At 38.4% G+C, this 65375-nt stretch overlaps 1 protein-coding gene across 1 annotated transcript; it reads right to left on the reverse strand.

Annotated features, from left to right (window-relative positions):
* Positions 1 to 16271: 16271 nt before the first annotated feature.
* On the reverse strand, positions 16272 to 38751 carry MRPL39 (mitochondrial ribosomal protein L39). Its single transcript, XM_065876333.1, has 10 exons — positions 38645 to 38751; positions 37644 to 37850; positions 35702 to 35841; positions 32948 to 33047; positions 31819 to 31886; positions 28267 to 28379; positions 25676 to 25741; positions 24070 to 24223; positions 19444 to 19491; positions 16272 to 16475 (listed from the first exon to the last, which is right to left on the reverse strand). Exons 1-10 carry the CDS (start codon positions 38706 to 38708, stop codon positions 16428 to 16430), a joined length of 1008 nt encoding a protein of 335 aa, XP_065732405.1. The 5' UTR covers positions 38709 to 38751; the 3' UTR covers positions 16272 to 16427.
* Between the last annotated feature and the right edge of the window lie 26624 nt (positions 38752 to 65375).

Raw genomic sequence — 65375 nt, forward strand, 5'->3', positions numbered from 1 at the left:
GAAACCTGAAGAGGAAAAAAGCTTGAAGAAAATAGAGCCCATAAATGGGCAGCACTCAAAAAAGCTGACCCATTATGTGGTTCTCCACTTATAATGACCAGAAAACAGTGAAACCAACTGATGAAACTTGCACATAAGCTTTCCACTTTATATTTCAAATTCTCTTATATGCAATGAGTATAAAGAAATAATATACACATAAAAGGTTTGCTGTTGCTGTTGTTGTTATTACTATTGTATTTTAACTAATCTAAGTGTTCCAGTATTAGTCTTCAGCTGGCTAACATACATATTCCTCACCACTTAAGTAATGATTTTTTTTAGGTGGATTTCTCAACTATCATCCCAAAGATGTCTTCTCTATCTTGGATCACTCTTCCACCCTTCTTTTGCAAAGCTCAGGGGTTTCCCAGATCACTAGCACTTAACACACTGTATACTAATTGTTTTGGTGTGTGAATGATTGCCCTAGAGGAAGTGGTACCCATGAGGGCCCATCCACCATCTTGCATTTCTGTATCCCACTCAATGATTACTGGCTTAATCACACCACTATCATTCCAAGTCCAACTGTAAAAACAGAAATAAGTTTAAATACAATAAATATTTCACTTTATACTGATAGGCTCAAAGAGTTGGGTAAAGATTCATTATAGCAAACAAATGACTGGAAAGTTCTACATATAACTGAAGAGCTAGGGCAGTGACTCTCACCTTGGAAACTTGTTAAGGTGCAGGTTCCCAGGCCCCCACCCCCACCAAGGTTCTTATTCTGTAATAAAGCTGAGGAAACTACCTTTTTACCAAGCTAACCAGGCAATCCAGATGCAAGTGGTTCATAAACTGACTCTGAGAAACAGTAGTTTATACCCAGTGCTGCTGTTGGTGTGGCAGCTAGGAATGATGCTCAGCAGAAATCTTGCAACATACAGGTGTACTGTCTGTTTACACACCATTCACTCTGTGTAATGAGAGGTTCTGCAACTGAGTGATGAGATGCCCTTATCATTGATCTCTTTGGGGGATAAGCAGCAATAAATTTCAGGTCCCATTATCCTTCCCTGCCAAAAACATCCTAACCATCTCAATAAAATCCACCTGACTTGAAAGTTGCCCACTGAAACCAGCTATAACCAACCAATGACCTCGTACTATTTAGGCCTAACAGATCAGCTGCTACTTAGAGCAGTAGTTAGGGAGGGTCAAGTAGAAGGAATTCGGTGCAGTTCCTGACAAAAGAATGGATTGACTAAAGAAACAAGCATGAAATGTCGCTGCCATCCTATCTCACCCTCTCACCCCTGGGCTGTCAAGGCCTCACCCACCTTTATACCCAGTCTCCACTTAGGAAAATCCTACCCTTTCCCAAATGCTGACAGCTCAGCAATTTCTGACCCCTTTGCCCATGCTGAGCACATAGGAAAAGAACGCTGAAAAGGGTTGCACCCAAAAGCGACCCTCCTCCTCTGTTATCCCAAAGTACATTTTGTATCTCATAAAAGTGCTTCGCACTGTGCCCCGCGTCCATTATTTGCGTACATGTTGCCCTCTCTTCTAGATCTTGAGCCCTGTAGGGAAGAAATATCATTTTAAACTTTTCTGTATTCCACTCAGCTCAGGGCCTTGCTCACAGCTGCTTAAGTGGAATGGGAAAACGTATCCAAGTCTCCACTGACTTTGGAAATACAGCTTGTTCTGATGCAGGAGACTATCTGTACCTGGCATATGTGTATGTCCAGACCTGAGGGACTGTTTTTCAGGTTGACTTGTATGGACTCATTACAGACAGCTCAAACATCAATTTGGCTTTTCCTAAATTCTGCAGCTCAAGAAGGCAGTCTCCATATTCATTTTAACAAATTCCATCATTAAAAAAATATATATGAAAATTTGTCCTTTCTCTCTCTCCAGGCAGGCTTGGTATAATAACATGCAACTTTGCGATCCCTTAGAAATAACACTGCAGTAGTAGCCACCCCCAAAACTATAAATATTTTCCCTTTCTTTCAATATATTTAATCATGTATGAAATCTAATTGAATAAATTTATCTTCAAAAGGATGTTATCTATATTTGTCAAAACTGAAAATACACATACTCTTTGACCTATAGGATCACCTACAAGAATTTATATTATAGAACTACTAGCACACGTGGAGCATCATATGTTAAAGGTTACCAAATGAAGCATTATTTTAATAGCAAAAATTTTAAATCAACCATCAACAGGGTTCTAATTAAATAATGGTACACCTTTATTTAACACAAATACAATATTCACTACAAACAGAATACTATATACTGAAAGAAGAGAAACAATGTATGTAACTTCTAAAACAGAAAGGACAAAAGAAAATTAGGAAAATTGGATCAATCCAGTATATGGCAAGAAAGGAGAGAAAAGAATGCAAAGAAATGGTAATCACAGGAAGGGGTATATGAATGAAAACCTATTTCTTAAAAGACAGTAATTCCAAAACTGGATTTGAAAAGAAAATAACAGTTTTATGCTGTTTATAAAAGAAAGACTTAAAACATTAACAACATTTAAAAAGTTGAAAAGGGAAAGAAAAATGTATACCATATAAACACTAACAAAAATCGAATGTAAAAATAGAACCAGATTAAAGAAAAAATAGATTGAAGAAACCAGATTAAGGGGGAAAAGCATTATTAGGGATACAGAGGATCATTATTTACTGATAAAAAAGAAACAATTTGCCAGCAAGTTATAAAAATTCCAAACCAGAATACATAATGCTAACAAAATAGTGTCAAAATAAAATAAGCAAATATAAATTGTCAAATCCACAATCATTGTAGGAGAATAGATTTAAGGCAGAAAAAACAAACAAACAAAAAAAGATTCCTATGTGCTTTTTTAAAGAGAAAACCTAAAATATAATGATATGAAAAGTTAAAAGGAATGGAAAAATATTTACAAATAACCTAAAGAAATCTCATGTAGAAGTATCGGTATCGACCAGAGGGCAGACAGCAGAAGCAAGAAGAACTACAATCCTGCAGCCTGTGGAACAAAAACCACATTCACAGAAAGATAGACAAGATGAAAAGGCAGATGGCTACATACTAGATGAAGGAACAAGATAAAACCCCAGAAAAACAACCAAAACGAAGTGGAGACAGGCAACCTTCCAGAAAAAGAATTCAGAATAATGATAGTGAAGATGACCCAGGACCTTAGAAAAAGAATGGAGGCAAAGATCGAGAAGATGCAAGAAATGTTTAAAAAAGACCTACAAGAATTAAAGAACAAACAAACAGAGATGAACAATACAATAACTGATATGAAAACTACACTAGAAGGAATGAATAGCAGAATAACTGAGGCAGCAGAACAGATAAGTGACCCGGAAGACAGAATGGTAGAATTCACTGTTGTGGAACAGAATAAAGAAAAAAGAATGAAAAGAAATGAAGACAGCCTAAGAGACCACAGGGACAACATTAGACGTAACAATATTCGCATTATAGGGGTCCCAGAAGGAGAAGAGAGAAAGGACCCGAGAAAATATTTGAAGAGATTATAGTCGAAAGCTTCCCTAACATGGGAAAGAAAATAGCCACCCAAGTCCAGGAAGCACAGAGAGTCCCATACAGGATAAACCCAAGGAGAAACATGCTGAGACACATAGTAATCAAATTGGCAAAAATTAAAAACAAAGAAAAATTATTGAAAGCAGCAAGGGAAAAATGACAAATAACATACAAGGGAACTCCCATAAAGTTAAGGGCTGATTTCTCAGCAGAAACTCTACAAGGCAGAAGGGAGTAGCATGACATATTTAAAGTGATGAAAGGGAAGAACCTACAACCAAGATTAGTCTACCCGGCAAGGATCTCATTCAGATTTGTTGGAGAAATCAAAAGCTTTACAGACAAGCAAAAGCTAAGAGAATTCAGCTCCACCAAATCAGCTCTACAACAAATGCTAAAGGAACTTCTCTAAGTGGGAAACACAAGAGAAGAAAAGGACCTACAAAAACAAACCCAAAACAATTAAGAAAGTGTTCATAGGAACATACATATCGATAATTACCTTAAATGTGAATGGATTAAAGGCTCCAACCAAAAGACACAGGCGCGCTGAATGGATACAAAAACAAGACCCATATATATGCTGTCTACAAGAGACCCACTTCAGACCTAGGGACACATACAGACTGAAAGTGAGGGGATGGAAAAATATATTCCATGCAAATAGAAGTCAAAAGAAAGCTGGAGTAGCAATATTCATATCCGATAAAATAGACTTTAAAATAAAGAATGTTACAAGAGACAAGGAAGGACACTACATAATAATCAAGGGATCAACCACAAACAAGATAGAGCAATTATGAATATATATGCACCCAACATAGGAGCACCTCAATACATAAGGCAACTGCTAACAGCTATAAAAGAGGAAATCAACAGTAACACAATCATAGTGGGGGACTTTAACACCTCACTTACACCAATAGACAGATCATCCAAACAGAAAATTAATAAGGAAACACAAGCTTTAAATGACACAATAGACCAGATACAGTTAATTGATATTTATAGAACATTCCATCCAAAACCAGATTACACTTTCTTCTCAAGTGCGCACAGAACATTCGCCACGATAGATAACATCTTGGGTCACAAATCAAGCCTCAGTAAATTTAAGAAAACTGAAATCATATCAAGCATCTTTTCTGACCACAATGCTATGAGATTAGGAATCAATTACAGGGAAAAAAACGTAAAAAACACAAACACATGGAGGCTAAACAATATGTTACTAAATAACCAAGAGATCACTGAAGAAATCAAAGAGGAAATTAAAAAATACCTAGAGACAAATGACAATGAAAACACGACGATCCAAAACCTATGGGATGCAGCAAAAGCAGTTCTAAGAGGGAAGTTTATAGCAATACAAGCCTACCTCAAGAAACAAGAAAAATATCAAATAAACAATCTACCCTTACACCTAAAGGAACTACAGAAAGAAGAACAAACAAAACCAAAAGTTAGTAGAAGGAAAGAAATCATCAAGATCAGAGCAGAAATAAATGAAATAGAAACAAAGAAAACAATAGCAAAGATCAATAAAACTAAAAGCTGGTTCTTTGAGAAGATAAACAAAATTAATAAACCATTAGCCAGACCCATCAAGAAAAACAGGGAGAGGACTCAAATAAATAAAATTAGAAATGAAAAAGGAGAAGTTACAACAGACACCGCAGAAATACAAAGCATCCTAAGAGACTACTACAAGCAACTCTATGCCAATAAAATGGACAACCTGGATGAAATGGACAAATTCTTAGAAAGGTATAACCTTCCAAGACTGAACCAGGAAGAAATAGAAAATATGAACAGACCAATCACAAGTAATGATATTGAAACTGTGGTTAAAAATCTTCCAACAAACAAAAGTCCATGCCCAGATGGCTTCACAGGTGAATTCTATCAAATATTTAGAGAAGAGCTAATACCCATCCTTCTCAAACTCTTCCAAAACACTGCAGAGGAAGGAACATTCCCAAACTCATTCTATGAGGCCACTGTCACCCTGATACCAAAACCAGACAAAGATACACAAAAAAAGAAAATTATAGACCAATATCACTGATGAATATAGATGCAAAAATCCTCAACAAAATACTAGCAAACAGAATCCAACAACACATTAAAAGGATCATACACCATGATCAAGTGGGATTTATCCCAGGGATGCAAGAATTCTTCAATATACACATATAAATAAATGTGATACACCATATTAACAAACTGAAGAATAAAAACCATATGATCATCTCAATAGACGCAGAAAAAGCTTTTGACAAAATTCAACACCCATTTATGATAAAAATTCTCCAGAAGGTGGGCATAGAGGGAAACTACCTCAACATAATAAAGGCCATATATGACAAACCCACAGCAAACATCATTCTCAATGGTGAAAAACTGAAACCATTTCCTCAAAGATCAGGAACAAGACAAGGATGTCCACTCTCACCACTATTATTCATCACAGTTTTGGAAGTCCTAGCCACAGCAATCTGAGCAGAAAAAGAAATAAAAGGAATACAAATTGGAAAAGAAGAAGTAAAACTGCCACTGTTTGCAGATGACATGATACTATACATAGAGCATCCTAAAGATGTCACCAGAAAATTACTAGAGCTAATCAATGAATTTGGTAAAGTTGCAGGATACAAAATTAATGCACAGAAATCTCTTGCATTCCTATACACTAATGATGAAAAATCTGAAGGAGAAATTAAGGAAACACTCCCATTTACCATCGCAACAAAAAGAATAAAATACCTAGGAATAAACCTATCTAAGGAGACAAAAGACCTGTATTCAGAAAACAATAAGACACTGATGAAAGAAATTAAAGATGAAACAAACAGATGGAGAGATATACCATGTTCTTGAATTGGAAGAATCAACATTGTGAAAATAACTATACTACCCAAAGCAATCTAGAGATTGAATGCAATCCCTATCAAATTATCAATGGCATTTTTTACAGAACTAGAACAAAAAATCTTAAAATTTGTACAGAGACACAAAAGACCCCGGATAGCCAAAGCAGTCTTGAGGGGAAAAAAGGGAGCTGGAGGAATCAGGCTCCCTGACTTTAGACTATACTACAAAGCTACAGTAATCAAGACAAAATGGTACTGGCATAAAAACAGAGATATAGATCAATAGAACAGGATAGAAAGCCCAGAGATAAACCCACTGACCTATGATCAACTAATCTAATGCAAAGGAGGCAAGGATATACAATGGAGAAAAGAAAGTCTCTTCAGTAAGTGGTGCTGAGAAAACTGGACAGCAACATGTAAAAGAATGAATTTAGAACACTCCCTAACACCATACACAAAAATAAACTCAAAATGGATTAGAGACCTAAATGTAAGAACAGACACTATAAATCTCTTAGAGGAAAACATAGGAAGTACCCTCTTTGACAAAAATCACAGCAAGATCTTTTTTGATCCACCTCCTAGAGTAATGGAAATAAAAACAAAAATAAACGAATGGGACCTAATGAAACTTAAAAGCTTCTGCAAAGCAAAGGAAACTACAAACAAGACGAAAAGAAAACCCTCAGAATGGGAGAAAATATTTGCAAACGAATCAACGGACAAAAGATTAATCTTCAAAATATATAAACAGTTCATGCAGCTCAATATCGAAAAAACAAACAACCCAATCCAAAAATGGGCAGAAGACCTAAATAGATATTTCTCCAAAGAAGACATACAGATGGCCAAGAAGCACATGAAAAGCTGCTCAACATCACTAATTATTAGAGAAATGCAAGTCAAAATTACAGTGAGGTCTCACCTCACACCAGTTAGAATGGGCATCCTCAGAAAATCTACGAACAACAAATGCTGGAGAGAGTGTGGAGAAAAGGGAACCCTCTTGCACTGTTGGTGGGAATGTAAATTGATACAGCCACTGTGGAGAACAGTATGGAGGTTCCTTAAAAAACTATAAATAGAGCTACCATATGACCCAGCAATCCCACTCCTGGGCATATACCCAGAGAAAACCATAATTCAAAAATACAAATGCACCCCAATGTTCATTGCAGCACTATTTACAATAGCCAGGTCATGGAAGCAACCTAAATGTCCATCGACATATGAATGGATAAAGAAAATGTGGTATATATAGACAATGGAATATTGCTCAGCCATAAAAAGGAACAAAATTGGGTCATTTGTAGAGATGTGGATGGCTCTAGAGACTGTCATACAGAGTGAAGTAAGTCAGAAAGAGAAAAACAAATATCATATATTAACGCATATATGGGGAACCTAGAAAAATGGTACAGATGAACCTGTTTGCAGGGCAGAAATACAGACACAGATGTAGAGAACAAACGTATGGACACCAAGGGGGGAAAGTGGCGGGTGGTGGTGGTGGTGGGATCAATTGGGAGATTGGGATTGACATGTATACACTAATATGTATAAAATGGATAACTAATAAGAACCTTCTATATAAAAAAATAAAATAAAATTCAAACAAAAAAAGAAGTATTGGTATCAGAAAAACAGACTTTCAAGACTAGCACTCAGAAGTTGACATGCTGATCCAACAACCATCACAATTTTGAAATAAAAAAGAATAAGAACTCACCATACCATAAATTAAAATGTGTTATAAAGCTGTAATAATTAAAACTGTGTGACAGTGGTGCAGGGATAGACAAATGGACAAGCAAGGTGCACCCAGGCATTTAAAGAAATCTGATACATGTGTGATATAACCTCTAAGAGTAGGAAGAAAATAAATGGTACAGAATAACTGACTATCCATGTGGTGGTGGAGAGGATTCAAAATTAGATCTCTTCCCTCACTCTATATGCAAAATTAAATGTCAAATAAATGACACAATTAAATATGAAAAGACTTTAAAATGTTAAAAAATACAAAAGAATACCTTATAACTTCAAGTTAGTGAAGGCTTTTTAAGATTTCCTAAACACATATAAATCATAAAGAAAAAGATGAGTAATTCTGACCACACAGAGACAGCATCAACAAAGTTAAAAGGTAAGCCAGGCTAAAGATATTTGCAGTGACAAAGGTTTTTCTGAACATATAAAGCACTCGTATTAAAAGGAACAAAGAGGGGACTTCCCCGGTGGTGCAGTCGTTAAGAATCTGCCTGCCAGTGCAGGGGACATGGGTTCGAGCCCTGGTCTGGGAACATCCCACATGTCGCACAGCAACTAAGCCCGTGCGCCACAACTACTGACCCTGCACTCTAGAGCCCACGAGCCACAACTACTGAGCCACGTGCCACAACTACTGCAGCTTGCTTGCCTAGAGCCTGTGCCCCTCAACAAAGAGAAGCCACAGCAATGAGAAGCCCGCGCACCGACACAAAGAGTAGCCCCCGCTCGCTGCAACTAGAGAAAGCCCGTGCCCAGCAACGAAGACACAACGCAGCCAATAAATAAATAAATAAATAATTTTATTAAAAGAAATAATAAAAGGACCAAAGATCCAATAAAAAAATAAATGGGGCAAAGCCTTAAACTGGTAACTCACAGAAGAGGAAATCTTATTGGATACTAAACAAAGGGAGAAATGCTCATTGTCACTATATGCTCAGTATTAAACAAATTAATTTAATTAGATAGGATCATGCATATCCAACCGAACAAATATTTGAATGTCTGACAATGACAAGTATTTGTGAGGGAGTAGGGAAACAGGAAAAATCAGACTGCTAATAGGGAGTAAACTGGTACAACTATTGTGGTGACTGACTAACAATATTTAGTAGAGTTGAAGATGCATGTTCTACTTCTAGGTATGTACCCTAGAGATACTGTCAAATGCGTACACAAAGAAACATAAACGAGTATTTTCTGCAGTACTGTTTATAATACTAAAAAGTCAAGACCATCCTCAATGGTCAATAAGAGAATGAACTAATTGTGGGATTAATCATACAAATGGGATACTATATACTCCTACAGGTATTAACCAGCTCAGCACATGTACTAGCTCTACATGTATCAACATATTAAATGTGAACACACAATACTGAGCAATGGAAGCAAATTTCAAAAGGATATGCATATCATGAAACCAATTATGTTTAGTATAAAATACAGAGAATATACATTGCAAATAATGAATGGTAAGGATATGCACAAAAAAAGGACAGTAGTTCTTCTTGGAAATGACATGAGGAAAACTTTCAATGGATAGGCAGCTTTTTCTTTATTTAAAAATGGAAGGAAAAAGGTTAACAGTGGTTAATTTGGTCAGTGGCTATATGTCAACATTCTTGGTTGCAAACAAGATCTGCTCTACTAGTTTAAGCAAAAAACAAATGGCTCACAAGGCTCAGAGATCAGGTTACAGGACTCAAAGAAATGCCCATTATTACAGCACAGCACAGCTGCAGGGAGAAAACCACTGAGCACAGCCCCACATCTTGTACCACGACACGGGACCCTCCGCCGCTGCTGCCTTAAAAGCCACATGTCACTGTTCCCCTCAACAAACTGGATCCCACGTGCCATGGTCTTCACAGCACCACTTTCAAATTTCACACAGGTGTGTCTAACTAGTGAGCCTAGGATGCCTGTCTGGGTCCTGACTGCAAGGAAGGTTCGGAAATTAAGTTTCACTCTCCACTTGGTAAGATACATAAAGGGGGAAGTCATCAAACAGTGGATGTTCAAGCAAGGCTAGGTGCCCAAAAAGCATGAATAATGTCCATCCAAATAAGGGTTTGTTAAATTATTTTTTGTAAGCTCAAAATATTTCACAATTTTTTAAAAGAAAAAGAAATTCAAAGTATAAATCCACAGACAACAAAGGGGATGGAAGAGGAAAACAGCAGCAGACAAGAAATTTCGCCCAGTTGCTAAAAGATGGACAGTGGAGTGACCAATGCAACAGTAGAGGATGTCACCGTCTAGAATACATGCGGGAGTCCAGCAGAAGAGAGCCAACCTGCCCAGTTGGCCTGGAGAAGCTCAAAGATGGTGGAAGACAGAAGAGGGGCTAAAGAGAATGGGATCAACTAAAGGTCTATATACAAACCAGTTGATCTCTACCCCATACCCCCTACCTCCAAATACAGAAGGGCCTGAATCTAGATATTTGCCCACAGGTAAGATACTGGAGGGATCTCATAAAATAAAAGAACGGTCTGGGGAGAACGAGAATAGTCATTATAGAAACCAGTCACCAATACTGACAATCTCTTCATTCTAGCGTTAGAAAATCCTCATCATAACAGCCAGCTTCACCTACTTATCTTTTTTTTTTTTTAAACATCTTTATTGGGGTATAATTGCTTTACAATAGTGTGTTAGTTTCTGCTTTATAACAAAGTGAATCAGCTATACATATACATATGCTCCCATGTGTCTTCCCTCTTGCATCTCCCTCCCTCCCACTCTCCCCATCCCACCCCTCCAGGCTGTCCCAAAGCCCCGAGCTAATATCCCTGTGCCTTGCGGCTGCTTCCCCCTAGCTATCTACCTTACTACGTTTGTTAGTGTGTATATGTCCATGACTCTCTCTCGCCCTGTCAAAACTCACCCTTCCCCCTCCCCATATCCTCAAGTCCGTTCTCCAGTAGGTCTGCGCCTCTATTCCTGTCTTATCCCTAGGTTCTTCATGACATTTTTTTCCCTTAAATTCCATATATATGTGTTAGCATACGGTATTTGTCTTTTTCTTTCTGACTTACTTCACTCTGTATGACAGACTCTAGGTCTATCCATCTCATTACAAATAACTCAATTTCATTTCTTTTTAAGGCTGAGTAATATTCCATTGTGTATATGTGCCACATCTTCTTTATCCATTCATCCGATGATGGGCGCTTAGGTTCTTTCCATCTCCAGGCTATTGTAAATAGAGCTGCAATGAACATTTTGGTACATGACTCTTTTTGAATTTTGGTTTTCTCAGGGTATATGCCCAGTAGTGGGATTGCTGGGTCATATGGTAATTCTATTTGTAGTTTTTTAAGGAACCTCCATACTGTTCTCCATAGTGGCTGAACCAATTCACATTCCCACCAGCAGTGCAAGAGTGTCCCCTTTTCTCCACACCCTCTCCAGCATTTATTGTTTATAGATTTTTTGGTGATGGCCATTCTGACTGGTGTGAGATGATATCTCATTGTAGTTTTGATTTGCATTTCTCTAATGATTAATGATGTTGAGCATTCTTTCATGTGTTTGTTGGCATTCTGTATATCTTCTTTGGAGAAATGTCTATTTAGGTCTTCTGCCCATTTTTGGATGGGGTTGTTTGTTTTTTTGTTATTGAGCTGCATGAGCTGCTTGTAAATTTTGGAGATTAATCCTTTGTCAGTTGCTTCATTTGCAAATGTTTTCTCCCATGCTGAGGGTTGTCTTTTGGTCTTGATTATGGTTTCCTTTGCTGTGCAAAAGCTTTGAAGTTTCATTAGGTCCCATTTGTTTATTTTTGTTTTATTTCCATTACTCTAGGAGGTGGGTCAGAAAGGATCTTGCTGTGATTTATGTCATAGAGTGTTCTTCCTATGTTTCCCTCTAAGAGTTTGATAGTTTCTGGCCTTACATTTAGGTCATTAATCCATTTTGAGCTTATTTTTGTCTATGGTGTTAGGGAGTGATCTAATCTCATACTTTTACATGTACCTGTCCAGTTTTCCCAGCACCATTTATTGAAGAGGCTGTCCTTTCTCCACTGTACATTCCTGCCTCCTTTATCAAAGATAAGGTGTCCATATGTGCATGGGTTTATCTCTGGGCTTTCTATCCTGTTCCACTGATCTATCTTTCTGTTTTTGTGCCAGTACCATACTGTCTTGATTACTGTTGCTTTGTAATATAGTCTGAAGTCAGGGAGCCTGATTCCTCCAGCTCCTTTTTTCGTTCTCAAGATTGCTTTGGCTATTCGGGGTCTTTTGTGTTTCCATATAAATTGCGAAAATTTTTGTTCTAGTTCTGTGAAAAATGCCAGTGGTAGTTTGATAGGGATTGCATTGAATCTGTAGATTGCTTTGGGTAGTAGAGTCATTTTCACAATGTTGATTCTTCCCATCCAAGAACATGGTATATCTCTCCATCTATTTGTATCATCTTTAATTTCTTTCATCAGTGTCTTATAATTTTCTGCATACAGGTCTTTCGTCTCCTTAGGTAGGTTTATTCCTAGATATTTTATTCTTTTTGTTGCAATGGTAAATGGGAGTGTTTTCTTGATTTTACTTTCAGATTTTTCATCATTAGTATATAGGAATGCCAGAGATTTCTGTGCATTAATTTTGTATCCTGCTACTTTACCAAATAATTGATTAGCTCTAGTAGTTTTCTGGTAGCATCTTTAGGATTCTCTATGTATAGTATCATGTCATCTGCAAACAGTGACAGCTTTACTTCTTCTTTTCCAATTTGGATTCCTTTTATTTCCTTTTCTTCTCTGATTGCTGTGGCTAAAACTTCCAAAGCTATGTTGAATAAGAGTGGTGAGAGTGGGCAACCTTGTCTTGTTCCTGATCTTAGAGGAAATGCTTTCAGTTTTTCACCATTGAGGATGATGTTTGCTGTGGGCTTGTCATATATGGTCTTTATTATGTTGAGGAAAGTTCCCTCTATGCCTACTTTCTGGAGGGTTTTTATCATAAATGGGTGTTGAATTTTGTCGAAAGCTTTCTCTGCATCTATTGAAATGATCATATGGTTTTTCTCCTTCAATTTGTTAATATGGTTTATCACATTGATAGATTTGCATATATTGAAGAATCCTTGCATTCCTGGAATAAACCCCACTTGATCATGGTGTATGATCCTTTTAATGTGCTGTTGGATTCTGTTTGCTAGTATTTTGTTGAGGATTTTTGCATCTATGTTCATCAGTGATATTGGCCTGTAGTTTTCTTTCTTTGTGACATCCTTGTCTGGTTTTGGTATCAAGGTGATGGTGGCCTCATAGAAGGAATTTGGGAGTGTTCCTCCCTCTGTTATATTTTGGAAGAGTTCGAGAAGGATAGGTGTTAGCTCTTCTCTAAACGTTTGATAGAATTCACCTGTGAAGCCATCTGGTCCTGGGCTTTTGTTTGTTGGAAGATTTTAAATCACAGTTTCAATTTCAGTGCTTGTGATTGGTCTGTTCATATTTTCTATTTCTTCCTGATTCAGTCTTGGCAGGTTGTGCATTTCTAAGAATTTGTCCATTTCTTCCAGATTGTCCATTTTATTGGCATAGAGTTGCTTGTAGTAATCTCTCATGATTTTTTTTATTTCTGCAGTGTCAGTTGTTATTTCTCCTTTCTCATTTCTAATTCTATTGATTTGAGTCTTCTCCCTTTTTTTCTTGATGAGTCTGGCTAGTGGTTTATCTATTTTGTTTATCTTCTCAAAGAACCAGCTTTTAGTTTTATTGATCTTTGCTATCGTTTCCCTCGTTTCTTTTTCATTTATTTCTGATCTGATTTTTATGATTTCTTTCCTTCTGCTAGCTTTGGGGCTTTTTTGTTCTTCTTTCTCTAATTGCTTGAGGTGCAAGGTTAGGTTGTTTATTCGAGATGTTTCCTGCTTCTTAAGGTGGGCTTGTATTGCTATAAACTTCCCCCTTAGAACTGCTTTTGCTGCATCCCATAGGTTTTGGGTCGTTGTGTCTCCATTGTCATTTGTTTCTAGGTATTTTTTTATTTCCTCTTTGATTTCTTCAGTGATCACTTCATTATTAAGTAGTGTATTGTTTAGCCTCCATGTGTTTGTATATTTTACGGATGTTTTCCTGTAATTGATATCTAGTCTCATGGCGTTGTGGTCAGAAAAGATACTTGATACAATTTCAATTTTCTTAAATTTACCAAGGCTTGATTTGTGACCCAAGATATGATCTATCCTGGAGAATGTTCCATGAGCACTTGAGAAAAATGTGTATTCTGTTGTTTTTGGATGGAGTGCCCTATAAATATCAATTAAGTCCATCTTGTTTAATGTATCATTTAAAGCTTGTGTTTCCTTATTTATTTTCATTTTGGATGATCTGTCCATGGGTGAAAGTGGGGTGTTAAAGTCCCCTACTATGAATGTGTTACTGTCAATTTCCCCTTTTATGGCTGTTAGTACTTGCCTTACGTATTGAGGTGCTCCTATGTTGGGTGCATAAATATTTACAATTGTTATATCTTCTTCTTGGATCGATCCCTTGATCATTATGTAGTGTCCTTCTTTATCCCTTTTAATAGTCCTTATTTTAAAGTCTATTTTGTCTGATATGAGAATTGCTACTCCACCTTTCTTTTGGTTTCCATTTGCATGGAATATCTTTTTCCATCCCCTTACTTTCAGTCTGTATGTGTCTCTAGGTCTGAGGTGGGTCTCTTGTAGACAGCATATATAAGGCTCTTGTTTTTGTATCCATTCAGCCAATCTGTGTCTTTTGGTGGGAGCATTTAGTCCATTTACATTTAAGGTAATTATCGATATGTATGTTCCTATTCCCATTTTCTATATTGTTTTGGGTTCATTAATATAGGTCGTTTCCTTCTTTTGCATTTCTTATCTAGAGAAGTTCCTTTAGCATTTGTTGTAAAGCTGGTTTGGTGGTGCTGAACTCTCTCAGCTTTTGCTTGTCTGTAAAGGTTTTAATTTCTCCATCAAATCTGAATGAGATCCTTGCTGGGTAGAGTAGTCTTGGTTGCAGGTTTTTCTCCTTCATCACTTTCAGTATGTCCTGCCACTCCCTTCTGGCTTGTAGGGTTTCTGCTGAGAGATCAGCTGTTAACCTTATGGGGATTCCCTTGTGTGTTATTTGTTGTTTTTCCCTTGCTGCTTTTAATATGCTTTCTTTGTATTTAATTTTTGATAGTTTGATTAATATGTGTCTTGGTGTATTTCTCCTTGTATTTATCCTGTATGGGACTCTCTGTGCTTCCTGGACTTGATTAACTATTTCCTTTCCCATATTAGGGAAGTTTTCAACTATAATCTCTTCAAATATTTTCTCAGTCCCTTTCTTTTTTTCTTCTTCTTCTGGAACCCCTATAATTCGAATTCACCTACTTATCTTGAGAAGCCAAACCTCGCCCATACCACAGAGCTACCACTCAACCTCCCTACAGCCGCATTATCAACTAAAACTAACAACCGACAATTGCTAGATTTGAAAAAAAAAAAAAAGCCTGAAACATGAAAGATTGAGAAAGCAAAAAATCCAACTCTAGAGGAACGAGATCATTCAGGGACTAGGAAATAGATGAATGAACAAATCAATGACTATAACTCTATTAGTATGTTCAGAAAGATTCACAAATACATACTATAACTGTTAAACATGAACAAGAGAGTGGTACATAAGAGCACGTCAGTGAAAGCACCTGGGTCCAAATTCCAGCTTTGCTACTTGCCAGTTCTATGCTCCCCAGTTTCCTCATTTACAAAATAGAAACACCTTCTCAACAGGTTGTCGTGAGGAATAAATAAGAGACTCCATGGGAAAAGCTCAGCACGGTGGCCAGTATATAGGAAATACTCAGTTACTCAGTAAATAGTCAGTTAATCCATCCAAAAACACTTGCCACTTGCCACAATGATGTTTACTGCATCACTGTTTACAACAGTGAAAAATGGAAACTAGGGTGGTCCTATTTATGTTTGTAAAAGATGGCATTTGTATTTGTGCATATATGTTTATACATGTACAAAAAAGGAATGAAAGGAGAAAACATGCCAAAGTATTACATTCGGGGAGAGGAGGAGACAGGGTTGTTTCTGTGTAAAATTTTTATTGTGTTATCCTTTAGAAAAAGGAAAGAGTAAACATCAGTATACATCTTAGGGAGAAAAAGACAAAAAGCACACACAAACATTACATAGAAAACTTTTATTTTAATTTACTATACATATCTAAATTTGAGGAAGTTACTAGGCAGATGCACTTTCCTCCGTAGGCTGAGTTTGATCTTCAGGTACCTGTAAAAACATAAATAGCTTTACTTTTCTAATAAACACTTTTAGTTTTACCCTTCACCCACCATTTAAAATCACTGCACAGCCTTTCTCTTATAATGACCCTGTCTTTGTCTTTCTCCTTCAATAGTAATTATTATAGAAAGTTAAGTAGAAAGAGAAGAAAACTTACAAGACCAAGTTCCCAATATAAATTACCAAGTACAACAATTCCATTAAAAATACAACCTGAGGCATATATCTAGGCTTCTCAAGATGGTCATTTTATTTTTCATCTATAAAATGAAATCATTAGTTTAAGAAAAATATCAGCAGTGCTGCAACAAGGTATTTTAAATCAATCTGTTTTGTTGAAAAAAACCAATAATTCTACTTTGAATATAGTATAAAACAGGTTTAGTAGAAATAGATATCTGTATGGTAATATTTCTATTATATGTCACTCAGACATAGCAAACAAACAGAGCTAAACTGTATCCCTCATCACCCCCAAAACCTGCCCTACTTCCTGCATTATCTATTTCAGTGAAGGGCTCTACCCAGGTGCCCAAGCCTGGCATGAGAGAATCCACAGTTCTCTTACCTGCATATTGAATCAACAGTCCTATTAATTCCACCTAAGTAACTCTCACAGCCATTTTCACTGCCCTGCCGGAACTTCAGGATCTCATCATCTACTATGGCTTAAGTCACAGTTATCTTCCATGCTGCCCTCAGAATGAGCTTTTACACAGGAATAGTTTACCAATAGGTCACTTCCTTATTCAAATTCTCCAGTTACCTGTCACTTCCTTATTCAAATTCTCCAGTTACCTCCAATCACCTCCAGGAGGGGAATGCAAATTTCACATCATGGAAGACAAGCCCCTCATATTTTATTTCCAACAAACTAATCTGGACTCATCACCCACCCTACATGTGACTGTACATCCATATTCATCTTACATTCACCACGCACTCCATTCCTCCATGCCTCTTTAGGCAAGTAGCTTCCTCTGAGATAAACCCATCCCCAAGCAAATTATCTGCCTGGCCCACTTTTACTCATCCATTAAAACCAGCTTAAGAAACACCAATTCCTGGGAAGTTTCCTTAACCAACCCCTCCCAGCTTGGTTTCGGTCCTTCTCTTCTTTATGCCAGAGCCCCACATGTACACCTGAATTGTCTGCTTCTAAGTCTAGTTATCCTGTTCAAGTAACTTCCTTGAGAACAGCAAGAGGATTGTGTTCATTACTGTACCCACTGTTGCTGGCACATAACAAACATTCAATAAGTCTGTGTAGTTAAATCAATGAACCATATGTTTAACCTACTCCCTTTAGACAAGCAAACAAACAGTGGAAGAAGGAAACTGAACCAAAATAAATGTTGCAAAAACAGCTACTCACTGATTTCTACTAGATACTACTCTAGATTACTGTCTCTACTATTTTTCTACATTTCTTATAGACTCATTTTTTTCTCTAGTTTCTTAATCTAAAATGGACATTGTGACCAACCAAAGAGACAAAGTTACTCTCCCTATTCAAAAACACTTTCTTCTCATGAGAAAAAGAAAATTTACATCACCTTTACACAAAAACATTATAGCTAAGTGCCTAAATAGTGAATTCTATCTGTAAAGTCATTGATAAAGACTAAGTTTACACATCATCATGCAAAATAATCAATACAAATTTATTGGGTAATCCCCCATATGCCGAGTGCTGTGTTCAAACTCTGGCATTACACATAGTATACAACAAACCCTGAATGGGTTAACACAATGTAAATATACTAGCAAAAATAATCAGAAAACAATATGAGGAGGGATACAATCAAGCAGAAATTGCAGGGATGGATGTTTGTTCAGAGTTTACTCTGAGAATGTTACATGGAGAAGGTAAGATTTGGACAAGGTCTTGCAGAATGAGTAGGATGTAAACAGACAGGAGGAGGATGGGAAACAGAGTCTAGACATAACTGTCATAAAGAAACAAACTTGAGCATAAGTTTGAGTTAACAATATGCAATACGTATTTGAAAGTTGCGAAGAGAGAGATTTTAAACCTTCTCACCATAAAAAAAAGCTAACTCTCTGAGATAATGGATGTGTTAACTAACTCATTGTGTTAAACATTTTACAATATATAGATATAACAAATCATTACACAGTATACCTTAAAATTACACAATGTTGTACGTATTTCAATACTTCAATATTTCAATATACTTCAATATTTCAATATACTTCAATATTTCAGCTGTATTTCAATAAAGCTGGAAAAAAATGAAGTGACAGAAGAAGGTAAACTAAAACAAAGAAACAAGAAAGTAAGTTTGATGTGTACTTGTAAGCTTGACTAGAGTGGAAACTTGGGGTAATGAGGAAGGGTTCATGAGGCCAGGTTACACAGGAGAGCTATCAGATAATATAAGTAAAAAGTTAACACTTAGTCTCTGAAAGAGTGAACAGGGATGATCGTGGTCAAGAAATATAATCATTCCTATTTGTGAAATCTAGATGCTAGTGACACAGAATAAACGACAGTAGCACAAGTATTCAAATTTGGTTCTTCAGGACATTTGCATATTTAATATGTCAACTGTCGAGGCAGCTTTAACTCATATCTGGCAAATCTTTAAATGTTCATTAAGTTTACCAAAAAATTATCAAGACCTAATTAACACCATTACAACCATTAAGAACTACAACTACTATATAGTAATATTCTTATTTTTCTTCAAGTTCTACAATATCATTCCCATGATACTAACAAATAAAAATGAAAAGAATTGCCAAATAACTTTTCTCTTGCCAAAATACTAACAGGGTCAACAACCACAATACCACTTTAGCTATTTAGACAACTAATTACTTTTTTCTTTCTTTCTCTTTTCTTTATTATTTTGTTCTTGTGGTAGTAGTGGTTGCTTAATTTCAAGGAAAATTTCTTCATAGAAATGTACTCACATGTTGTCAAAAACACCATTTTCCGAGACCTTTCCAATAGTTTATTCCATATCGTAAAATGTGCCTTGAGAAGAAAAGATTTACTATGAGTTATATAAAGCACAAAAGTTACAATAGAAGAGGCTGAGTCTTTACATAGGTTTTAAACAAAACAAATACATAAAAAGTTAGGCAGTACTAATGAGGCTAAGTGGTTCCAAAAGTGAGTTCAAGTAGGGGAAAAGGGTACATACTATACAGAACAGCTGCCTTGTTTAGCATTTAAGAAAAGAAGACTTAAGGACTGAATATGCCATTCTTCCTCTTTGTGCTTCTTAATCATTACCACCGTAGAACACATTCCTTCTAATGGGAAGCAAAAATCTGTCCCACTTTTCCACCCGTTCTTTTCTTAAATAGCCAATTCCAATATGCTAGTGGTCATTCTTCAAATCACAAGCAAGCACAAGGAAAGGTTCATTAAGAACCAACTGTGACGCAAGAGGGAGGGGATATGGGGATATATGTATAGGTATAGCTGATTCACTTTGTTATACAGCAGAAACTAACACAACATTGTAAAGCAATTATACTCCAATAAAGATGTTAAAAAAAAAAAAAACTATGACATCTCACACTGAAAGAGTAGACCTAGAGGATTTAGTAAATTACCCTAAAGAACAAGTAAAAACTAATGAAGACAACAGTAAAGTTATAGAACCACTTTCCTTAATTCTTAACAATCTTATGTAGCATAGGATTATCAGAATGCATAAATGAAAAATGCAAGGTGCAAAACAACCACATCAATGTTACTAACGCAGTTGAAGGTGATACTGAGGGATATGGGTGGGTCAGGGACTATTTCAAACTGGATGAGCTGGTAAAAACTGTAATAAAAGGTAAAATTACTAAATATGTACATGCAAACCTTCTGGAGGAAGAGCAGCATGGTATGTTAAAGGGAAAACCATACCTGGCTCAGGCAGAATGAGCAGCGGGTGGGAGACTTTAAGGTGTGAGTGGAATATAACGGGTAACGGAGAAAGCGGTATGAGATGCAGTCAGAGAGAGGCAGGAGCCACACAACGTAGGGCTTTGTGAGACAGAGTGAAGGGTTGGCATTTGTTCATGAGAAGCCACTGGAACGTCTGGGGCAGAGGAACTGCATGATCTGATTTGTATATTAAAAGCTTCGTTTTGGCTACTCAGCAGAGAATGTGCTGTAGGGGGCAAGAATGAAAGCAAAGAAGGGGAGTGAAGAGAAAGAGCAACAGGGATGAGGGAAGCAGTAGTGGATGAGCTGCTATGCTCATAAAACATATTCGGAATATGTTTTAGGGTTAAGAGTTGAAAGGACTTGCTGGTGGATGGGATGGGGCATGGCTATGAGGGAAAGAGAATCAAGATTACCTCAAACAGCCGGCTAGACGACAGTATCATTTACTGAAATGGAAAAAGCTAGGAAAGGAAGGTGTGTGGAAAAAACATGCAAAGGACACGTATGGTAAAAACTAAAAAATGCTGATGAAAGGGATGAAAGAAGATTTAAATAAATGAAAAGATATATTGTGTTCATAGATTGGAAGGCTCAATGCAGTAAAGACATCAATTCTCCCCAAACTGATATACAGGTTTAATAAAATTTCTATCAAAATCCCAGCAAGGGAGAACCATTGAAGATGGCGGAAAAGTAAGACGCGGAGATCACCTTGCTCCCCACAAATACATCAGAAATACATCTACATGTGGAACAACTCCTACAGAACACATACTGAATGCTGGCAGAAGACCTCAGACTTCCCAAAAGACAAGAAACTCCCCACGTACCAGGGTAGGGCAAAAGAAAAAAGAAAATCCCAGCAAGATTTATTGATAGAAAAAAGATTACCCTAAAGTTAAATGGAAAGGCAATGGATCTAGAATAGCTAAAACAATTTTTATAACAAATAATAACATGGGAGGAATTATTCTACCTCATTTTAAGACCTATTAAAGCTATAGTAATCAAGATTGTGTGATATCTGGAAGAGAGAGAGACACATAAATCAATGGAACACAATTGAGAACCCAGAAATAGACCCACACATATACAACCACTGATTTTTAACAACAGTACAAAAGCAACTCAACAGAGGAAGGATAGCCTTTTCAACAAATGGTACTGGAGCAATTTGACAAGTATAGGGAAAAAGAAAAGAAGGAACCTCATCCTAAATCTCATACCTTATACAAAATTTAACTCAAAATAAACTACAAACTTAAATATAAAACTTTTAGGAAAAACAATAGGGGAGAATCTTTGGGATCTAGGGCTGAGCATTTAATTCTTAGAATTGACACCAAAAGTATGATCCATAAAGGGAAAAACTGATAACCGGACTTCATCAAAATTAAAAACTGCTACCTGTAAAAACCTGTTAAGAGGATGAAAAGACAAGCTACAGACAGAAAGAGAATATTTGCAAACTACATATCTAGCAAAGAACTAGTATCCAGAATATCAAAAAAACAAACAAACAAAAACTCTCAAAACAACAGTAAAAAAGCAAACAATCCAATTAGAATGTGGGCAAAAGAGAAAAACAGACATTTCATCAAAAAAAGATACAGATGGCAAGTAAGCCCATGAAAAGATGTTCAACATAACTGGCCAGTAGGGAAATGCAAATTAAAATTAAATAAGAAACCACTACAAACCCATCAGAATAGCTCAAATAAAAATTACTGACAATATCAAGTGCTGACAAGGATTAGAAAAACTGATTATTTACACACTGCTGGTGGGAACAGAAACTGGAACTTAGCTTGGTAGTTTCTTAAAAAACTAAACATGCCCCTGCCATATGACCCAGCAATTGCACTCCTGGGCATTTATCCCAAAGAAATGAAAATATTTATTCACAAAAACCTACACACCAACGTTTACTGCAGCTTTATTCATAATAGCTTTATTCAAAGTAGCCAGAAGCAACCCAAATATCCTTTAACAAGTGAACGGCTAAACAAACTGTGGTATATCCACACCAAGGAATACCACTCAGCAATTAAAAGGAACAAACAATTTTTTTTTCTGTTTTGTTTTGTTTTGTTTTGTTTTTAATTTATTTATTTATTTTTATTTTTGGCTGCCTTGGGTCTTTGTTGCTACACATGGGCTTTCTCTAGTTGTGGTGAGCAGGGGCCACTCTTCGTTGCAGTGTGCGTGCTTCTCATTGGGTGGCTTCTCTTGTTGCAGAGCACAAGCTCTAGGTGCACGAGCTTCAGTAGCTGTGGCACTCAGGCTCCGTAGTTGTGGCTCGCGGGATCTAGAGCGCAGGCTCAGTAGTTGTGGCACATGGGCTTAGTTGCTCCGTGGCATGTGGGATCTTCCCAGACCAGGGACCAAACCTGTGTCCCTTGCACTGGCAGGCGGATTCTTAACCACTGTGCCACCAGGGAAGCCCAAAAGGAACGAACTATTGACATATTGATACATGCAACAACTTAGATGAATCTCCAGAGAATTACACTGAGTGAAAAAACCCAATCCCAAAAGATCACAATAGTGAATGATCCCATTCATATGACATTCCTGAAATGACAAAATTATAGAAATGGAGAACAAATGAGAAGTTACCAGAAGCAAGGAGGTGGGGGTGGAGCAGAGGGGAGTGGGTGTGAGTGGCTGTGGCTATCAAAGGCCAACATGAGGGATCCTTGTGAAGGAATTGCTCTGTATCTTCACTGTATCAATGTCCATATTCTGGCTGTGATAGTGTGCTATAGTTTTGCAAGATGTTACCATTGGAAAAACTGGGTAGAGGTACTTGGGATCTCTCTGTATTATTTCTTAGGACTGCATATACATCTACAATTATCTCAAAATCAGAACTTTAATTAAAAAATAGAAGCATTAGCAAGGGGTGGGAGTAATATGGAAAATGATATGGAATAGATCCTCAAAATAGATTAGGGAGAAGAACGTGCCAAATGTTAAGGCCAAAAGGCACCCCTGAAGGTCCTATCAATATGTGCTCCATTACTCCTCACTGCACCCTCCTCTATACTAATTTGAAGTATTAAAAATACTATCTCGTACTTCCCTGGTGGCGCAGTCATTAAGAATCCGCCTGCCAATGCAGGGGACACAGGTTGGAGACCTGGTCCAGGAAGGTCCCACATGTCGCGAAGCAACTAAGCCCGTGTGCCACAACTACTGAGCCTGCGCTCTAGAGCCCACAAGCCACAACGACTGAGCCCACCTGCCACAACTATTGAAGTCCGTGCACCTAGAGCCCGTGCTCCACAGCGAGAGAGGCCACCATAATGAGAAGCCCACACACCACAACAAAGAGTAGCCTCCGCTCGCCACAACTAGAGAAAGCCCACGCACAGCAACGAAGACCCAATGCAGCCAAGAATAAATAAATAAATAAATGTATAAAAAAAAAGAAAAACTATCTCAATTTGATTTAATTTTTTCAACTAATACTTCTTTTGTAAATTATCTGTTTACATCCTGGGTAAAATTATTTTTAATCATAAACCCAAGTTGACAAAATATTAGTGTTACACAACTTAATGAAAATTAAAATGTATGTCCTTCAAATTGGTATAAAATCAAGCCCAGAATCACACCCACACCCAAACTGAATGGTCTGAAACTTTAAGCTTTACTTACTCTTAAGTGCACAGGTAAAGAGAGACCCTGGAATCTTCGTACAAGACTAGACTGGGTGGCTTGAAGATTATGAACCGCTGACACTTCGTACTGGAAACAAATACTTGTTCTTGGAATAAGAGGGCCCTCACTCACATCAATGAAGTCACCAAATCTGATTTGATTTAAAAAATAAACAAATAAAACCTCAAAATCAAATCACTTACAATAGTTAAAAAAAATCTATTCATTCTTTTTGCCACTACATCCCTAATCAAGAACAATCTATGTGGATCAATTCCATCTCTAATAGCCCCTGACACAAGAATCTCAAGTGATGAGATTAAAATTTTAGAAATTAAAATCAATGAATCCGGGCTTCTATGGTGGCGCAGTGGTTGAGAGTCCGCCTGCCGACGCAGGGGACACGGGTTCGTGCCTCAGTCCGGGAAGATCCCACATGCCGCGGAACGGCTGGGCCCGTGAGCCATGGCCGCTGAGCCTGCATGTCTGGAGCCTGTGCTCCGCAACGGGAGAGGCCACAACAGTGAGAGGCCCACATACCACAAAAAAAAAAAAAAAAAAAAGAAAACACCAGTGAATCCTTTTCTTACTTAGCATTAATATAATTTTAAAGATTTTTAAATAATTTTTTAATTAATTAATTAATTAACTATTTGGCTGCTTTGGGTCTCTGTTGCTGCGTACAGGCTTTCTCTAGTTGCAGCGAGCAGGGCTACTCTTCATTGCAGTGAGCGGTTTTCTCACTGTGGTGGCTTCTTTTGTTGTGGAGCACGGGCTCTAGGTGCACGGGCTTCAGTAGTTGTGGCTCGTGGGCTCTAGAGCACAGGCTCAGTAGTTGTGGCACACGGGCTTAGTTGCTCCACGGCATGTGGGATCTTCCCGGACCAGGGCTGGAACCTGTGTCCCCTGCATTGGCAGGCAGATTCTTAACCACTGCACCACCAAGGAAGCCCCTTAAAGATTTTTAAGATCACTGAACACATCATACTATCAAGTGGATCCAATGTCTAAAACTGATATCCTATCACCTTATAACAACTAACTGCAACAGAGTTTAGAATTTAGCATGTAAGACAGCTTCTTAGAGGAAAAAATTTAAATCTGAGTCAAGAAAACATGAAGTTGAGAAAACAGATACAGGCCGTGAAGCCACTTTTGCATAATGCATTCTTACCTCTCTCATCCCAGCATCAGAAAGCACACTGTGATATAACTTCCTTATATGTAACATAAGTAGTAACTAATTAGGCAGTATTCATGTTTCTATATACATATGAATCATGTTCATTTCATAACAATGAGTATTTTGCCCAATTTCAAAATTAACTCTAAAAATTACATTTTCTTACAATGGTTTCCAACTCTTTCAGAAATAAAAATAACAAACAATAAAATGAGGAACAGAAACCCCAACTGTTCCTGAAGATGACTTAAAGCTTCCAATTACACCATAGCAAAAAACTGAACAAAGCAGTAAAAAGTTAGGTAATAAGACCAACAAATTAAGGTACAAATCTTTTCCAGTCATACACCAGTCAGGTAACAATAAAACTAAACCTTTCTATAAATTAGCATAGCAGTCAATTTTTATATTTTTACTTACCTGTGTAGCTTGACTATTCTCTCAGGGTTCTGAGACGCCTTCTCTTCTATGAAATCTAATTTGTACCTAAAAAGCAGCAAAGAAACAAATGTTTTAATTCTAAATGTACAAAAAGGTGCTTACAGCCACCTCCCTTTCTCTTCCTCTTCAGCCGTAATTTTTGCAAGAGGGGTTTACACTTGGAACCTCCCCTTCCTCACTTCCCATTCACACCTCACCTCCTTCAATCTGGCCACAGCTTCACAACTCCACCAAACTGTTCTCCTTGGTGCCAACCTAATGGACACTCTTTAGTCCTTACTTCCACTGCTCACCTCCACTTCTCAAAGTGTTCTTTTCCACCGGCTTCTGTGGCATTCCCTACTGCTTGTTATTTTAACTCTCTGGTCACCCTTCTCTTTCCCTGACCTTCAAGGGTTCTGTCCATAAACTCTTTTCACTCTAAGCATCCTCTCTGGGCTAGCTCCTTGATTTGCACAGTTTTAATTACTATTTATGTGTTTATATCTTCTACACCTCTGCTTCCAATCCACATACCTCTTCTGAGCCCCAAACTGTATATCCAAAACACTCCAGACATCCACCAGGGTGTCTACAAGCATCTCACACTCCCAAGTTCTCAAACTGAACAAAAATTTACCCTCTCTTTTCTCACCAAACTTATTCTTATTCCTGAATTCCCTAGTTTAGTAAATGACACCACCAACTACCCACATCTCCAAGTGAAAAACTTCAGAGATTCCTTGATTCCTGTTTCTCCCACCACATTCCCTCCATCCAATTCATTACCAAGTCACATCAATTCTACTGCCTAAATGTCTCTCAAATCCACTAGGGTCTGTCAGTATAATGAATAGTACAGATGGAACTGCACAGCCCAGGTTCAAATCATGACCTTACCACTTACTATTGAGAGCCTTGCCTATTTACCCCAGAATGCTAAACAAACATTACACATGTGTGGCAAGGTTGGGAAGTATCAGTTTGTGCAAAAACATCCGCTTACTGCCACACCCCTTCTTCCAGAGCGCCAATGATTACTGAGGGAGCCAATTCCCTTGAATGTTTGTTCCTCTTGACCCACTTCTAAGAGAAACTCCTGTCCCCTGGGAGGCAAAGCCACTGAAAGTTCCCCCTACAGGAGAAAGGCCCCATCACTGATCCACCTTCAACCTCCAAAACTCTGTCTCCTCAAACTTGCCCCTAAATGATCTCCCACCTCCCTTTACACATTCACCTAAAGTTACCAAAGTCCTACAAGCCTCTCCTAGACTTTGACAGTTGAGTGGGAGGAAAGGGAAATCTCAGTGTAACATGAAATGAAAGTTTAGAGTACGCTGCCCAATATAGTAGCTATGGAGCACTTAAATGTAATTAGTCCTAACTGAAATGTGCCTTAAGTGTAAAATACACACCAGATTCTGAAGACTTAGTATGAAAAAGAGAATTATAAAATATTAAGTTTTTAATATCAATCACATGTTGAAATGTTTCAGATACATTGTTTAAATAAAACTGTTTTATTAAAATTAACTTCACCTTTATTTTGAATTTTTTTTAATATAGCTAACTAAGAAATTTAGTTATATAGATGACTCACATTATATTTCTATTGGACCACACAGCCCTAGAATTTTGGTGGGGGAGGTGACTTGATAAATTCTGATAATTTAAGGAATTTTCTTATAGAATTAATGGTAATTTAGTTGTAAAGAATAATTTGTACTCCAGTTCAGTATATTCCTTCTGCTTTCTAAGTACACTGGTTCCAAAATATGCTAAATATTATAAACTAGCCCCATGAGAATCTGTGCCTCATTTTATAAATAGCTAAAGAAATTCCAAACCATTTACCTTTAACAATTTGCAGGTGCACATTTTGGCTTCAGAATCTAGTATCTATATGATTTTTTGCAATGCAGGTATTCCTTTCTAATTAATTCTAATTTTAATTTGTTTAACATTAAAATTTAGTTTATGTTCTCACAATTAGTAGAAGATAAATTGGAAGTTTTCTGAGTGAAAAAGGGAATTGAGAAGGCAGGCAGTATTTAACATGTTGGCGAGGAAAATCTATCAAATAGTTAATTCCCATGCAGAAGACTAAGATCTGTGTGAACGTTTTACTTCAGCTGTTAGCTGCCTCCGAACAGCTGGTATTTTCTGTCTTACCCTTTTCATCTGAAGAGTGGAAAGATGGGAAGGAAAGGTTGCCAAATGCAACAGTTTAAATAAATTTAAGTTTAAATTCAAAATAATGCAATTTCTTAACGTAGGCTACCACTTCACAATGGAAGGAAAAAAGGGAAACATATTGCTATGGTGATATAAAGAAAAGGACTAGCCAAAGAAAAAGAGAAGTAAGACAAAGTAAGAAAATTATCAAAGGTGTGGCAGGGGCACTTCTTCTCAGTGAAATAATGAGATGAACAAAAGCAAATAGGCTGGTGCAGAAAAGAGATCCCAGAGCTAAAAAGTAAAAAGTGTGCTACATAAATACATCAAATATGAAAGTTATTAAGAGCTGAATTTTCTTCATTACGTACAACTTTGGGAGGTTTAATTTTGTTTAAAAGGAAGCCAACACTTACTTATTGTGTTGAAATATTTCTAACGCCACTTTTGCTTCAACTTCCAGAGTTTCAAATGGAAGATCTTTATAAATTAAAGTACGAGCATCTTTTGTGAAGGAACACAGGTTCTCCTTAAAAATGAAAGTATTAACCTTTTGTAACAATTTACTTAAAAACATTTCCCTATAAGGCAGATAAAACTGTATGCTTAATATTATAAGTCCAACTACAACAAAAAGCAAATTTGCTAGGAAAGAAAGCATTAATTTGCAACAATTAAATACTGGAACCATAAAATGTACAATTAGCAATTTCTCCCAATTCTACAAACTATAAAACTTGTAATTAACTTGTAATTAAATAGCCGCCTGTATTAGAAATATTATGGATTAATCCCACAAAGAAATTTTAATAAACATTTCATTCAAATTATACAGCCCTATAAACGTTTATTAAAATGATGGTGCAACAAGTAGAAATACTAATAAGTAAATGGTAAGATACAAAAATTTGTTTATACTATGAGTATAAAACTAAGCTTTTTAAATAAAGGCATGAGGAAAAAATTATTATTTATGTGATTCAGAAACTTTCACTAGGAAATGTAATGTCATCACTGGCCATGTCCAAAATATAGCATAAATCAAATATTAGAAATTTCTGTTTAATGAAAATGTCAATTTCACACAATTAAAATGATTAATAATACACATTAACAATGTTTATGAGTTTAATAAAAACTATAGTTGAGTTTTCACACTGTAAATCATAACTAATACAGAAAAGATCAAGTATTATTATGCAAATAATTTTTGCAATAAAATTCTTTCCATAAACTTCCTAATAGACTCTTTTGAATGAAATGACTCTTCTCCATTCTTAAATGGACAATTTTCTGTATAACCAACGCACATTCATGGTTTAATATAGCTGTTAATTGACTGTAACTTTCCCCCACTTTCTAAACCCCAGGGTGCCTGCAATTAACTAGTACATTTCTTTTTTAAAGTTTTATCTTTAAAAAAAGGAAAAGGAGGCAGCAAGTTTCATACATAATGAGACTTAAATTTTCATCTCCTTAGTTTTTACTTAACTCCCCCAATGAATTAAGAATCTTGACAGACTTGAAAAAAAAAGAAATTATATTGCCACAAGTCCACAGATCATGAAGAAACCATTCCAACCTCTCCCCTCACCCCCCCATCTCTCCCAATATCTCTCTTCCCTCCCTTTCTCTCTTTTCCTTCCTGTTTCCCTCCTCTCTCTCTCTTGATATTAAGCAGTAACGGCAGGATTACACAAGAAATAACTGTCAAAGCCAGCATTTAAATCTGGATCTTCCCTGACTCCAAAAATTTTTTTTTCAGGTGTCATTTGTGATTTCCTTTTTTTTTTTCCCCCACATCTTTATTGGAGTATAAATGCTTTACAATGGTGTGTTAGTTTCTGCTGTATAACAAAGTGAATCAGCTATACATATACATATATCCCCATATCCCCTCCCTCTTGAGCCTCCCTGCCACCCTCCCTATCCCACCCTTCTAGGTCATCACAAAGCACCGAGCTGATCTCCCTGTGCTATGTGGCTGCTTCCCACTAGCTATCTAGCTTACGTTTGGTAGTGTATATATGTCAGTGCAACTCTCTCACTTCGTCCCAGCTTGCCCTCCCACCCCCAACCTCCCGTGCCCTCAAGTTAGTTCTCTACGTCTGCATCTTTATTCCTGCCCTGCCACTAGGTTCATCAGTACAGCTTTTTAAAATTCCATATATGTGCATTAGCATACAGTATTTGTTTTTCTCTTTCTGACTTACTTCACTCTGTATGACAGATTCCAGGTCCATCCACCTCACTACAAATAACTCAATTTTGTTTCTTTTTATGGCTGAGTAATATTCCATTGTATATATGTGCCACATCTTCTTTATCCATTCATCTGTTGATGGACATTTAGGTTGTTTCCATGTCCTGGCTATTGTAAATAGTGCTGCAATGAACATTGTGGTGCATGTCTCTTTTTGAATTATGGTTTTCTCAGGGTATATGACCAGTAGTGGGATTGCTGGGTCATATGGTAGTTCTATTTTTAGTTTTTTAAGGAAACTCCATACTGTTCTCCATAGTGGCTGTATCAATTTACATTCCCACCAGCAGTGCAGGAGGGTTCCCTTTTCTCTGCACCCTCTCCAGCATTTACTGTTTGTAGATTTTTTGATGATGGCCATTCTGACTGGTGTGAGGTGATACCTCATTGTGGTTTTGATTTGCATTTCTCTAATGATTGGTGATGTTGAGCGTCTTTCCATGCATTTGCTGGCTGATTCCAAAATTTTTGCTTTTAGAAACTACAATATTTCACTAAATCCAAGATGCACCAGTAAGAAAAAACATTACCAGTTATAATCATAAGATGCTATCTACTGTAAGTCACATTTGCTCCAGAGAATTACACTGAGTGAAAAAAGTCAATCCCAAAAGATTACATACTGAACGATTTTATTTACATAACGTTCTTGAAATGACAAAACTATACAAATAGAGAACAGATTAGTGGTTGCCACAGTTTAAGGATGGGGGGGGCGGGCGGATGGAGACTAAAGAGAAACATGGGTAATTTTGGCAGTGATAGAAATGTTCCTGGCCGTATCAGTGTCAATATCCTGGTTGTGATATGGTACTACGGTTTTGCAAGATAATACCATTGGGGAAACTGAGTAAAAGGAACATGGAATCTCTATGTATTATTCCTTAAACTCCATGTGTATCTATAATTTTCTTCAACTAAAAACAGTTTAATTAAAAAAAGTTATAGAAACAAACAAAAGACATATTTGTTTTCAGAGATATTAAAATGTGAAAAAAATGTTCATAGTGGAATTGATAAAATGGTATGCTACACTGCCGCCCCTCTTCTGATCTCCAGACTTCCAATCTGTAGGACGTACAGTTTTGCTTAATTAAGAATTAGGCATTTGTCTGTTCTCCCCAATCATAACTAAGCCTCTAGGCTTGACTTCTGCAAGCCATCAGCATCCTCTACCTACACAGCACCTGATCTAGATTCACTCTGTTAACCAGGCTCCTGCTGCTACCCCAGTCCCAGACCAACAAGGAGCACCCTCCTTATGAAGGCAGACCGTTCCAGAAGAGGCTAGTTTGCTGCTATTTCGGTTACCTTTGTCAAAGCCTGATATTTTAATTCACCCCTCCCCCACTCTCAATGTAACCCTTGGTGATAGGAAGATCTCAGGATGCAATAGGCTTAAAATGGCTTAGGGCAGTGGTTTTCAAATTGTGCTCTGAAGATCCAAGGAGGTAAGGCTCCAGGCTCCTTGCCCCCACATCAACCAAGATAGTTAAGCTTCTATATTTTATTCTGGGTACCATGCTGTTGTGAATACCCTCCATCATATACATCTGTCTTAAATACACTAAAAAGCAACAATAAAGATTGACTGATTCTTTTAATATCCTCGACATGCAGTACCATTCAACAATACTAACACAGGACTCGTTCTAACAAAGAAAGGCACAGACTCTAAAATTAATACTCCAAAGACTAGACTTACTTTTGTTGGCATCCACTCATCAAGTCTCTTATCCAAAACTACATCATAGCAGAAGGCTCCAGTGATTACTGTAAATCCAACCAAAATAAAAAGCAAAGTCAAATCTGTTAGGGTAGAAAGTTACTAATTTGCAACAAATGAATATTTAGACCATAAAATGAAGGGTCAACAATCTCTCCCAACACTACAAATTATAAAATTGTCACCATTATTCCAGCTGCTTGTCAGAGCTATACCAACTTTCCCCCCACCATAAAACTAACTCACCTTTTTGTTAACCCAACATCACCAGTATTTTTTAACCATTCACATTTTCTTCAGGAATATTACCACCATAGAGATCTCAAATATTAGTTACTAGATATAAAAATTCCTAAAGAGTAAGATATTTAATAAGTAGATGAATAACTAAATGGACATGAAATGTTTAATTTCTTTTTTAATATCTTCTAAATTTCTTCATTTTATGTTGTTTTGTTTTGCTTAGAATCATTTATTGCCAAATCAAATATTTTTTGGTATATAAACTTCCACCTTTTTAAAAAAAAAATACAGTTGTGATCCTACTACACATACTGTTGCAAAATCCTAGTTTTAGGAAAATTACAAAGAATGTGAACTCTTCCACCTCCCCAAAATGGTATTCCTCTCCAGTGTCAGGGTCTTTCTGGTGAAATGGTACCACCTAAACACAGTTTTCTACAGAAGTCTATTTATACTCATATCTCCTCCTCACATTCTGTTTGGAAATAAGTACTTAAAATGCTAAGAAATAAATACTGACAAAATATAATTACATGAAATTCACATTCAAAAGAAACATTCTCCTCTAATTCTATTATGTTAATAATTGACCGCCAATAATTAAATAAAATGGATTCTTTTACCATTATAAATAGAAGGTATATATGACAGTGATAGGATGGATTTTGTTACCCATAATAAATGGAATATATGTATGATGGTAATTTATATTAGACTAAATAAGAAGTGAACTCTATACAACAAAAATATGTACCAAAATATTCAAAGATTACAGAAAATGTCTGTGTCTATATACATATATGTATATAGACACACACACATATATATATGTTTATTTATTTATTTATTTATATGTGTACATCACCTGGAACTTCTGGAGCTCTGACCAAACTGACCACATATTCATCTTTGAATGCCCTCTCTATCACACAGCCCATCATCATGGCACAAGAACGCCAATAAGCCTAGAAAAATAAAATACACACAAACATAATAAACACAACATTTACTAACATTTCTTTAATATTAAAATTTAGGTTGACTTTTGACTTAGGAACCATTTCTCAAATATCTGTCCATCCTCCACATTTAGCAATGGTTACCATCAGACCATGACATGACCACCACGAAGCAAAACCCACAAAAGAATGAAGCACCAACTTCATGTGGTTAGCAATGCTTGTATAAGATATCAGACACTATAATGTTTATCAACCAATAAATAGTTTTACTACTGGTAGTAATTTTATTTTTAACCCAGGATAAAGTTAACTTGTTAACAAACTTGTGCTAAAGTAAAATAAATATATTAAAATATACCTGTTTATAACATATATAAATATGGAGGGATAACCCAACTTTTTTTTTTTTCCATCTTTATTGGAGTATAATTGCTTTATAATGGAAGCTAACTTTTAAGGATTACTTATGGGCTTTCCTGGTGGTGCAGTGGTTAAGAATCCCTCTGACAATGCAGGGGACATGGGTTCAAGCCCTGGTCCAGGAAGATCCCACATGCCACGGAGCAACTAAGCCCGTGTGCCACAACTACTGAGCCTGTGCTCTAGAGCCCACGAGGCACAACTACTGAGCCCACGTGCCACAACTACTGAAACCCGTGTGCCTAGAGCCCGTGCTCCACAACAAGAGAAGCCACCGCAATGAGAAGCCCACGCACCACAACAAAGAGTAGCCCCCGCTTGCTGCAGCTAGAGAAAGCCCGCACATGGCAACAAAGACCCAATGCAGCCAAAAATAAATAAATAAAAATAAAATAATAAAATTTAAAAAAAGATTTATGACTCCTATCCTATACCTAACATCACATATCAGTTAGGTTATTCATATTTATAACAAAGCAACCTCACTATTAACTGGGCTTCCATCTCACTAGCATTTTGATCCATGGACATGCCCAATATGGGTATCCATGCAATGACCTTCCCAGAGTCATAAAGAGAAACGTAAGTCCTACACCATCTTAAGCTCTGTACTGGCACTACTATAACTAGGCACTTGGCTTTCCTAAGGTCTTCTTCGTATCTGAGGAGGACAAGAGTGGGCTCATTTGGTTGCACATGGCAGAGACTGCTCCAGAGTGTGTTCTACACAACCACACAAATACATTAAAAATAAATGCAAAGCCAGGCCTTGAAGGCCAGTAGCAAAATGCACTTCTTCATCTATCTGACTTGACTGTTCTTAATGTCTGGTGAACTCCAGGGTCAATGCCTAGGTTCAAATCCAGGCTCAGCCACTTAGCAAACTGGTAACCTTGGTCAGGCTATGACACCGCTCTTTGCCTCAGTTTATTTATCTGTAGAAAGGAGATAATAGCACCTTTTATGGGATTTTTTTTTAATGAGGATTAAATGAGTTAATATCTGTGAATCACTAAAACAGTGCCTGATATACAATAAATGTTCAATGTTAGCTACTACTAGTATCATGTCTACCATTTCCTTCTTTAAGTATTTCATTTCAACAAATATTTATTAAATACCTACTGTATGTAAGTCAAGGACAAGATCTAATAAGGGACATGATCCCTGTCTTCACAGAGCCAAGAATCCAGTACATTCAACAGTTCGTATTACAAGGGAAAATCAAATTACTGTATCTAGAGACACTAGCCACGTGTTGTGAGGCCCGGAAGAAAAGAGGGATTCATTCTGACAAGAAGAAACTGAGAAGGTTCCATGGAGCATATGGCATTTTAATTGAACTATAATAGGTAAACAGGATTTTAATAGAGAGGAAAGAAAATATTCAAAGAGCATCAATAAAAGCAAGGAGGATAACACAACAGAAACCATTAGTGACCAAGTCCTCCAGTGTGGCTGGAGCAAAGAGGAAGTGGAAAGATGCCGTGGAAGGTGAAGCTCAAAAGGCAGGTGAGAGTGAGAAGTGTCCACACAGAGCTGGGAAAGTTATATGAACGGTTATCAGGTAGGCAAGTTCTTTAGGAATAAGTGACATCATCTTTACTCACATCATTTAATAAAACTCTTGCAGGACTATTAAGGAAGACTTTCAGATTAAAAAAGGAGGGTGGGGGCTTCCCTGGTGGCACAGTGGTTGAGAGTCCGCCTGCCAATACAGGGGACGCAGGTTCGTGCCCTGGTCCAGGAGGATCCCACATGCCGCGGAGCAGCTGGGCCTGTGAGCCATGGCCACTGAGCCTGCGCGTCCGGAGCCTGTGCTCCAGGAGAGGCCACAACAGTGAGAGGCCCGCATACCGCAAAAAAAAAAAAAAAAAAAAGGGGGGGGGGGTGGGAGAGTTAAAAAGTTATTGAAATAATCCAGAAAAGATGGTGAAAGACAAGAATGAAATTACTGCAATATACAGGGTGATTAATAAAAGTAAGCTGAACAAAGATATGAATGTCATTTAGTTTTCTCAAACCAAAATACAGAGACATTAATGCCACTGAGGATTTTTGAACTATGAACATGCATAATCTACCAAGTAAAACCCTGATTATCTAGTACAGTACAACACTTGACCTTGGCCAGATTTGTACATTTCAAACTCCATAGGAAACAGATTTTAATTTAAAAAAAAGACTAGAAAAACAATTGGGGGGAGGGGTACAAAAGAACATAGAGGCAAAAATACCTTATTGACTTCTCCCGGATCATCATCTTTGAAAGTAAGAAATTTAATTTCACATGACTTGGTCAAAGGCTTATACATGTCCCAAGGCTGTCCGTCCACAAGAGCCAGAATGGACTTCCTGCAGTACCACTCACTTAAATCTGGGAATTTAAAACAGATTGAAGATCTAACTCTAACAAAACCCAAGTGAAAAATTACATGTTTAAGTGCTACGTTAAGAAATAAAACAACAGAAAGGCAAGATTCTGCAAGCTGTCTTTTTTGGGGAGAAAAAAAAGATTTGTAGCCAATACAAAAATAATTCCCAACACATCCAATGTATTGTTAATTATTAATGAAATTACCCAAACAAAAATCATTAAGGCTAAGTCTAACTTGAAATTAATCTGTCAATTATTAAGTAATAAAATAGTTTTCCAAGAGCTATCCTTAAATATTCAGAGAGCAGCATCCTGGATATACTTGGCTATATGCACACACAACTTAGAAGGGAAAATATATAAATATACATCCCAGTAAGTCTGTTCTAGATGGGTTTGGGGTCTTGCTCCCAAACCATCTTTACTTCCCTAACATGGACTCTTCAAGTTAAATACCACAGTTACCAGTTTTTATTCAATAATTATCAGTATGAATTCACACATAAACCAATCAGCTCTGGTCTGTTATATGACTCCAGAATGCAACTCCAACTCTGATTAGATGTTTTTTGAGTACCCAGCTATTCACAGAAGTGGTCAAACCACAGGTCTAAATAAGTTCCATAAGGCGGGGATCATGCCTATTTTTGCTCACTCGCCAGTATAGCTAGAGACTAGCATCAGGCCTGAAATCACCAGGTACTCAATAAAATTTACTGAATGACTGACAGTATGGGTGACAAGCAAAGTCTGAGGGCAGCGGTCATGCTAAGAGTGGTTCAGAGGCTTCATCTCTACATGTGATGTGTGTAAAACTCCTTAAGGGCTTGAGCTTTGTCTTAGCCTCCTCTGTATTCCTAATGCCTATCCTACGGCAGAGGTTCAATAAATGCTTGCCAAACAAGTAAGCAATTATAAGTACGAATTCAAGCGCCAAAGTAAAGGAAGATTGAGAGTACACACTCGGCAGGTCAGCTTAAGCTTTTAACTAAAGTTAACTACTTAAATGGAATCATTACTGAGTTTTCCAAAAATCTGAACAATGCAGCCAGTCATATATGAGCGAGCATGTAGGTGTACATATCTACTTTTTGTTCTTTCAGAATTTAAACGTTACCAGTTCTATCAAAGCTACTACAAAAGCATTTTGATCGAAAATAACAGAGAGGCCTTGTGCCCTTCATTTCCACACTAAATCACACACAGGGCCTTGTTTTCTCCCGTAAGATATGAACACAACAAATATTTTTACCCCAATCACATTCACCCCATGCACTCACACATTTACTACATGTACATGTAAATGTAAACAAACACACAACACACAGAGGCAAGTGGTGAGCAGATAAAAGACTTAAGTTAGGCTATAAAGAGCAGGAAAGGAAAAGAAGGCCAAAAAAAAAGCTGATCATCTGAGGCCAGGGCAGTCCCTCCACCCCAAAATCCTTTAATGGGACTCACATGGTGACTGCTCCCATTACACCACAGTGTGTCTAAAAGGGGCAAGCACACTAGTAGCAATGCTTTCAGGTCTGCCTCCTGCAGGAAACAATGACAGCCCTCTAAACTCAGCCAGATTCCAGCAAGTCCCAGGACAACCTATGCGTTACAGCACCAACCTTTCAAGACCCACAGTGCCCTCAACTGCTAAGCCCGCAGTGAACACTCACTCAGTAAGATGCTAGATAAAGGAGAACTTCCGGGAACTTCAGGGAGCAATTACAGCATCTTATCTCCTCTGTACCGGTTCTTCTCCTGATTTATGCAAAATCTTCAAAATGGTACCCTGATTCGTTACTTACGCATGGCACAGCTATAAGGAGTTGAAATGTTTTTATTCATGACAAAGACAGTGCCAGGGTCAAATTTCCCAATGTGCTTAACTTCAATCTTCTCAGTTCGGGGAGTTAATGATAGCTGCCTGGTTTTCTCTTTGTTAAAGAGATCATTCTGCATTTCTGTCAGTTCGGTCGGTGACAGCTGAGAAGCAGGTGATGTTGCTATAAATCCTGTGCAGAAGTTACAATAAATGTGAATACTGACCAAAAAAATAATATATTGCCCCACCCTGTTCCCCTCCCGTATCACCATCCTCCAACAAGGAAAGAATAGGAGGAAAGGGAACTTTAAACGCTGTTCACCAAAATGAGTTCAGAAGTAAACTTAAACCCCTTTCTAATATTAATAATTAAAACGCCCACGGAAAAGAACTGCAGCCTGCCCTGATCCGCGCCTTTACTTCAAGTTTGCTCTTTCATCATCAGATCGCCACTTCCCACCAGTTTCCTAGGTCGTATTCCAATCTGGGCTTTACAATAAGGGGCAAAAAGTAACCAGGAAGTGGAGTCAAAACCAGACCAGTCATTGGAAACGTGAGCAAAACTGTCGCTTTGAAAAGGTCTTGAGGACAAGAAAGCTCCACGAGGCTGCAGGTCCCACGCCAAAACTCTCCATATGTAGAGAGAGAAATGCTAAGCTTATTTTCCAATCCCCAAATCAGAGGATTTGGCAAGGCATGTACGAGTCCAATGGAAAAATAAGGACACGTTTGCACCGGGACGTGGTCTCCCTCCTAGGGGCACCCCAAGATCCTCCCGCGGCCCCGCCCCTGCCCTCCCCGTTCCTCTCGCGTCCCGAGGTATGTACCCCAAGGCCGAGAAGGGGCGGCCAACACAACAGGGACTCAAAAGACCCTCCTCGGCCCCCAACCCCGCGGGACACCCCAGGACCCGCCTCGGGCCCAATCTGGGCAGACACCATCCTCTAAGCCTCCCTCCCTGACCCTATGGCTGCTAAAACTCACTCCAGCCAGCCCCGCCGCCGGGGGCGGCCCGCCAGAGCCGCCAACCCCAGACTCCCACGGCCATTGCCTCCTCCGCGGCACTAGGAACCTCCGCGCGCAAGTCCTTCTCTGTCTTCTTCCCCGGAAACTCCGAGCGCGCACCCCAGGTTCCGTCGGACAGTTTTGTTCCGGGCCGGGCTGTCGGGCGGCATTCGCCACCAGGGGGCGCGCTCGCGCCTCGCTGATAGTCAGTCGCTGGAGGTCTGGAGTCCAGAGCCCGGCTTGTTCCCGGCGCGCGGAGGATGACCTGGAGGTCCTCGGCCCCAAGGCGCCCTGTCGGCCACCCGGTGGGCTCTGCAGGGGGACAAGCGTCTCCTTTGGAGCCGCAGAGCCCGACACGCGTCGTCACCCTCCGCCCTCCGCGGGTTCGATTCCCTGCCTGCTGAGCAAAACCCTTGTTTCTCTCAAAGTATGTTTCTGGGGAGAAAAGCTGACTTCTGTTTACTCTTACTTTCGTGGTCAGCCCGGCCGGCCACGTCGATGGCATCTTCAAGCTCTTGGCTTAACTCTCGGTTTTGCAAGGGTGAGTTCTTAGGGTAGCTGGAGTGGGTCTGCGCCCGGCTTCTCCATTTATTTAGCCGTAGTAATATGGACATGTCAAAACGTGTCCTGTTGACGTTGGAGGGAACTTTGTAATCCGTAGAGCATTTTACAAATTATCTAGATTAATTTATATACTATATAGAGAGCACGTTAAAAGAATCCCATGTTAAAGGGTGGAATTTTTGTCTCTTGTTCACTGATGGATCCCAAGCACCCAGAATGCAGCGTGGCACACAGTAGGTGCTCAATATGTATTTGTTGAACGACTGAATGCCTTTGCATTCAGCGCAGTGTCTGATTCCTTTGTCCGACTAGGATGTTGCTGCTATTGAAGTAAGCGTCCCAGAGGTTTAGTATGGAAATGCTCTTATTCAAAGTTGTTTACTGCTATAGCTTTATTTAAATCGTGTAAATTGACAAATTCAGCCCAAGGCCTTTCCCTACTCTGTTCCTTGACTTGCAATTGAAAGATATCACCACCAGGTGGCAATACTGGCTAAGGAACAGATGGGCACCGTGAGACTTACCTCCTGCAGCGAAATTGGGGAACCGTGGTCCTAAGGCACAATCTTAGTTATAAGATAAGTACTGGGGGATGTAACGTACAACATGATGACTATAATCAACAATGCTATATGGTGTATTAGAAAGTTGCTAAAAGAGGAAATTCTAAAAGTTCTCATCACAAGGAAAAAGTATTTTGTTTTCGTAACTTTATGAGGTGATGGATGTTAACTAAACTTATTGTGGTAATCATTTTGCAATATATACATATGTCAAATCATTATGCTGTACACCTTAAACAGAGTTGTACATTATTTATAAAACTGCAAGAAAAAAAGAAGACTCTGTGCTTGTTAGATCTGTCACCTTGACCCAAATTGTACATTCGCAATAACTGCACAGGGAAAGTATAATTATCTTCACTTTTTTTTTTTTTTTTTTTTCCGGTACGCGGGCCTCTCACTGCTGTGGCCTCTCCCGTTGCAGAGCACAGACTTAGCGGCCATGGCTCACAGGCCCAGCTGCTCCACGGCATGTGGGATCCTCCCGGACCAGGGCACGAACCCATGTCCCCTGCATCGGCAGGCAGACTCTCAACCACTGCGCCACCAGGGAAGCCCTATCTTCACTTTTTAAATGAGGAATGTAAGTAAGTGTCCTAACTTGGATTTAAACCCAGTCTGCGTCTCAATTAAGATTGAATTGATTGGATTTAAACCCAGACCACCTCTCAATTAAGATACTATCTCAAAACACGAAATATGCATACATCAATATATATGTGTGATGTGTATGTATCAGCAAAAAATGTGTATTTTTTGCTTCCTCCTTAAATTTGATCCCTTGGTGATCTTTGTTTCACTAGCCTTTTAGAGTCTATCCCCATTTAACCTCATGTAGTTGCCTGCAGAACATTTTAGAGTGATACTTAAACAAAGCCTCAGAACATAAATTTAAGCAAGTTTAATCGTGAATTGCACAGGAAGCAGTGATTGGAAGTCACAAGTATCACAGAAATTAACTTGGCTGGAAGGATGTTAGAAATGATAATGTCCAACAAATACTGAATGTATGGCCAGTCATGTTGAACATGCCAATCAATCAGGTTTTCTCACAACCTACTCATGCAATAAGCATATTATTAATCTTCATTTTCTAGGAGAAGAAATTCAGGTTGGGAGAGCTTGAGAGACCTACCTCAGTTAGATATTTGGCCAAGAACCCCCCAAAATATTTCCTTACCCTAAATCTCCTATCTTGCCCCCTTCTTTATAACCCCTCTCCCCAAATCTTAGTCTCAATCTCTCAATTTCCCTCCCAAATAAAAAGAATCAGGTCTGTGACAGTAAATATCGCAGGTGAACTTGGAGCATCTTATTGTGCCAGAAGGCAAGAAAATACTCAAAGACAGGAAGAAACATGTTAAAAGGACACAGGATTCAGCTTAAAGGGGGCTCCCATCGTACAAATTTAGTTTGAATTACAAAAAGAATAAGGATGAAGGATTATAACGTTATGTATGCTAAAAATCCATGAGCCCATAGTGATACTCAAAAATAAATGGGAGTAGAGAGTGGAGAGGACGTTTTCTTTACAAAAGAATGCCAGGTAACAGAGTAGGAATAACAGAATGGGGAAAAGTCTACCATTCTGCAACTACCAGTGTAATGTTTAATTCAGGAAGGGATCATCTGTGGATACTAAAACCAATGGGGAAAGTTTGTTGAGGGTCAAGATATTCACAAATATCACCCCACAGATTACTGACAAAACATAAAGGGATAAAGGAAACTTTTCAATGGAGAAATCTGTTGGATACCACCTTAACATCGTGGTCAAACTTGTCATCACCCAAAATGGGACAGTTTGACATTATTTGTGCCTCCTTGTTGTGATATAAACAAATAATCCATGTAATATTCCTACCGTAAATGTTGACCCTGAATCTAAAGAATGAGGAAGAAAAATCAGATATATCCAGAAAATGATACATTCTATAAAGCAACCGGCCTGTACTCTTCAAAAATATCAGTTTCGTGAAAGATGGACCAAAAAAGGTCAGGGACATGCTCTAAATTAAAGAAGATTAAAGAAACATACAACTAGTACCTGTGTATGATCCTTGCTTGGGTTATGGATCAGAAAGAAAAAAATGTACAAAGGATATTATTATGAAAGAAATTTGAATATAAACTGTATGCTAATTAATATTATTGTATCAATGTTATATTTCTTGGATATGATGATTGTATTGATATAGGAGAAAGGCTTTGTTCTTAGGTTATAATGTTGAAATATTTAGGGATGCGGTATCTTTACACCTGTAAGTAACTCTCAAACAGTCCAGTAAGCATAGAGAGGGAGCAAGAGAAAGGAAGCAAATGTGGCAAAATGTTACCAATTGGTGAAGCTAAGTGAGGTGCTGATGGTCCCACTCTTTCACCTTTATTCTCAAATTTTTCCAAATAAAAAGTTGGGGGAATAACCACAGTAGTTTTCAACCACAAAAGTCAGTTTTGCGTACACTGCCTGTCTGGGGCAGCAGCTACAGGCCCGCTGGGGCTCTGCAATATTATCCCAGAATCCACGCTGTAAAAGCAGCCCCTGCTTGGGACTTGCGATTCTGTGGCAAAAAGAAAAAAGAGCAAGGACTCATCAGGACCCTTCAGAGCTTCTGCTCAGATCCAGCTGGTACTCAGCCTCCGAGTCCCCTAACCCCAGCAAGTCCCACAGCCAAGCCCAGTGGAGTCCGGCAGGAGGTGTCTGCCTTCTGCAGGGAGCCAGGAAATGAGGTTATAAAAGTCTCCATCGAGAAACAGAACACTGAAATCTAGAATCCAGTAACACAGTTATTTTCCCACAATCACGAGATGAGCTGAGACTTAAATGCAGATCGACCTCCAAAGCCGATGCTTTCTTGTTTCTCAAATTTACATGTTTTTTTTAAATCCAAATAGTTGATTTTACATCTTCAAATTATTATACATTTACTCACTTGGAAAATCAAAAAAAAATATCATACCGTGGAAAATTTCCTCCCAGCTTCTTTCCCCATTCACAAGTTCTTAACCAAAACCTGACAGGGGTTACCACTGTTGTTAATTTCTTATGTATCCTTGAGAGTTCTTGAGGCCTCAGTCTGCTAATCCAAACAGATAATCTTATTTTCCACCCTTTTTGACCCAAAATGCAAGCAAGCAAACATGTGCTTCTTTACCTTGAAAAGCTGTACTTTTTATCACTTTGTCTTCATTTGTTTCCCCTAAGAGCCACCAAGACAGAGTTAATCAAGCAAGGGTTTTATTAGGGGAAACACCTAAGAGAGAAAAGGGAGAGGAGCCTGGTAAAGCTAACCCCTCATAAAATAGAGAAGGAAGGAGGGTAGAGAGGAGGCTAAAGAGGGGTCATCAAGGCTTTGAGGGGTGTCCTTGAGCTAAAGCCCACCACCAGAGGGGTCCCAGTCTCGCAGGAGTGGACCTGCCGTAGTGTCCTGACCACACCCAGTCTTTGGCTGGGAGCAGCCTTTGGGGGTGTGGCTGCAAACACGGCCATGGACTTCAGAGTCAGCAGCTGGGACTCTCGGTCAGTGACGCTCCCTGTACTTGGAGGTCTGTGAAGCATACAAAATAAGCTGTGTTTAAGAAGTTAAAGAAGCACTTGCTATGCATTTTACATTTCCTATGTGTTAAACACACACACACACACACACACACACACACACACACACACATGCACATTTCTAATAGTTATCTCACATCAGGGCACAATACCCTCTGCTTGCAGCTGGCCTGACAGGTGAGGACAGACAAGCTACCCCTAAGATACAACGAGAGAAAAAGCAGGTGCAACCCATAGCTAAATTTCAACATCAGTCCTTACCAACTCTCTAATGGGCTGAGGTGGCAGCGGAAGGTGTGTGAGACTGTGTGCCTGTATGTGTTGGTGGGTTTCTGGAGAAATGAAATGCAGTTGAATATAAAGATGTACATATAGTCCACTACTTCCACTACCATTCCTCCTTAAGCCATCCCGTTCTTCTTTATACCACAAGAAAATCATATCAGTGCTTTTCCTAATAGTAAAGAGAGAACCAAGGATACAGATCATCAAGGCATAGAGTTTCTTGTACATAATATTATTTTCTTTTTCATTTTTAAAAAATATGCATGTATGTATGTGCATGTGTGTATATAAATTGTGTTAAGAAAGTAACGCAATTTTTTTTGTTTCTGACTCTTATTAATAGATACCAGATAATGTTTATTTAAAATACTAGTGATTCAGTAAGTCTTCAAAACTATAAATTAAATCACAAGTTGAAGAGATAGTAAGGATCGTTTACTCGACTCATCCCCAACTCATTTAATAGAGAAAATAAGTTACAGAAAGGCTAGTGTTTGGCTCAGGGTCATACAGAATGCTAGCGTAGCATCTGGGATGACGGGAAACACCAGGGCATGTGAAAAATGCCAGGACTCCTGAAATTGGCATGTGTTCTTTAGAATGCTCTGGATCATCCCACCCTGCGGCAGCCACACCAAATCCTTCATTGCATAGTGTTGTGGACACTGCCAGAATTCTCCCATTTGCTTAGGGTTTCAAAGATGTACTAATCCCTCAAACACATGTTAATATATGTGTTTTCTTTGATGAAGAAGGACAGATATAAGCTTGCGTCTCCAAAAGTAAGCTCCTCCTTCAGCACCACCCATCCATCCTGTTTCAGAGTGAGAAAGCTCACCTACAAATTCAGAGCTTTTCAGAGTGAGGGGTTCATGCTCTTGGGGTGGTGGGGTGAAAATTAATTGAGGCAATGCTCTTTTTTTTTTTTTTTTTTTTTTTGAGGCAATGCTCTTTTGATGAAACAGAACACTTTCCTCCAGAATCGCTCTCCCTTAATTATACATAGCCTTTTTTTCCACTCTTTATTGTTGTTTGAAACTCTTGACTCCCCCCGTCTTATTCCTTATCCCTTGGCTATGACATCTGCCTGTCCTTTCTCCTCTGTCCACCATCCAATCTTGACCTGCCCTGGGAAGAACACACAAGCTGAGTCCTGATCACCCAAAGCCACCTTCACCCACAGACTAACTCAGGAAATACAGTATCGTGAGGAGTAAAAGCATCAGTTAGATCCCAGATCTCCGCTTCTTAGCCCTGTGGCCTTGGGCCAGTTGGACCATAACTTACATAACCATACTTTCTTTGAGATACACTTAGGATATTTGAAATATTTTGCAGCAATGAGTATCTATGTATCTAAAAATCTGCGCACTGGTATAAGTATTCCTATAGAAAAGCTTCCTAGCAGTGGAATTGCTTGGTCAAATGTATATCATTTGAAATATTGATAAGTGCTTCCAAAGTGTCCACCAAAGCCATTAACATACAAGACAAAGCAGAGATACGTTTATTCCAGATGATAATTTCGAATATTATCGTAGTGGTAAAAGGCTACACTTTCCCTGAATCTTTGAATTTGCAACTGAGGTCCAAGGTCAGACCCTCCAATCTTGCACCTTTCGTGTTTCAGATGCAGGAGTTTTCTTAACATGGCCAGGCATTCGCCTGTTCGAGTCTGGCGTTTATTTGCTGGAGTCATCAAAGAAAATGCAAACTCAAGGAGAGCCAATAATTTCAGCTTCTGTCACTCTGTAGTTCAGAGAGCTGGATTGTATCTCTAAATCCTATTATAAAGGCTTGTGCCAAATGATTGCATATCTTTGATTAGAATGAGTTGATCTAATTAGACTTTTCTTAGTGTTTTCCTCTGGACTCCCTCTCAACTACTTTTACATTTTTTATTGCTGTTTTACATTACACAAACGATAGTCTCTCTATGAAAATCCAAACGTTAGGAACATATAGAGAGTAAAGTATGAAAGCCATCCTTCCAGATCTTGCTGTACTCTGTATCTATATATCTATAGCTATGTCTCAGACATTCTTATTTTTTCAGTCCATTACTTAGTGTCTAACTGCTCTATACTGACATTATTTGAGTTATTCAAATAACTCTCCAAGTAGATGTGGCAAAAGCAATGAAATACAGGGACAACAAGAATAAAGAAATAGTAACTCCCTGAACATTTCTTTCTGTGACAACTGTGGGAGTATTTTGATAACTGTTGGCAGCAGGACACTGCATGTGATGTGGGGACGGAAACCTTGGCATTCAAACAAGCAAATGGTTTGGCGACAGTTTATTAAATTTCTGCCATGCTTGCAAAAGCCAGTAACAATTTCTCAGACTGCAGAATTACTACATGTGACAGGTTTGAGAATGTTTCGCAATATTCATCAAGTAAATCACCCTTCAAAATTAAAAATTATATGAACTCTTTCAATAATTGTAACTGCTAAAACAAAAGCTCACTGGTGTATGTATTTAACCTGTGCATTTTGGATGATTGTCTGCCATGGAATCAGAGGCTAAGCAAAAACATCCAAGTAAAATTATAATTCAGTTTTACTGGTAGGTTTCTGTCAAACTATTACATCTTCTTCAGGCCCAAAATAGTCCACATTCCTTCCCTAAAAATATAACTGTGAATGCCTACATTAAAAAAAGATTTCAAATCAATAGCTAACTTTATACCTTAACGAAGTAGAATAAGAAGAGCATACTAAGCCCAAAGCTAGCAGAAAAAAGGAAGTAATAAGGATTAAAGCAGAAATAGAGAAATAGAAATAGAGAACAGAAAAACGATAATCAATGAAACCAAAAGTTGGTTCTTGGACAAAATAAACAAAATTGACACACCTTTAGCTAGATAGACCAAGAAAAAAAGAGAGAAAAAGAAAATTACTAAAATCAGGAATGAAAGAGGGCACATTACTACAACCTTAATGTAATAAAATGGATTATAAGGAAAGCTATGAACAACTGTATACCAGAAAATTAGATAACTTAGAGGAAATGGACAAATTCCTAGAAAGGCACAAACTACCAAAACTGACTCAAGACAAAGTAGAAAATAAGCCTATAATAAGAAAAGAGATCACATTAGTAATTTAAAACCTTCCCACCAATAAAAGACCAGGTTCAGATGATTTTACTGGTGAAGTCAGCTAAACATTTCAAGGAAAATTAATATTAATTTTTTACAAACTCTTCCAAAAGATAGGAGAGGCAGGAAAACTTTCCAACTCATTTTATGAGGCCAGAATTACTCTGAAAACCAGAAAAAGATATCAAAAGAAAAATATACAGACCAATATCCCTTATGAGTATCTGTGCAAAAAATTCCCAACAAAATACTAGCAAACTGAACTCAGTAATCTACAAAAATATTATATACCATGACCAAATGGGATTTATCCCAGGAATTCCAGGGTGGTTTAATACATGAATATCAATCAGTATAATACACGATAAAATAGAATAAAGGACAAAGAAACGATAATCTCAGTAGATGAAGAAAAGACATTTGAGGACTTCCCTGGTGGCACAGTGGTTAAGAATTCGCCTGCCAATGCAGGGGACACAGGTTCGATCCCTGGTCCGGGAAGATCCCACATGCTGAGGAGCAACTAAGCCACAACTACTGAGCCTGCACTCTAGAGCCCGTGAGCCACAACTATTGAGCCCGCTTGCCACAACTACTGAAGCCCGCACATCTAGAGCCTGTGCTCTGCAACAAGAGAAGCCACTGCAATGAGAAGCCCGCGCACCGCAACGAAGAGTAGCCCCCGCTCACATCAACTAGAGAAAGCCCGTGCACAGCAGCAAAGACCCAATGCAACCAAAAATAAATAATAAATTAATTTTAAAAAAAGAAAAGACATTTGAAAAATCCAACACCCTTTCTTTCTATTGATTTACAAATGTTGTGTTAATTTCAAGTGTACAGCAAAGTGATTCATACATAAATTGTATATATATAATGTAATATATATATATATATGTATGTTCTTTTCCAGATTCTTTTCCATTATAGGCTATTACAAGATATTGAGTATAGTTCCCTGTGCTATACAGTAAGTCCCTGCTGTTTATCTATTTTATATATAGTAGTGTGTATATGTTAATCCCAAACTCCTAATTTATCCCTCCCCCCTTTACCCTTTGGTAACTAAATTTGTTTTCTATGTCTGTGAGTCTATTTCTCTTTTGTAAGCAAACTCATTTGTATAACTTTTTTAGATTCCACATATAAGTGATGCCATATATTTGTCTTTCTCTGTCTAATTTATCTCACTTAGTATGACAAGCTCTAGGTCCATCCTCTTTGCTGTAAATGGCATTATTTCATTCTTTTTTATGGCTGAGTAATATTCCAGTGTGTGTGTGTGTGTGTGTGTGTGTGTGTGTGTGTGTGTACCACATATATACCACATCTTTATCCGTTCATCTATCGATCTATCGATGGACATTTAGGTTGCTTCCCTGACTTGGCTATTGTAGTGCTGCAGTGAACATTGGGGTGCATGTATCTTTTTGAATTTGAGTTTTCGTCTGTTCCGAATATATGCCAAGGAGGTTTGCTGGATCATATGGTAACTCTATTTTAGTTTTTTAAGGAATCTCCATACTGTTCTCCATAGTGGCTGCACCAATTTGCATTCCTACCAACACTGTAGGAAGATTCCCTTTTCTCCACACCCTCTCCAGCATTTATTATTTGTAGCCTTTTTGATGATGGCCATTCTGACTGGTGTGAGGTGATACCTCATTGTAGTTTTGATTTGCATTTTTCTAATAATTAGCGATGTAGAACATATTTTCATGTGCCTGTTGGCCTCCTGTATGTCTTATTTGGAGAAATGTCTGTTTAGGTCTTCTGCTCATTTTTTGATTGGATTGTTTGTTTTTTTGATATTGAGCTGTATGAGCTGTTTGTATATTTTGGAAATTAATTCCTTGTGGATTGCATCATTTGCAAATATTTTCTCCCACTCTGTAGGTTGTCTTTTTGTTTTGCTTATGGTTTCCTTTGCTGTACAAAAGTTTTTAAGTTTAATAAGGTCCCATTTGTTTATTTTTGCTTTTGTTTCCATTACTCTAGAAGACATATCCAAAAAAATATTGCTGTGATTTATGTCAAAGACTGTTCTGCCTATGTTTTCCTCTAGGAATTTAGGTCTTTAATCCATTTTGAGTTTACTTTTTGTATACATTTAGGTCTTTAATCCATTTTGTATACATTTAGGTCTTTAATCCATTTTGAGTTTACTTTTTGTATATGGTGCTAGAGAATGTTCTAATTTCATTGTTTTACATATAGCTGTCCAGTTTTCCCAGCACTGCTTATTAAAGAGACTGTCTTTTCTCCATTGTGTATTCTTGCCTCCTGTGTCATAGATTGATTGACCATAAGTACGTGGTTTTATTTCTGGGCTTTCTATCCTATTCCACTGATCTACAACACCCTTTCTTGATAAAAACATTCAACTATTGGTTGGCCAAAAAGTTCGTTTGGGTTTTTCTGTAAGATGTTGCAGAACAACCCGAATGAACTTTTGGCCAATCTAATAGAAATAGAAAGGACCTTCCTCAACTATCCACAGCTAAGACATTTATATACAACAGTGAAAGACTAAATACTTTCCCTTAAATCAGGAACAAGAAAGAAAAAGATATCTTCTCTTTCCACTTCTATTTAACATTGTACTGGAGGTTACATCCAGGGCAATTAGGCAAGAAAATAAGTAAAAACATCTAGATGGGAAAGGAGGAAGTAATACTATCTCTATTTATAGATGACATGATCATGTATATAAAAAATCCTAAGGAATCCACTAAAAAATTATTAGAACTAATAAAAGAGTACAAGAAAATTGCAGGATACAAGATCAATATACAAAAATCAATTCTAGGGCTTCCCTGGTGGCGCAGTGGTTGAGAGTCTGCCTGCCAATGCAGGGGACATGGGTTCGTGCCCCAGTCCGGGGGATCCCACATGCCGCAGAGTGGCTGGGCCCGTGAGCCATGGCCGCTGAGCCTGCGCATCCAGCACCTGTGCTCTGCAATGGGAGAGGCCACAACAGTGAGAGGCCCGTGTACCACAGAAAAAAAAAAAAAAAAACAATTCTATTTCTATAGACTAGCAATGAAAATTCTGAAAATAGAATGAAGAAAATAATTCCATTTACAATATCATCAAAAATAACAAATTACTTAGGTATAAATTTAGCAAAGAAGTGCAAGACTTGTACACTGAATACCACAAAAGATGGCTGAAAATAATTAAAGACGTAAATAAATGGAAAGACATCCCATGTTCATAGATCAGAAGACTTAATATTGCTAAGGTAGTGACACCCCTCAAATTAATTCACAGTTGCAACATAATCCCCATCAAAATCCTAGCTGGCTTTGAAGAAACTGACAAGCTGACTCTAAAATTCATACAGAATTAAAAAATAATCTCAAAAAAGAAGAACAAAATTGGAAGACTCATACCTCATGACTTCTGAACTCAGTACAAAACTACATGAATCAATACAATGTGGCGCTGGCATAAAGATAGACATAGAATGACAGAGTAAACTGAGTGTCCAGAAATAAACCCTTATGTTTATGATCAGTTGATTTTTGACAAATGTGCCAAGACATTAATAGGAAAAGACCTCTCCCACAGCCATTTGGGATGCTTGTTTGTTTTTTTAAATAATCTTATTTATTTATTTTTTTATTGAAGTAGAGTTAATTTACAATGTTGTGTTAGTTTCAAGTGTACAACAAAGTGATTCAGTTATACATATATATATTCTTTTTCAGATTCTTTTCCATTATAGGTTACTACAATATATTGAGTATAGTTCCCTGTGCTATACAGTAGGTCCTTGTTGTTTACCTACTTTATATATAGTAGTGTGTGTATGTTAATCCCAAACTCCTAATTTATCTCTCTCCCCAACCTCCCACCACCACCTCTGCTCTGCCCATTGGTAACCATAAGTTTGTTTTGTATGTCTGTCAGTCTATTTCTGTTTTGTAAACAAGTTCACTTCTATCATTTTTTTAGATTCCGCATATAAGTGAAATTGTATGATATTTGTCTTTCTCTGCCTTACTTTATTTAGTATGATAATCTCTATGTCCATCCATGTTGCTGAAAATGGCATTATTTCATTCCTTTTTATGGCTCAGTATTATTCCATTGTGTGTGTGTGTGTGTGTGTGTGTGTGTGTGTATATATATATATATATATATATATATATATATATATATATACCACATCTTCTCCTGTTGATGGATATTTAGGTTGCTTCCATGTCCTGGCTATTATAAATAGTGCTGCAATGAACATTGGAGTGCATGTATGTATCCTTTCAAACCAAAGTTTTCTCCAGATAATGTGCCCGGGAGTGGGATTGCTGGATCATATGGCAGTTCTATTTTTAGTTTTTTAAGAAACCTCCATACTGTTCTCCATAATGACTGTACCAATTTACATTTCCACCTACAGTGTAGGAGGGTTCCCTTTTCTCCACACCCTCTCCAGCATTTGTTATTTGTAGACTTTTTGATGATGGCCATTCTGACTGGTGTGAGGTGATACCTCATTGTAGTTTTGATTTGCATTTCTCTAATAATTAGCAATGTTGAGCATCTTTTCATGTGCCTGTTGGCCATCTGTATGTCTTCTTTGGAGAAATGTCTGTCTACGGCCATACCATCCTGAACATGCCCAATCTCGTCTAGAGAAATGACTATTTAGGTCTTCTGCCCATTTTTTGATTGGGTCGTTTGGTTTTTGTTTGCTTGTTTGCTTGTTATTGAGTTGTATAGCTGTTTGTATATTTTAGAAATTAATCCCTTGTCAGTCGCATCATTTGCAAATATTTTCTCCCATTCTCTATGTTGTCTTTTCATTTTGTTTATGGCTTTCTTTGATGTAAAAAAGCTTTTAAGCTTAATTAGGTTGGGTGTGTTTTGTTTTTCTTCAGAAAAGTTTATTTTATTTACTTCTCCTAGGCAAGTGAAAATCCTGGTGAGATGTCATCATGCTCCCTTGCCTCCTCTTTCTTTCCTTTGCTCTTCTCCCCCGAAGAACAGCAGGAGTGCTAGAATCAGTTGGAGAGAGCAAGATAAAAACAGTGAAAAGAAGTTTCTGTTTCTCTCCCCCAGTGAATTGGCCTTCCAACTTGCAGTCAAGGCCTTCATAAAATTAAACTTGTTTTGATAGTGATTACTTCTCTTGGATCAGCTGAGTAAGTGGAGCCAGTAACATAGCAGAGAGATTTTGAAGATCCAGCAAGTTTGCACAGGAGGAGAGGATACCAAATTAAGTCTTTGGTTTCTTATTTATGAAGATGATGTTACTTTTTCATTCACTTTTTGTTATGTGTATGAAATTTTGAAATGTGTGTGAAATATGTGTGAAACATTTCAGCTGTACAGAAAAGAAGAAAAAGTAGTATAACAAATGCCATATACCCACTGTCTAGATTAACAATTTGCCACATTTTGCCTCTTCCATGTTTTTATGAAATATTTTCTTTTATTCATTTTTAAAATTGAAGTGGAGTTGATGTACAATATTATGTTACTTTCAGGTGTACTATACAGCAATTTGACATTTGCACACATTATGAAATGATCACCACAGTAAGTCTAGTAACCATCTGTCCCTGTACAAAGCTATTATAATATTATTGGCCATTTTAATATAAATTACAGATGTTATGACATTTCACTTCTAATTTTTCAGTGTGTATATTTTTAATAATAATGACATTTTCTTACATAAAAGCAAGTTACACTTGACTAAAACTTTTGAGGTTAAAACTGGAGAGATTTCCAATACCACAAAGCTTTCATTATTATTCCCATCACTCTTTCCCTTACTAGCAGGAGAGGAGGGAAAAACTTGGACCTGTTAGAATTGGTCCAAGTACCAGCTGAGACTTTATTTTTTGGTGTTTCCAGAAAGGCCCTGACATCAGAAAGCAAAAATCTCTTTAATTCTAAACTATTGACAAAGACTGTGGTCAACTTAGGCCAAAAGCCAAAGCTCTCCTCATTGAAAAATGCAGTAGAAAGATTTGGCTAAATACCAGTAGCTTTTTTAAATTAAGAATCTCAGTCAACATGTTGGACGTTTTGAATGCAGAAAGAAGGGAAGGGAGTATAGAAAAGAGAAAAGTGATGATAAGAGGAAGATCAGAAGAGAGAAGAAAAGAAACAGTCTTATAAACCCCAACTCAGATACCACAATCAATTCATCTCTTTCTTCTATCTACCTATATCCCTTTCTGTTCTAAGATTGTTTTTTTTTAATAAATTTATTTATTTATTTTTGGCTGCGTTGGGTCTTCGTTGCTGGGTGCGGGCTTTCTCTAGTTGCGGCGAGCAGGGGCTACTCTTCGTTGCGGTGCACGGGCTTCTCATTGCGGTGGTTTCTCTTGTTGCAGAGCATGGGCTCTAGGTGCGTGGGCTTCAGTAGTTGTGGCTCGCGGGCTCCAGAACACAGGCTCAGTAGTTGTGGTGCACGGGCTTAGTTGCTTCGCAGCATGTGGGATCTTCCTGGACCAGGGATTGAACCCGTGTCCCCTGCATTGGCAGGCAGATTCTTAACCACTGCACCACCAGGAAAGTCCTGTTTTAAGATTCTTGACTTACTAGGATAAAATTAAATATGCTTTAAACAGTTTATGAGAGAGAGAGAGAGAGACCATGTGTGTGTGTATATGTGTGTGTGTGTGTGTGTGTGTGTGTATGTGTGTGTGTTTAAAGTGGTTGGGGCAGGAGGGAAAAGAAAAAATCTGTAGTAGTTGAGTAGAGGTTGCTTATCATACTGACAACTTTCCAGCAGCAATAAAATACGGTATTGTTACTAGAAGACTTGCTTATTCTCTGTTTCTGAATTTGAAGAGTAGCCTAGTTTTATAGTTGAAAATGCCTTTAAAATCACAAACCTCAGTCCCATTTTCTATATATGAGGAACCAAAGTTCCAGAGGTTTTAGATGGCTTATCTAAAAGTGTCTCTAGGGAAAAAAAGATGTAGTTTCTGGAATGGCCAATATATCTCCACTTTTGATTGTCAGTGCTCCAGGATGTTTAGGCCCTATCCTAGGGAGGAATGACAAGGATGGCCATTTCCGCCATAGGCTCTAACCCCCATATCCTGCTTCTTAAACTGCATCCACCCCATCAAGCATTTTCAAGGTCTCCATCAAAGTTCCCTGCCATTGTGTTCACTGGCTCCAAGCCAGAGGACAAACATTTGAACTTCTGTCCCTGCGAGGATTCCTAGCACTTCAGGGAATCAGCAGCCTGGCCTTTGTTAGAATATCACACTTCCAGGAAAAAAATATTTTTGAAAACTCTTCCAATTCCTAGGAGCACTCACATCTATAAGGCACAAGGCAAACCTTAAAATTCAGTGAAAAGCAAGAGGGTTTTAAAGGTTATCATATGAGAAAATATGCCCTTTCTTCACCTCTCCAGAGAAACACAAATCTTGGCTTGTTTGATAGACAGAATGTTGTCACTTAGAGCATTATATCAGTCGTGAAACAAAATGTTAACCTTCTGCTGCTCTTCCAGTCAGCTACTTTTCATCAGGGTCAAAAAGAGCATTCCAGAATAATTAAAACTATCCACCTGCTTTAAAGGGGAAAGATCCAAGAACATAGCAGTTTCCTAAATCTTTGGGAATAAAAAGGCGTCATTCTGTTTCTTGTCTATCCATCTAATCTTTTCTGTAACAAGTTTATTCATGTTCTCTAACCCCTTCCCAAAGGTCTTAAAGATGAAAAATGCAGTTGAGATGCTGGTAATAAAAGTTATTTTAGGTATAGAATTTCATCAGCATTAAGAATTTGATTATGCAAAAAAATTAAAGGTTTATAGAGATACATTAGAGAAAAATGTGTTCAGGATACGTAGTAAACACTAAACAAATCAAAAGCAGCCTGTTTTTGCTACAAGTACTCCTATTTATCTGTCTTAAGTTGGAGCACATACTAAATTCTGTACTTAAAAAATATGCCTTGTGGGCTTCCCTGGTGGCGCAGTGGTTGAGAGTCCACCTGCCGATGCAGGGGACACGGGTTCGTGCCCCGGTCCAGGAAGATCCCACATGTCGCGGAGCAGCTGGGCCCGTGAGCCATGGCCGCTGAGCCTGCGCTTCCAGAGCCTGTGCTCTTCAACGGGAGAGGCCACAACAGTGAGAGGCCCGCATACCGCAAAAAAAAAAAAAAAAGCCTTGAGAACAAGGTACAAAGAAAAAGGGCCGCAGTGGATTTTATCCTTTTTTTCTGTACTCCAGGATAAATTAACGAAAATGCAAAGAATATTTTTATGTCATGTTTTTCTTTGTTGGCCAATGGCAAAACATACCCTCTTGGTAAATAGGCAGGTATTAGAATCCACTACGAAAATCTCAAATTCTACTGCTGCCAATTTGGCCATATGAATCAAAACTTCTGACTTTTTTACCACCAACTATCCTGAGGAAATAATCACACAAGAGTACAAACATACAAGAATGTGCATCACAGCTTTCTTTATGATGTTAAAAAATCAAAACAACCTAAAAGTAAATAAATATGGATCTGTTAAACAGTTATTATATCCCTAGAGCGCATACAATGGTGCCATCAGCACTGATATTGCAGTAGATTGGGTGACTCGGAAAAAGGGTTATAGGAGTGGAGGTAACATGGCAGTGCTATAGAGTAAAGGCTTTAGATATAGACAGACCTGGAACCATGTCCTGTTGTACCATTGACCAATTGGGTGTCCTGGGGCAATTTATTGGACCTCATTTACACCCTCAGTTCCTTCATATGTAGAATCAAAGGAGATCATGAACACAGAGCACTTAGCAATGAGATTGGCATGTAGAGATAACTGAAGCTTAAAAGCAGTACTACTGACTTTAAAAAGACATTGTTAGATGTTATGGACTGAATGTTTGTGTTCCCTCAAAAATCATATGTTGAGACCCTAATCCTAATGTGATGGTATTTGGAAGTAGGACCTTTGGGAGGTGATTAGGTCATGAGGGTGGAGCCCTCATGAATGGGATAAGTCTCCTTATAAGAAGATGCCAGAGCTCTCTTTCCTCCATGTGAGGACACAAAAAGACATCGGCTGTCTGCAACCTGGAAGGGGACCCTTGCTGGAACCTGATTGTCCCAACACTCTGATCTTGAACTTCCTATCCTCCAGAACTTAAGAAATAAATTTCTGTTGTTTATAAACCACTCAGACTCTGGTGCTTTGTTATAGCAGCCTGAACTAAGTTGTTAGGTTAAAAAAAAACTTACAGTACTATCACACTCTTGTCAAAGATATATGGATCCATATATCCAACCAGTAGCTATATATCTATTGAACATTTAAAAACTGACAAACACTTTGTTAGGAAAAGGGACTACAATAATGAGATTAAAAATTAGACCCTGTCTTCATGGAGTTCACAGTCTACTACTGGTGACTGATTGTGACCAATTGAGTTTAAAATCCCAGCTTTGATACCAAAGAGGAAGAGGGTAACGAGAGCTTGCAATAGTAGGATTTGATCTAGTCAGGAAGGGCAGGAAAATTTCCTAAGGAAATTGAAGTTTAGCAGAGACAGAAGGATGAAGAGGTGGTGACCAGCTGAGATGGAGGTGAAATGACAGCAGTGAACATAACAGTTCAGCGTGTTGAATCTGGACTAAGCCCAGTGCCATTGCAAACCTTACTCTATCCCCCACAAGTTGTTGTGATTCTGGGCTTGTCACTCAATCTCTCTGGCCCAATGACCTCACCTGTAAAATGGAAATAATGGATTTTCTAATTTATATGATTATGAGGATTAAAGTAGGTAATATGAAAAGAATTTAGCATAGTGCCTAATATATATATATCGCAAATATTCAATATATATATAGCAAATATTCAAAGATAATACTAAAGAAAGAACAAAGAATGAAGATCCAAGTGCAAAGAGGGAACAGTATATGCAAAGGCCCTGTGGTATCATGATGAGGAAAAGGGAATGAAGTGGTGCTGTATATTCTCCTTTTATTCTAAAAGCTGCTGGAATCCTTGAAGGTTTTCAGCCAGGCTCTCCACGGCCTCCATCGCCCTCCCTCTCAACCTTTGTGCTACAGTCCCACATGCCAACTCTCACTCTGTGAACTTGTCACAAGGTCTGTGCACCTGGTGTTCCCTTTTCATTGACTGTTCTTCCCACCTATTTTCTCCTACTCCCTTCAACTTTCAGACTAAGCGTCACTCCCTCAGACTAGCCTTCCCTGACTTCCCAAATATGCAAACCCTTAATTAATTAGCCCCCCTAGTATCCATGCTTGCTTTGCCTGATTGATGTCTATCTCATCCACGAGATGAGATATTGTCTGTTACTGCACATAATTGTGTCCCAAGCCATCAGCATAGTGGTTGGCCTATAGTAGGTGCTTATTTCATGTTGTATAATGAAAGAGAGAAAGGATGGGAGAGAAGGAGGAAGGTAAGAGTGGAGAAAATTGAAGAGGGGTGAAGCGGTGATAAAGTCAACTCAATTTTAGACTTGATTTTAATTTAAATATTTAAAAATCAATTTTAACTGATTTTGAATGGAACATCTAGATATTCTAAAAACAGGGAAAACTGATTTGGAGTTCAAGAGAAAGATCTGAGCTAGAGAGATATAGACTACAGAGTTATTAGAACATGAAAGATAACTGAAGTAAGGGAATGGGGAATAGCAGGGTCTTTAGAGACAGATGGTTCGGGTTCATTACCTGTGTGAATGTGGGCAGGTTAGTAAGTCTCTAAGTCACCAGACAAATACAGAGAGATAGGTCCCTATCACAGCCAGCCAAACTCCCAATAGTGTGTTTCCCACATCCCCAGGCTGCCTCACACCCAGCTGGTCACTCAGATTACCCTGAACATTCATCATACAGAAATCATACAGATTTTGATCTTCTATTTGTTTAGCCTCTGGAGTTGATTGGGTACTTACTGATACCCAGCAGTTATAGATAGGGCTGTTTAAAAACGCATAATCATACCTTTCCCCAGCTCCCTCACTGGGTTGTTGCAGAGGTCCAAAGAGAAAATGTGTATGAAAGGACCTTCAAGATATCGTGTCAAACAAATGAAGATGACATTATCATGACACAGAACAAGTCACAACATTCAGGATGGCTTTTTCTTCTCCCTAGAAGAGAGAAATGCATTCCACTGGAGTCCATCTTCTCAGATATCTTAGTAATTAAGAACATGGGTCTTGGAAGTCAGACAAATCTGGGTTTAAAGCTGGTTCAGTTATTTCCTAGTTGCCTAGTCCTGGGCCAGGGACTTAACTTTCCTAAGCCTTTGTTCTCATCTGTAAGATGATAATAGTACCTCTTCCCAAAGTTGTTTATCAGATAATGCCTATAAAGTGCTCTGCATAGTGCCAGAAAATAGTACTTAATACATGGTAACAATTAATATCCTCATCGTCTTTAGAAGTGTTCTGGAGAGCAGCAACCAAATGGAAGAATCACTGCATCTTTCCTAAATCTTTTTAGTATCCTCTCATCTAGGCTGTATTGCTATAGATCCAAGATGGTGAGTTAGACTGCAAAGCTCCCTCAACCCAGCGGAGTTTTACTTCCCCCACTCACTCTTCAATGAAGGACATACATTAAGTGTAGCTGTCCTAGGCAAGGGGTCTCAGGAGAAAATTAGATATAATGTGGGTCAAGTTATACACAAAAAGGCAAATCCATTCCCAGCCGGTACTGAGGGATCTACACTCTTTGGGGGACTGCAGAGGAAAGACATAACTAGCATTCATTCCAGGACTGGCTCTTTTCTTATCTTGCTGTGTGACCTTGGGTAAATTATATCACTCCTTTGGTTCTCATCATTCTTAACTGTGAAATGAGGGAGGGGAAATGTGGGGAGGGGATGGCGTTAGGAAGTACCTTTTCCCCCAAGTTTTAGCTGTTATGACTCCATCCTTATAGACTAACTGATGCCTGTCCATCCTTTGTTTGACCCTGGCAAATGTTTGTTAAATGCTGTCTCTTCCCCAAGAAAATCCCATTTTAAAAAAGTCATTTTCATATTACTTAATTCCCTATGAAATTTCTAATTATCCTTCAATTTTAAAAAAAACAACCACTGAGTTGATAATAAATGTGCTTTTAAAAAAGGAAAGAAAGCATTAATAACTAATTTACTGATCACTGGTGAATGTCACTTAACTGTCAGGTAGAACCACCCTGGAGCTGTTAAGTCATGTAGGAGCAGAGACTGTGAAAGGCTGTCCTGCTTGTAGTAATTAGAACCAGGTGAGGCTGTTACCGGGTCCAAGACAAGGTGTTGAGGCAAGGAAGACGACTTTATCCGGAAAGCCAGCTGACCGAGAAGGTGGCAGACTAGTGCCTCTGATAAACCGTCTTATCTGGGTTTGGATGCCAGTTTCTTTTATAGCACAGAGACGGGGAGGAGATGAGGAAGTAAAGTAAAAAGGCCATAAATTTTGCAAATATCCCCTGGAATGGCCAGCCTTGTGGAGGGGATGTGTTCATTTCTTGTTTCTTGCAGCCTTCCACAAGTGCGCCTGGTCAGGTTGTCTCCCTGTGAGCTGAACAGAGGCACTTTCACATTCAGGCAGAGGGGCAGGGTTCCGAGGTAGGCCACTACGTATGATGATAATAACAAAAGCAACGAAAAGCAAAGGTTAAAGTCAAAGAAACATGGGGTCCGACTTAGCTCTCCCCTGTTACAAGGCTAGTGAGGGGTTTTTTTTTCTTTCTTGGAAGAAAGTTTTGAGCACTGTATTGTTATAATAACTGGAAGAAAGATGTCTCTTTGGGAGAGTCATGGAAGATCTTCTTGAGGGGTTGTAGAATAGGGCTTCTCTAAATATAGGTTTATTTGAGCACAAGTCATGAGTGTGCTTATGGGCATATCAGAATGAAAAACTGAAATCAGGCTTATTTCAGAAAAGAATCTGAGGGATAATGATGAGGGATGAGTAATAAGCATCCCATGAAAGACCTTAAATTCTATCCACAGGCAGTTAAAATGTATATGAGAGACACTTGGGAATTTATGTGGTTCTGGAAATAGAAGACGTTTTTCCCTCTTTTCTCTAATTTGCAGAGTGCGGGCATTTACCAGCAACTTCTCCACACCCGTGAGGAAAAATAACCCATTCAACATAGAAATACCAAATCTGAGATGTTGTGAGAAGTCACTCAGTTTAAGAAGTCACTTCCGCCAGGGAACTCCTATGCTGCTGCTGTTTGTAATCATTTCAGTATTCATTTTCATCTTTGCACTAGTTTTATACTTTATTAAGTAAAGAACACGAGTCTTTAAATTTTTTCTACAAGTTCTTTAAAGGCTTGCTTTCTCTATTGTCCAAGTGGTTAATGCCCTCATAATTACTAAATGCAGGAGACAATTTTCAATCGTCTTTTTAGCACTGAAGACAGTAAATACCTCCACCTCTAGCTCCTGATTCTCTCCGAGTTCCTCTCATACATTTTTGACTGCTCTTTCTTGTGTTCTTTTGTTTGTTTCAAGTTTGTTATTAGACTTTATTTTTTAGGTTTTAGAGTCACAACAAAATTAAGCAGAAGGAATGGAGATTTCCCATGTACGCTCTGCCCCCAGCACATCCTAGCCTCCCCCATGATCAGTGTCTTCCACCAGCGTGATACATTTGTTACAACTGATGAACATACACTGACATATCACAATCACCCAGAGTCCATAGTTTACATTAGGGTTCATTCTTGGTATTGTACATTCTATGGGTTTGGACTATGGACAAAGAAATACTGCCTGACATTTTAGTAATCAAAGAATATTGCCTGCCATCAAGCCATCAACCACTGCAGGTTCCCGCAGTGGTACACCCTGAGAGGAACTCAGGATGGTGAAAAACAGGATACTGGCCCTAGATATCAAAGGAATGATTTTAATGATCTCTGACTCTTGCATCTTCCCTACATAGAAAAGCACTAAACTCATTAACTTGAAATGTCTGTTTTTGTGATTAGCAGTAATCTTTTGACATTTGTTTGTTTGTTTGTTGTAGCAAAAACTCCTATATATCCTGGTTCCTCCCTTACCTCTTCTGAGCAGTCTCTCAGAGCTTAGCTGAGAGGCTGTATCCCAAGCTTAAGCCCTCAGAAAGTTTGCCGAATAAAACATAATTCTCAACTTCTAGGTTGTGCTTTTTTTTTTTTTCTGTTGTCATGGGACTGAGCCCTGAACCTGGGGGGTCTGCACTAATTCTGGGTAGTTAGAGTCAGAATTGAATTGAATTGCAGGACACCCCCTCAGTGTCTAGAAAGTGGGAGAATTGTCTGGTATGAGGGAAGAAAATCCCATGCAAAAAGATCATATACACTAAATGTATGTTTAATTTGGTAAGAAACTGCTGAAGTCTCTTCCAAATTGGCTGTACCATTTTGCATTCCCACCAGCAATGAATGAGGGCTCCTTTTGGTCCACAGCCTCACCAGCATTTGACGGTGTTGATGTTGTCAGTGTTCTGGACTTTGCTCATTGTAATAAGTGTGATAGTGGTATCTTGTTGTTGTTTTAATTTGGACTTCCTTGATGACATATTATGCAGAGTATCTTTTCATATAGTTGCGTGTGTTGACCTAAAACAAATAGACTGTGAGTTATTTCTCCAGCAAAGATGGGTTTACTTGGGATCTGCAGAGAATTGCAATTTGGGATCTGCATCCATGGTGAGCCAAATGCAAGTCCCTGCACTGCAAGGGAAGGAGAACACTTTTATAGAGGGTAAAAGGAAGTTGGGAGGGCTAAAATAAACAGTAAAATAAACAGAGTTCATGGCTTTTCATTGGTTGAGTCCTTGCCAGGGAAGGAGTCTTTCTTCTTCCTCTTGGGCGCTGCTATTGTCACAGGGCATGAGAGCGTCTCATTCTGGTCCCCCGACTCGATTTAATTGAAGTTTCTGTTTTTGTTTTTAATTTATTTATTTTATCTTTGGCTGTGTTGGATCTTCTTTGCTGCCACGCGGGCTTTCTCTAGTCGTGGCGAGCAGGGGCTACTCTTCGTTGCGGTGCATGGGCTTCTCATTGCGGTGGCTTCTCTTGTTGCAGAGCACAGGCTCTAGCTGCACAGGCTTCAGTAGTTGTGGCTCTCGGGTTCTAGAGCGCAGGCTCAGTAGTTGTGGCACACGGACTTAGTTGCTTCGCGGCATGTGGGATCTTCCCGGACCAGGGATCAAACTCGTGTCCCTTGCATTGGCAGGCGGATTCTTAACCACTATGCCACCAGGGAAGCCCGAAGTTTCTGTTAATTAATTTTTTTATGCTTACTATCTCTATATCTTCTTTGGTGAGGTGTCTACTAAGGTCTTTGACCAATTTTTTTTGTTTTTAAGTCTTTATTGAATTTGTTACAATATAGCTTTTGTTCTATGTTTTGGTTTTTTGGCCACAGGCAGGTGGGATCTTAGCTCCCCAACCAGGAACCGAACCCGCACCCCCTGCATTGGAAGGTGAAGTCTATAACCACTGGACCACCAGGGAAGTCCCCTGACAAATTTTTAAGATTGGGTTGTTTTCTTATTGTTGAGTTTTAAGAGTTCTTTGTATATTTGGGGTAATAGCTCTTTATCAGATACATTTTTTTGCAAATATTTTCTCCCAATCTGTGGCTTCTAATTCTCTTGAAATTGTCTTTCAAAGAGCAGAAGTTTTTAATTTTAAAAACTTTAATGAAGTCTAGTTTATCAATTCTTTCTTGCTTGAATCACGCCTTTGGTATTTTATCTAAAAAGTCAGTACCAGGGACTTCCATGGTAGTCCGGTGCTCCCAGTGCAGGGCGCCTGGGTTCAATCTCTGGTCAGAGAACTAGATCCCACATGCTGCAACTAAGGATCTCTCATGCTGCAACTAAGATCTGGCACATAGTAAACAAAAAAATTCACCAACAAACCCAAGGTCCTCTAGATTTTGTCCTTTGTTATTGAAGGGGAGCAGAATCTGTCACCCCAAAATATGCCTCTTTGGCAGGAGAATTATTTTAGGCTGATACTTGTAAGAAACAGCAAACATAGGAAAAGCCCTGAAAACTGAGTAGAAGTACAAAAGCTCCTTTTGTAGGAGACATTTATATTTCTAAGGGAGATCTCTATTTGTATGGGTATCTCCCTCTCTGTACCTAGAAGAGAAGGGTGATTCTAAATCTCTGGAAACACTTATTAATGGAGAAGGCAGTGAATTAAATCTGCAGAACAACCTTACCCTTGTTTACTGTGCTTTTGCTGGTCACCTCCCATAACTGGCCTGGGGGGGGGGGTAGGGGGAGACCGCAACATCTTTTGTCTTTAACTACAGACGGCATCTAAGGTGGTGACTTGGGCCATTTTGGAGAGTTATTCAGTGTTCTTGGATATCTCCCTTGAATATAGAAGGTATACAATTTACCAAATGTGTTTGTTTTTCTACCATTAACCTGTCTTTTCATTACGGAGGGATCTCAGCCAAGAACCTAAAAAGGGAGTGGAAAAATTATTTCTCCTTCCCTACATTATCTTCTAGGAGTTTTGTAGTTTTGCAGATTACATTTAGGTCTGTGATCCGTTTTGAGTTCATTTTTTGTGAAAAATATAAGGTCTGTGTCTAGATTCACTTTTATTTTTTAACATGGATCTTGTTCCTACCTCTTATTGGATTTATTTCCTTAGATTTACCTCTAGATGAATATTCACTTCTTTTTCTGATTGATCTCATTCATTCATTCTCATGCTTCTCCCATCTTCTAGAAAGGTTCTCAAATACCAGTCCATTGAATAGTTTCATCAGAGTCAACCAGGGTGCTTATCAGTAATGCAGTCAGCCCTCTGTATCCACAGGTGCTGCATCCTCAGATTCAACAAACCACAGATCAAAAATATTCGAAAAAAAATTCCAGAAAATTCCAAAGAGCAAAATTTGAAATTTGATGCGTGCTGGCAACTGTTTACATAGCACTTCCATTGTATTAGGTATTATAAATAATCTAGAGGTGACTTAAAGTATATGGGAGGATTGCGTAGGTTATATGCAAATACTAATGCCATTTTATATAAGTGACTTGAGCATCCTCAGATTTTGGTATCTATGGGGAGTCCCAAAACCAGTCCCCCTCAGACACCAAGGACAAGACTGTACAGCTTCCCAGGTGCCCCTGAGATAGAAACTTCTGGGACTCAGAATTTTTAACATAATTTTAAGCAGAGAATCATATTTAAGGATCTCTAGGAGATTCCAAAGAGCAATCTTAGCGATCACTGTTCTAGGGGAAGCTGATGATATTTACATCTACTTCTTTTTTTAAAATAAATTTATTTATTTTATTTATTTATTTTTGGCTGTGTTGAGTCTTCGTTGCTGCGTGCAGGCTTTCTCTAGTTGTGGTGAGCGGGGGTTACTCTTCGTTGTGGTACGCAGGCTTCTCATTGCAGTGGCTTCTCTCGTTGCAGAGCATGGGCTCTAGGCGCACAGGCTTCAGTAGTTGTGGCACACAGGCTCAGTAGTTGTGGCTCGCGGGCTCTAGAGTGCAGGTTCGGTAGTGGCGCTCTGCCTTTGTTGCTCTACGTCATGTGGGATCTTCCTGGACCAGGGCTCCAACCCGGGTCCCCTGCACTGGCAGGCGGATTCTTAACCACTCTACCACCAGGGAAGCCCTACATTTATTACTTTATCAATTCTAAGGGCTTCCTGAATTCTAGCCCAATTTTTCTAATAGTTGCTGGTCATCTCACTAGATAACCCTTAGTCAACTCAACCCAATCCTGTTGGAACTATGTATGCTGCCTATGTTTCGTTTTCAGGTAATGATGCTATCTATAACCACATATAGCCACCCAGGCTAGAAATCTCCATTACTACGACTCCCCCGCTTTCTCACCTCTATAGCTGACACAATCATCTAGTTAGATGACACAGTCCTGCTGTGGAATACCATTGGAATCTACCTGCCTCTTCACTTACTGTGACCATTTACTTCATGCCTCATCTCTTTCTCAGAACACTGCAATGGTTTTCAGACTTGTCTAACATTCTGATTCTGTTATCTCTAAACCATTCTCTACATTTCCATATGAATCATCATTCTAAGGCAACAATGTCTTATAGAACTTTCTGGAATGATGGCAATGCTACATATCTGCATTGTCCAGGAGGACAGACACTACTTGATGTGGCTATTGAGAACTTCAAACGTGACAAGTATGACCAGAGAATTGTATTTTAAATTTAATGGAATTCAAATTTATATAGCCACATGAATCTAGAGGCTACCATAATGGACAGAGCAGTTCTACTGTGGATTATTTTATATCCTACCCTAGTGCTTTCCAAAAGCTCTTTACCTACAGGATAAGGTCTAGAGTCTATAGTATGACATTGAATGACACTCATAATCCAAACGTCTTTTCAGTTTCTGCTACCTCCCCTGCCCCCATTCCACATGTTCTACTCTAGCACTGTAGAAACTTGCTTTTCCTAAACAAGCCATAAGTTTTAGATCTCTCAGCTTTTGAGCCTGCTCTTTGCTCTGCCTAGAATGTCCTTCCCTTATTTCCTTCCTTTCAAAAGTTGCCCCAACTTTCCATGCCGATAAAGAGTGTATGGGAGGACGTGTGTAGGTTATATGTCCTGCATGCATCCCCAACATAGGAACCTCCCCTTAGCCTTGACCTTTGATCTTGAACAAGCT

This window comes from Phocoena phocoena, chromosome 4 (assembly GCF_963924675.1).
Source record: "Phocoena phocoena chromosome 4, mPhoPho1.1, whole genome shotgun sequence".
NCBI classification, from domain to species: domain Eukaryota; kingdom Metazoa; phylum Chordata; class Mammalia; order Artiodactyla; family Phocoenidae; genus Phocoena; species Phocoena phocoena.

What these genes read in the sequence shown, in the direction of transcription:
- MRPL39 (XM_065876333.1), bottom strand. Translation starts at nt 38,708, where the DNA reads ATGGCCGTGGGAGTCTGGGGTTGGCGGCTCTGGCGGGCCGCCCCCGGC. An exon ending in ATCCGGGAGAAGTCAATAAG is followed by an intron (nt 33,048 to 35,701) that starts GTATTTTTGCCT and finishes TTATTTTTCTAG; the next exon opens with GCTTATTGGCGTTCTTGTGC. An exon ending in GAAATATTTCAACACAATAA is followed by an intron (nt 25,742 to 28,266) that starts GTAAGTGTTGGC and finishes GCTGCTTTTTAG; the next exon opens with GTACAAATTAGATTTCATAG.